The following is a 71,683-nucleotide window of genomic DNA, read 5'->3' as shown; positions in this document are numbered from 1 at the left end:
ATCATTTATATTGTTAAAGGGCTTTTTTAAAGGGTTTTCCTTTCATGCAAACTGATTACAAATGAGTCCCTATTTTTACAAAGTGATTGGGTATGCATCTTCTCCTGCAATAATAAATGGTTGAAATGCCATCAACAGCTGACACGGCTTCCAGCGTTCAAATGTTTTATTTTGTGGCACAGACATTCACTGAGAACGGAGAGGCAACTGAAATGGGTTCCACCAGGATAGATGATGTCGAAGTAAAGTAAAAAATGGAAACAGGCTGTGGAGGGATGGGTGGCTGATGAGAGACAGATGGAGGAATAGAGCGAATGAGGGACAGAAGGAGAAGTGGAGGCTGTTGAGGGATTGATGCAAAAATGATTTTTTGTTGGGGAAGAGAATGGTTGATGAAGGGATTGAAAGTTGGAGGAATGACAAAGGAGTGGAACAGAAGATTTGATAAAACAACAGATACGTGGCAAGCAATGATTAAAAGTTGAGGGGACGGTAAAATATATGATAAGGTGGGGCTTCCCTTTTATTTTATTAATCCCACTCAATATCTGGCTGCTTGACTTGTTCTAAAAAACCTGAACAAGGTGAGCAACAGCAAAAAAAGGACAGAAACATGCTGCTTCTTGTGGATTTTCAACACTTCTTGCAATTTTAGTCCCCGTTTTTCTGCATCTTAAATTTTCTTGAGAGGCAAATCGGTGCATGAGTTTTTCACATTAAGAAGGTTAGAACGAAAAGGAAACACGTGAGAGCTTGACAGCCATATTGCACTATTCTGTGACAATCTGTAACAATGCATAATTCTTGATTGAATAAGGTCAAAAAGTATTTGCAGGCACTTATGCACTCACCCAACCAAAAATAAAGAAACACACACACATGTATAGTATAAACCGAAGTTGAGCTATAGATGCCCTGGAGCAGGTCTGTGTTGTAACGAATGCGTTTCGACAGAAAACCTGATTCACAACAGCACCCGAGGGCGGTTGGCTTCAGCGTAAAGTGCATACGGCTGACTATTCCGAATGGGAGAGGGCGCCCAGGCACAGTCATCCTGCCGCTGTCAGCGTCAGACTTCTTCAAATCATCTTCGCGCTCGGGTTCACCGTCTTTAACAGGGCCAGATTGTCCCCGTGGGTTACGCTCTCAAACGTCTGGGTGCAAGAGTGCTACAATCAGATCTCATATCAGGCCAGAGGTTCTTAGATAACACCAAGCAGTCCAAGGATTAAACCAACATACGTTTCATGCTTAGGTCTGTATTCAAGCGTACTTTGCCACTGTCAGATTACATTGTTAGTTCTTATAGTGTTTTTTTGGGCCCATCCTGTAAGTGATGTATGTCCCTCACAACAGATGTAATATGATTGACCCCATAGATGTTCTCCTTGTCCCACGTCTGACCCATGGTGATGACAAACAAAACAGTGACATAGGCTATTTTTCAAGTCTTACTCACGCGGAGTGACACCGACTCACACCTTCTACACCTGCGACCTGTATTGTGACTTGTATTGCAAAAGTGTCTCTGAGCTAGTATGCTGTTGAGTTTGGCTTCAAAAAGAGGCGTAAGTCCATTTGTTTCCTGCAAGCTCAAAATGCATTGATGTTGTCACTCCTTTTTTTGAGTTTCTACTAAAACATATATTCATCAATAGTTAAATGCACTGAACAGAACCTTTAATCTCCTGTTTAGGGTAAACATAAGATCATAACTTGTGTACACCATTTTGGTTGTAAAAAAAAAACAATAAACACGGTATTTGAAAAAACAAACAAATGTTTTTCATCTGTATTGGGTGTAGGAGAATGTCATTACCTAGGGCACCTCTTCACCCAAGGCCATGTCTGTCTATTTGAACTCAATTTTAAATGACAGACGCAAAAACATTCAGGCCCTGAAAATGCTGGTCTACTATGATGCCAAGAGCCTAGAAGAGATCCGCAGGTTCGAGAGTGTTCTCCATTCGAGCCCTGTTGCTGTGGAATGCTCTGCCCTTTGAAATTCAATCTGCAACCTCAGTGGAACTGTTGAAATCCAGGCTTTAAACATACTTGGATTCCATAGCTCAATAATGACCTATATTTTGTGTTGACATTATACAGTATATGTAATGTTTGGGGCAGCACGGCGGCGCAGTGGTTAGCGCATTTGCGACACAGTTCTGAGATCATGAGATCGAACCTCCTGTGTTGATTTTGCATGTTCTCCCCATGCTTGCGTGGGTTTCCTCCGAGCACTTCTTTCCTTCCACATTCCAAAGATATGCATTTCAGGTTAATTGGCCAGTCCAAATTGTCCCTAGGTGTGAATGAGCGAGCAAATTGTCAGTCCCTGTGTGCCCTGCAACTGGCTGGCATCCAGTTCAGAGTGTGTCCCCTGCCCACTGCCCAAAGATAGCTGGGATGGGCTCCAGCACCCACCGCGACCATACTGAGGATAAGCGGTGCAGATAATGGATGGATGAATGTAATGTTTGTTAATGCAACATCGGTTGCAGCCTGGTCATCCTGGAAGGGGGATTACTTCATGCGCAGTTCCTTCTCAAGGTTTCTTCATGTTTAGGTTTTTGGTTTTTCCTTGCCCTTATGTGGGTTTTGGATCAGGGGATGGTGTAATAATAGTCTGTAGTCTGTACAGCCCTTTGAGACTCCTTGTAATTAAGGCCTATACAAATAAACATGACTTGACTTGACTTGACATTACGAGACTCTTCAACATTTTGTCAGCCACACCCTGATCCAAAACTGTCAATAAACTCAATACATTTTATATGTCAAGGGCAGTTGACCAGATTTGACTTCAAATCAGGAGGCTTTTTATTTAGAAACTAATTCATCCTAACATGTTTCCTCTCTGTAGCACAATGCTAAACCATAGCTTTAAATATTCTGATGATACACAAGCGCTTTTCTGTTTATGTACGGTTGGTACATTTTTTATATATCTTTAGAAAATATATTCCTTTATTTCAAGTATGGCTTGTGGTGCTGCTCCGTTTAAGACAGTTTGCTTTACCATGCTGTTTGAAGACTAAACACATTTTTTGAGTGGAAATTAATTAACGTAACTAAAGTTCATGTTCAGTGCACATTGCGTTTAACACTGGGAACTGTCAAACAAGTCATAAAAACGTATAAAAGTTTATCTTTCTAAAAGTTCAACCACTCAAAATTAACGCCCCAGCGCTAAAAGTCAAGTCGCTTTACAAGTAAAACACTTTCATGGATAGTCTAACTTTTAAACCATATTATTTCTTATTTTGCTAAAAATATTTATTCAAATTATTTTTATTACAAAGAGGAAACAATACAAAAATAAGCAGAAAAGTAGCTGTGCTCCCCTTTCATCAAAGTAGAAAATTAGGTTGATATTCTCAATGGCCGAGTCATATTCACTATTTACTGCTGTTACAGCAAGCATCTTTTGAATATTAGCATAGCTCGGCTATTTAGGTGAGCCCGAATGGCTACAAAAGAATGCAAAGATAGCAGGACTATTATCCTTATTTGCAAACTTAACTGTCGGAAAGATTATACATAGCTATTCTTGTGTTTTACATCTACAGTGCTGTGAAAAAGTATTTGCACCCTTCCTGATTTCTGTGGTTTTTTGCATATGTGTCACACACAAAACTTTCAGATCATCAAACCAATTTTAATATCACACAGAGGCAACCTAAGAAAATACAAAATGCAGTTTGAAATGTTGATTCCCTTTATTAAGGCATACGAAAAAATTAAAACCTATCTGGCCCTGTGTGAAAAGTTCTGAACCTAATAGTAAGTAGAGCCATGTTTGGCAGCAATTGTCAAAACCGAACATTTACGATAATTGGTAATGAGTCTTTCACAACGAATTATGGCCCACTCTTTTCCACAAAGTTGTGTAAAAAGTGCTAGACTAGAGAGTTTTCCAGCATGAATGGCCCGTTTAAGGTCCCACCCCGGCATATCAACTAGATTTAAACCAGGACTTTGACCTGGCCACTCCAGAACCTTTATTTTGAAGGTTTTTTTAGCCGGAAGTGGACCTGCTCCATGATCCATGAACGCTTGAGTTTGAGGGATCAAACTGATGGCCGCATGTTCTTTTTCAGGATCTTCAGGTAAACACCAGAATTCATTTATCCATCAACCACATAAAGTTTTCCTGTTCCTGAGGCAGCAAAGCAGACCCAGACCATCACAATGCCATCCCATGCTTTATCCATCTAACCATCCATTCATTATCTGCACCGCTTATCCTCCGTAGGGTCGCACAGGTGCTGGCAGTGGCCAGGGAACACCCTCAACTGCTTGCAAGCCAGTTGCAGGGCCACCATGCTTTACTGTTGACATTATGTTCTCATTGTCAAATGCATTTTAACACCAGATTTAACGGGTTGCACAACTTGCAAAAAGTTAATTTTTTTACTCATCAGTCTACACAATGTTTCTTTAAAAGTCTTTAGTAAAATTAGATGTTTTTTTGAAGTTATGAGGCGACTTTTTGTCCTTTTGTGAAAGCAGTCTTTTTTGTCGGAGAACCGTCCCATGGGTGCCATTTTGGCCATTGTCTTATTGCGGAGTCATGAAAACTGACCTTAACCGAGGCGAGCAAGGCCTGCAGTTACTTATATGTTTTTCTTGGTTCTTTTGTCACCACCTGCTTAAGCCGTCGTTGCACTCTGGGAGTTTTTTTTAGTTGATTGACTACTCCTGAGAGGGTTTGCCACTGTTCCCAGTTTTCTCTGTTTGTGGATAATGGCTCTGACAGTGGTTTGCTGGAGCCTTACAGCCCTGAAAATGTCTTTGTGACCTTTTCCAGACTGAGGGATTCAATCACTTGGCATGTCAGTTGTGTTCTTGAGAGTTTCTAGACTACTTCACTCGTCTAACACAAGTGTTTTTCTTCATTTAACACGTTGGTGGCAATCAATTATGGGTGTGTCTTGCGGAACTGACTCAGCTTCCCCAAAGCTGTGGTTAGTCACAGTTAGTCATGTTTTTCACATAGGGTGAGAAAGCCTATGATTTGGGTGCCTTATTAAATGGAATTAACATTTCAAAAATGGATTTCCTTGGGTTTTCTCGGTCTGATATTCAAATTAGTTGGATGATCTCAAACTTTTGTGAGTGATAAATATCTATCTATCTACCAATCTACAATGGTCGTATCCCTCAAGAACGCGTCAACAATCGCCCCAATCCTTTCACAAATAAAAATGATAAATATGCAAAAAAAAAAAAACTGAATTCAGGAAGGGGGCTAATACTTTTTTCACGGCACTGAAAAGTGACATTTAGTTTTCTCTACCAATAGCGTAACCTTTTCTTCTTTTATTGATGATTATGTGTATTGGTCTTAATTAGCATATCACAATGTTTGGGTTGGTTGGATATTAATATCCACAAAGGTGACACTGGGTGCAGAATTCCCTTCTCGTGAATTTATCTCCACAACGCACACTGCTTTAAGATGAGGGGAAAACGCATTTCACCTTGAGCTATTTCCTCCTGCATACTGTTATATAATTTGTAAAAACAATTCATGTGGGGTGGAATAAAATTAATGAGCATGCTGTTTTTAAATGTGATTTTAATGTCATCCTGACTGCTTGTGTTTCAAGCTGCATGATGTAGTAGGAAATTATTTTTGCCAACAGTCATTAAACAAAAAAATACATTTTGACGAAAAATAAAATCAAGCACATTGCTCAATTTTTATGTCGCAATAAAATATACCAAAGCGCCCACACATTTTTATTTGAATGCTGAAACGGAGTATACTTGATCCACAATATGCAAATCAAATCACAGGAACACTATTGAAATAATGCTCACAGCATGAATCGGGGTATATTTCATACCATTATCTTGCTACTTCAGCATTCCGAGTAACTGTTAGAAGTCAGCTTTAAATGTTTATTATTTGGTGCTGGGTAATCACCTTTCTTTGGTCTCATGGTGAGAACTGATAAATCTAGAAATGTGTGTGTATTTGTACATAAGAGTGTACATTAATGGGGATTTACCTCTTTGCATGTCATGATTGTTACCGTAATTTATCTGTACATGATGAAGAAAGAGATGTTTTCTGATGATATACTCAAAACACAACCTTAGGATTAGGTGCTTTGTTTGATTTGCAAAGGTAGCAGCCTGGAGAAAGTACCGTTAAACATTAATGTTCTCGATTTAAAAAAATAGCTCACAGGCAAAAAATGTTCTTCTAAACACGTTTCCCACTTTTAAATATTAATGATTAAAGCTGAGTCACATATAGTAACATATACAACCTAAAACTCAGTGGCGGGTTGTGGGTTTCAGACCTAGGCCTACAGTGATGGCCTTGAGTGATTTGCCGTTCGTGAATGAACTGGCTCTATGAGGCAGCTCTTGGAAGTGAATGACAGGCTCCTCAGCAATCAAGAGCCCATTAACTTCAAGTGCTTTTGATTGGTCTATATGCATGTTTTTTTACAGGGATACTGTTTTGTCAACTTTAAATTTGTTGAGTACATAAAAGGTTAAAAAAAATGTACATCTGAAAATGTTTTCGTTCGCATTTTGTGTGTTTTTCCAGGATAATGTTTTTTTACATAAAAAAATATAAAGCGTATCCTTGTGTTTCATATTGTATTTTATTGTTGCACTGATAAGTCAATATTTTTAATCAACATATCGTTGAGTGTTTTTTAAAGATTGTGAGTTTAATTTGCTTTTAAGTTGATTGGACTAAAAACATTTCAGTTCAAAGTCTACTGTACAGCAAAAAATAAATGCTATTATGATTTAGATGAATTGTATATTTTGGACTTTGGTGCGTTACCGCCCTCTAGCTAATGTTTCCCCACTCCTAGCAGGCTTTGGTGTCGCTAAAATCTACAATTTCATCATCACTTATGTTATGTCTCGGGGCCTGCAAATTTCCTCATGAAAGCCTCGAGTATATTTCTGACCCTGGCAACTATCCATCTACCCATCCATTATCGGCATCGCTTATCCTCAGTAGGGTCGCGGGGGTGCTGGAGCCCATCCCAGCCATCCTCGGGCAGTAGGCAGGTGACACCCTAAACAGTGAAGCAACTAGAGGCTGTTTTAACAGCACAGCAGCATCGTTTCACAAGACCCTGTAAGTCAAATGAAAATGCTACAAAGGCGAGCTACGAGGTTGGGACAAAGATTGCCTAGCACTGCAAACCTTTCACAGAGCACGAATTTATTAAAGACTGTTCAAAGAATGCCACACTGAAAATATTTTCAGCTTACTAAATCTGGTGCGCTTTCTGAAAGGTTTGGACCCCCTGGGTTCAATTATTGAATTTGAAAGCACTCTTCATGATGCAGTGTAACCAACCAACCTGAATTGCTTTCTGGTCTCCCGATGTCTAGCATCAAAAGTTTTGACAAAGACAAGAGAGTTTGACCATATTACTCCTATATTAGCTAACTTGTACTTTCTCCCATTCTGCTTAAGATGTGACTTCAAGGTTTTCTTACTAACATATAAATGTTTGCATGGACCTGCGCCCTCTTGTCCCTCTGTTTTGATTTCTCCCTATGTTCTCTGCTCGGAAAATGCCGGTCTACTTGTGACTCCAACAGCCAAGAAGTCTGCAGGCTCGAGAGCGTTCTCCATCCAGGCCCTGGTGCTGTGGAATGCTTTTCCTCCAAGGATAGGATCTGCAACCTCAATGGAAGTTTGAAAATTTAGACCCAAGACCCACTTCTATTCAATAGCTTATGATTGATGCCCACCTCATACTTTTCCTGTCTTTTTCTACTGCCTGGCTGGTGTCGATACGAGGGAGAAGGACAATTTGAGATGAGTCAGCGCACCAGCATCTGGAGCTGAAGCATGTCAACGCCTGCATTGACCAGCCAGCAGAGACGGGAAGCGTTGTTGCTGTCATTGTTCTGTTGTTCTATTGTTCTCATTTATTGATGTTCACTATGTTTGTGTACTGTTACCCAATGCTAAATCTTGTGAGTCCCCTTCTCAAGGTTTCTTATTTTCCTCGTGCTAAAGTTTTGAGTTTTTCTTTGTCTACATGTTGGTTTAAGATCAAGGGATGGTGTAATTGTAACCTCTGCAGTCCTTTGAGACATCTTCTGATGAATGCCTATACAAATAAATGTGACTTGACCTGACAAGATTGTTTGAATCAGCAATTTGATAGTTCAGACAAAATTGTCAACTGTTCAAAATAAAAAATCGATATTATTATGACCTTTAATCTATTTATGATAGTTTCCTTTCATGCAGAACGCAGGTTTTCAGTGTTAAATTCATGTTTCAAACTCTATACATTCATTCTGTTTTTAATATTTGACACAAAGAATAATGCATAGGATACCAGTTCGTCATTCTGTCTGTTGTACCTCACAGTTTTTTTTCACTATTTTGACTAGTATGCAGTGTTTGAATTAGTTATTTCCGGCCAATCATGTTGCTGTTCTTTGATACCACATCCTTTAGGGCAAATCTGCTTGTGTAACCTACAAGAATTAAACATGACTCAGGGAAAGACTTGGAAAAGGTTTGGATTTTCTTTTCTTTTACAGTCCTTCCTGTTTTCTTTACAAGTTCAGAATACATTTATGCCTTTTCACCCTATTTATAGTGTCTACTCATCTATAAACCATATGATTAAAACATATATGTAATGAAAAGTAAATTTTTTTTATTTTTTTAACTTTCAATTTAGGACTGTATCCATTGGATAGATCTGGAGTTTTGAATTCAATGTAAAATAATTTGAAAATGATCCACAAGCTAACTTTGCTAATTGCTATCTGACCTTCGGTCTGACGTTGAACAAAGTTTTTGCTTTTTTTAGCCCAAGAAAGCCAGTCTGTTAACGGTTCCAGATAATAAAACACAACAATAAAATGAAATGATCTGCATTTATATAGCGCTTTTCAAGTCAATGAAGACTTCCCAAAGCGCTTTACAATGTGCTTCACATTTACCCATACACACACACACACACCAATAGCGGGCGTGCAGCCATGCAAGGCGCCAACCTGCTCATTAGGGGTTCAGTGGCTTACCCAAGTTCGACATGTAACACGGAGGAGCCAGTATTCGAACAGCGAACTCTTGATCCCAAGACGAGTCCTCTACTTCCTGTGCTACTGCCGCCCCTCACTACGCCCTGATCTGCCTGCCTGTTACCTGTCCTTTTTTGCCCCGTTACCTGCCGGCCTCCTGCTACCGACCTCGCTTACGAACTCGACACCGCCTTTGATCTCAAGTCCCGGCAGACATGGAAGTGCCACTTCCGCACCGCTCACTCCTTTTGTCCGTCAGCCAATGGATCGCTGAGGCAAGCCTTACTCTCCCTCTTTTTCAATAAAAACTGAGAAAACGAGCACTATTGGGTCCTGTGTCCGTTTCTGGTCTGTGACAGACGTGGCTTTACTTGCTTAGCATGCATTTCCTTTGAAAAAAAAAAGAACTACATCATCATAACATTTGAGAACATCAACAAGAAATGATCAAATACATTATAAATTTAAGTAACCATTGATTTTGCTGCTCCTAAAGTATATTCCATAATGTCTACTAGAATACAACTACATTAATGGGCGGTTAAAATGTAATGTTATATAATGCCATGTTCCACGGTATATAACTTGAATGCATTATTGTATTGAAATTTTAGAAGCTTTTAAAATAATTACATTTTTTCAGTGACAACTAAGGTATTCAGACGTAAACATAAAAATAATGGCATTAACGAGATAAAACGTTAACAAAATGGGATAGCAGTGATTACAGAACAAAATACACAAGAGTGAATGTGCTTGTAAAACTTTTACTTATTATTAGTTGAATTATTTGTATTATTGTTATTATTACGAGTTGGCAATGTCAAAGGTGTTGTTGATCCGAATGAGATGTGATCATTAGGTTCCTATTATATTGGTCGAGTAACATTTGCTTCGTGAATTTGTAATCCCAGTGATGACACATACATAAATACAATAGGGAATAATTAAGGAAAAAAAGAATAATTCATGTAGGGAACATATTTAGAAAATTAATGGAACCACAGAAAATGACTCATGATGTATTCAGACAAAGATTACCATAAAGAGATGTTCTATTATTTTGCTAGGGGAAACAAGTTTTTTTCTCAAAGACATTACTATGTAGATCTTCAGTTATACATGCATGACTGCACGTGACCACATAAGTGGCTCTTCTCCTGATTGCTGAGATGCGCAGCATGTCCAAGTTATTTATTAAGACGTAGACTTTCAATATTTGATTTCTTCCACTGAGGCTTCGTGAAAAAAGTGGGGCTGCAGGGAAGTGCCTTTAATATTTGATCAAATGCAGGTAATTTATGCGGGATTAAAGAACCCGTTGCGTGATGTCCAAAGTCCAACGGCAAGTCCAAACCTGGGTCAGTTAAACCTTATTTTCGGGATGTGGTATTATGCTTCAATTTTGAAAATGAAAATAATTGAGACCAGAAAAAAATCACATTTTGCAGTGTTTCGGTAGAGCAGTAATTAGCACATTTGCCTAACATATGCAAGATCCCCAGTTCAAAACCAGGTGGAATAATTTATTGGCCTGGAGAGGGATGTGTGCCACCAGGTAAAATAGAAACATCCATCTGACTTTTGAACCATTTTGTCACGGCCTGCCGATAGAAAATGACAGTACAGAGGCTCAAAGTGCTGGGGTTGACCAATCACTGCTCATTGGTTTTCTGGATCTGTTCATGTGAGCTTTGCAATGTGAGCCTTGATTAGTTTATCAGAGCCATTAGCAACAATAATGTAATTTTTGCGCCTCTGTATCTGGCTACAAAAGAGGTCATTTTATTGCTTTACTGCATGTAACTTCAAAATGTTCTACTTGCTAAAATCAATATATCAGCTCCTTTTCAGCGTGCAAGTTCATGAAATTCTTACATGCGCTCGAACAAATTCTTTGTTTTTTATCTTTCTTGGGGTTTGGATTGTATTTGAAACACTCCATTTCTTAATTTAACCATTTTCATCCTGGAATAAGAGAAAACCACAACCACACGCGTTATATCACTGATATTGCTATTTTTTTTTTTTTTGTTAACGTAATCCTGGGGTTGATATTACATCTAAAGTTCGTTTCAAAATTGGAATTAGATTGGTTAAACTTTTGTTCCTCTTGAGAGTATAATTAAAAAATATTTAGACTAGGATAATTGTTTCACCTTCTCAGGGTCCCCTTCACCTGTGGTTGTCTCAAACAAAGGATCAGCTTGTACTTCTGCATTATTTTTCACGCACATTCGTCATTGTTTTTGCACAGCTCCTGAGGCCGAAACAAACAGGTCAGCAAAATATTTATTAGTAGCAAACAACGGAGTTACAGAGAAGCCAAGTGTCTCAACTTGACCTTTGCAAACATCACCGGGGTTCCCTCTCCAAAAAATCTGCTCAATCCCATTTGTGTGTCATAAATATCGGGCGGTTAATTCAAAACTCATTTCCATACCAAGAGATTCATTCCATTTTGTGATTTCATTGGTTTGCATATGATTATTGAATTTAGTCTATTTATGACCACCAAAATCCATTGCAAGCTAATTGTAAAGGGATAGGGATTACCATATGTTAGTAACTATAAACTATGGTTTTGTGCAGCCCTGTGAGACTCATCTGGGATTAGTGATATTCAAATACATTGACTTGAATCTACTTCTTTACTTGACTTAAACAGGGGATTTAGAAATAAAGTAATACAATGTGTAAATAAGACGAAGAGCATCAGTCCTACCTACCTGACTGTATGTTGTACTGAAACAGATTGCTTTCAACTATTTCCATTTCGAGATAAATTTACACATTTTATTTTATTTTTTTCCTGACAGCTAAACATAAAATTTATTTATTGTAATCGAAACTGGTTCCTAAGAGGTCTTTGAAGTAAAATGGCAGGCAGTTCATGCCCTCAAATCTCATCCCGATAGTTTATTCAATGCACCGTTGGGTTTTATTTCTTGCAAATGTTTCATTTCTATCGCTGGCATTTGTAAGCTGCTGCTTTATGGTATAGGGAAGATGTCAGTAATTTTCTTCTAATCTTTGGACCACAATGGAATTTATGTTGGGTCGATTGAAAAGGCTTTCCAAAGGTTATGAACCTTGCAAGGTTCCATATACTTATAGCCAGTCAACCATAACAGGGCACACTCTGAAGTCTTTTCTGCCAGCAAAATGTAAAGCCTGGCTGTATGCATTTATCAGCTGAAACAGCTTTGACAGACGGTGCACTGCAGTGTCTCTATCAGTGCCACACCACTGATTAACACTTCTTGCTCCTGATTCTTATCTGCGAAGCAAGACAAGATCTCCATCTGGCTCCCTAGTAGCTTCTGACTGAAGGTGGGTGCAAAGTCAAGTAGTCGGGGTTCATTCATGCTTCTTGAGTCACAAGCGTTTTTGTTTTTTTTAACTAAGACTCTCTGGTGGCAATTGATGTCTCAGTCTGACTCTCTTTGATTGTATAGTAAGAACCCTATCAGACAGCATATCAACTGTAATACCTCCTTGGTACAAATGTGGATTTAGTATTCTCACCTCAATTGAATTTCACTTCTGATGTTTCATTTTCATAATCACAATGCTTTTTATCCATTATATCTGTGTCACAACCTCCATTTGCAAACAAGTACAAATGGGGTTGTCGATACAGAATGTACTTAAAATAAATGCATGAAGCAAGAACGTGCTACCCTTTTATCCTTTTAGCTTCCAAGCAGTGGCAGATACGAGGCCCACAAAGACACATACATCATGATCACAATTCCACTCGTATTTTTTTTTGTTTCTTTTCCTCGTGGGGCTTTATTGTCCCCTCAGCATTTTGCCTCCTTACTTTGATGCTATCAATAAAGACTAATCAGTTGGAATAGGACAATTGTCAGCAAATGGCTCAAAGCATTTGATGAATGGAAGCATATAACGGGGTAGCAGGGGTGCATGCTCTGCCTACCCAAAGAAAAATGGAAGTACTACTGACGGCATTTTGGGCACCACATATATTGGGTCCCATTCATACAACAATGAGTATGTCAAAACACTCTCCCATGTGTGCCTGATACCCCACGGGGCAGCCCCTCCTGCCAGGGAGATGTTAGACCTCGGTGTCCAGGTTGCAAATGAATTGCGTATGTGCCAAAAGACTAACTAACCTGTGCATGTATACGTGTGTGTGTGTGTGTGTGTGTGTGTGTGTGTGTGCGTGCGTGCGTGCGTGTGTGTGTGTGTGTGTGTGTGTGTGTGTGTGTGTGTGTGTGTGTGTGTGTGTGTGTGTGTGTGTGTGTGTGTGTGTGTGTGTGTGTGTGTGTACATCTGTGCCCGCCTCACATAATGCAAGGGCACCCCTCTGTTTAGTAAAGGTAATTTCATCTCTTTTTAGAAAAGTGTCTCTTTTGATTCGGCTCAATAAAAAGAGACAGTTATTTCTGCTCCACAGATTGTTTTTGTTGCTAATTCCATTTATTACCAATTTTGATGTAACTCATTATCCATCCATTATCTGCACTGCTTATCCTCAGTAGGGTCGCGGTAGTGCTGGAGCCTATCCCCGCTATCTTTGGGTAGTGGGCAGGGGACACACTGAACTAGTTGCCAGGCAATCGCAGGGCACACAGAGAAAGACAACTCACTCGCTCATTCAAACCTAGGGACAATTTGGACCAGCCAATTGACATGACATGCATGTTTTTTTTTTATGTGGGAGGAAACCGGAGTGCCCGGAGGAGACCCACATAGGCACGGAGAAAACATGCAAACCCCAGACCGGGAGGCTGCAGTAGCTGAACTTGAACCCTGAACCGTGGGGCAGCGCGCTTACCATCCATCCGCTATACAAATAAACATGACTTGACTTCACAATTAATTTCAAAATTCGCAAAGAAGTGACCCAGCGATAATCAAGCGCGAAGTAGCGAGGAGTCTCTGTACACTAAATCCACATGGATCTGTGCCCATGCAACTAACATATAAGCTCTAACCATCAAGCGGTGCAGAGCAATTAGCACTTTTGGGGGTAATAAACTGATTTAATCACTTTGGCACACATTCTCATCAATTACATTTTGTTGTGATTGTGTCGTCTTGCATACTAACAAACAGTTGAATGATTTTTCAGTGAATTAACTGAAGATGAACATACAAGACTGAGCACATTCAAACAACATAATTGACCAAAATGTTCACTGGCTTAAAGCTCTTACACAAATAGTCATCAATACAATATGGGGGTTGAGATTTAAGGGATTTATGTCTTTAGAACATTAGTTCATTTTAGTCTTTTACGCTGACAAATCACAAGCGACCTCCCACCTGCCAAACAGTCCCAGCAGATGAGCAAAAACACAACGAGCATCGTGCTTGGAAATAAATCCTGCGCCTAATATAATGAAAACACAAGTGGACAGAGGCTGAATGCTTCCACTAGATGCCAAGTGAAGTACAAATATGAGTCGTGCGTAATCACACACCAACATTTGTATTTAGAAAGTCTTGCATGAGTGAGCAGACATATAGAGGTAGTCTGGCAAAATCATGTGAAAGCAGGTTAAAAACGAGTTACTTTTCATATTAGAGCTGAGTTAATGCATCCTTTTGAATAAGACTTGCTACATCAGGGACTCATCTTTACAAAGAAAAAGGCATCAGAGATGGTACTTTCTTTTGTAAAATGTAAAATATATGTATACTCCGTGGGATTTATTGTTCAAAGTTGATTCAAATCCAAATAGTCCAGACGACTGATGAAATACGCTATTATGTATCATTAAAATTCATTAGCATATTGGTCAAATGTAGGAAAGATAACCCTTGAAATTTGGTAGCGTGAGAAAGTGATGTAAAACAAACAATATCCTAAGATACAAACTACGTCTTTTTAACCATTTACAGTGCATCCGGAAAGTATTCACAGCGCTTCACATTTCCACATTTTGTTATGTTACAGACTCATTCCAAATTGTATTAATTTAATCTCAAAATTCTACACAAAATACTCCATTATGACAATGTGAAAAAGTTTTTTTTTTTACCTTTTTGAATTTATTAAAATTAGAAAACTAAGAAATCACATTTACATAAGTATTTACAGCCTTTGCCATGAAGCTCAAAATTGAGCTCATGTGCATCTTTTTTCCACTGATCATCCTTGAGATCTTTCTACAGCTTAATTGGAGTCCACCTGCAGTAAATTCAGTCGATTGGACATGATTTGGAAAGGCACACACCTGTCTATATAAGGTGTGCAGTTGAGTGTGCATGTCAGAGCACAAACACCAAGCATGAAGTCAAAAGAACTGTCTGTAGACCTGCGAGACAGGATTGTCTTGAGGCACAAATCTGGGGAAGGATACAGAAAAATTTCTGCTGCTTTGAAGGTCCCAATGAGCACAGTGACTTCCATTATTCGTAAATGGAAGACATTTGGAACCACCGGGACTCTTCCTAGAGCTGGCCGGCCTTCTAAACTGAGCGATCGGGGAAGAAGGGCCTTAGTCAGGGAAGTGACCAAGAACCCGATAGTCACTCTGTCAGAGCTCCAGCGTTCCTCTGTGGAGAGAGGAGAGCCTTCCAGAGGGACAACATTCTCTGCAGCAATCCACCAATCAGGCCTGTATGGTAGAGTGGCCAGACAAAAGCCACTCCTTAGTAAAAGGAACATGGAAGCCCGTCTGGAATTTGCCAAAAAGCACCTGAATGACTCTCAGACAATGAGAAACAAAATTATCTGGTCTGATGAGACAAAGATTGAACTCTTTGGTGTGAATGCCAGGCGCCATGTTTGTAGGAAACCAGGCACCGCTCATCACCAGGCCAATACCATCCCTACAGTGAAGCATGGTGGTGCCAGCATCATGCTGTGGGGATGTTTTTCAGCAGCAGGAACTGGCAGACTAGTCAGGATAGAAGGAAAAATGAATGCAGCAATATATAGAGATATCCTGGATGAAAACCTGCTCCGGAGCGCTCTTGACCTCAGGCTGGGGCGAAGGTTCATTTTTCAGCAGGACAACGACCCAAAGCACACAGCCAAGATCTCAAAAGATTGGCTTCAGAACCACTCCGTGAATGTCCTGGAGTGGCTCAGCCAGAGTCCAGACTTGAATCCGATCGAACATTTCAAAGGTGGATCAACAAAGTAATAAGCAAAGGCTGTGAATACTTATGTAAATGTAATTTCTTTGTTTTCTATTTTTAATAAATTCAAAAAAAGTAAAAAAAAAAATTCACATTGTCATAATGGAGTATTTTGTGTAGAATTTTAAGATAAGAGATTAAATTAATACAATTTGGAATGAGGCTGTAACATAACAAAATGTGGAAAAAGTGAAGCGCTGTGAATACTTTCCGGATGCACTGTACGTCAATTTTCAAAGTCTTCTTTGAGCGATGCCCTTCATCTCTACAAGAGAGGTTCGAACGAGGTGGTAGAAGGAACATCTCCTTGAAAAACCCATGATCCAACCGAGGAAACATCAATCTTAGTCTGGCCTATCTTGACTTTCCTCATGTACATGATGCAAATAGTGGAGATGGAAGTGCAGGCTTCATTTACGTCATGTTTTCTAATGAACGCTGTGTGTAATATGACAAGAGGGGATTCATGAAATAAATCGGGTCAGTGTTTATCATCCTAGCTGCTGATCATTTTTTCATCATGTTATTTTTAGGATTAATATGATTACTCCTATTGTATTACTAACATTAACAATGTTTGTGTTGTGGATTGTATTATTCTATTGCTAGTCTCCAGCTCATTTCAAATATTATGATTTTTTTCTTACATAATAACGGCAGCACAGTGGTTAGCGCGTGCGCGGCACAGTCCTGAGTTCATGTGTTCAGATCCAGCTACCAGCCTTACTGTACGGAGTTTGCATGTTCTCCCCCTTCTTGCGTAGGTTTCCTGCGGGCACTCCTGTTTCCTGCCAAATTCCCAAAACATCCATGACAGGTTAATTGGCTGGTCCACATTGTCCTTAGTTGTGAATGATCGAGTGAGTTGTCGGTCTCTGTGTGCCTGGCGACTGGCTGGCAACCAGTTCTGGGTGTCCCCTCCCCACTGCCCAAGGATAGCCTGGATGGGCTCTAGCACCCCCGCAACCCTACTGATGATAAGTGGTGATGATAATGGATAATGGAGCAAATCAAGAGCTGCTTCTGTAATAGTCTGTGGTCTGTACAGCCCATTGAGATTTCTTGTGATTCAGGGCTATACAAATAAACATGATTTGAATTGACGATCATATTTATATTATAATTAAAGGAAAACAGCTAAATTGTTTAGGAAGGTTTACACGGCAGGATAACCAGCACTATTTTGGCCCCTCAGGATAATCTCAACAGATTATTTTATCGCGTGTGCTAAAGTTGGCCGACCACAAATTAGGGGTATTCAACAAGATCGATGATCTGGGCTGGAGAGAAATGAACATGCAGGTCCCTGTACCTTTTGGTCATGCATTTTTCCTCCCTACGTAAGTAAGCTGAAAATTAAAAACAATAATTTTATTTTTTTAATGTTCTGATTAGAGTAAAAAAAGGAAAACAAGTGGTCTCCTGTTTTTTTGGGGATGATCTTTTTTGTTTGTTTAACAAATATTTGAAAATGAAAATGAAAGTCAAATCACGTTTATTTGTATAGCCCTTAATCACAAGCAGTCTAAAAGGGCTGCACAGACCACCGGCTATTGCATTCTACATATTATTATTACACCATCCCCTGATCAAAAACTTACACGAGGACAATATAAAACGGGAAAAAACTAGATATTTTTCTTGACCAATCTTGTCTTGTCAATTTCGACTCTTATCAGGATCGTCTTGGTCACTGGTAGCAGAAGACAATGTCATTGTAGATTGCTAAAATTGTTGCAGAACACTCGCAAATGTTATCTTCAATAGAGCATTTATTTGGTAAAAAAAAAATAAACTTGTTAACCCCATTAGCATATTTTTGAATTCTACATAGCTTTGTTTTGGGTTAATTTGTGCTGCGAGGTGCTACAAGGTTTATCATCGGTTAATGCGAAAAATTACTATAGTGAATGAGGGGAGCAATTGGCTGGGTATGACAGGTATGGTCGAAAATAAGCTCAGATGCTGTGGACTAACAACGTATCTGCTTGATCCAAAAATCATCTCTTCATTGTACATTTGCTCACTCTGTCTTATGCTCACGCACAGAAATGTGTATACCTAAATTATACTTGTGAATAAATTCACCCTGATTCATATGGCCCTTGAACCACTTGCTGCAACACAAGAGCACTCTCTTCCGTCTGCTCCTAAAACTGCATAGCTGGAGCTCATCGAATCCTAAGGACTGAACGCTTCTCTAGTTCACGGGAACCTTGCTCAATATAATCGATAACTGTTCTTTATCGCCATTGTGTGAAGCTAATGTGCTTTTGCTCTTTTATTTCTTCATCACTCTAACGATTAGCCCCCCCCCCACAACCCCCAACACACACACACACACCACCGCTCATAATGTTCTTCTCTTATTTTTTTCCGTTTACACTCCTTATTTCAGGATGTTTTCTTTCTATTTCCATCATCAGTGCAGCCTCTGAGCGCTTCTCTTGTTCCTCCGCTCCAGGCTCGCGCCTCTGACGTCATATGCACACCAGACTGTTTCCCCCCTCAATGACGTCATCGATTTAAAAAAAAAAAAAAAAACGAATTAGAAGAGAGGCACCTCAGCCACACGCGCAAATTGCAGGGTGCACGAAAGGGCTCTGCAAGCCGTTGGCAAGGTCGGCTTCGGGCTGCAGCCTTTTTTATTGATGTGACTCAGTGTGGCGTGGTGCGGCGAAATGAGTGTTGAAGCCAAGCGAGGAGGTTAAAATAGCCCGAGCGCCATTGTGAAAGAATAAAGAGTGGTGAGGAGGGGGCAAGCCATCTAAGATACGAACTCAACAGCTTGTACATTATTATTCATCCACTCGCTACAACAGAGGTCTCATACTCGCAGGCCGGGGTCCAATTGTGGCCCCTGGGATGAGAGTTTGAGGCCCCCTGCCATAAAATAGATATTAAAGGAACAGTGTGAATTATTTTCCCAGTAGATGTCGCTGTATTCTGACGGGTGCTAAAATCTAAGCAGAAGGAGACAAAATACGGAGACTCAATGCGACCATACTAATGTTCAAAATAAGAGAAATAGGAAAAGAATAAAGAAAAGAAAAAGGAAGGAAAAAAATGACTAACAATTAAAAAAAAGAGAAGAGAAAAATGAGGAAAAAAAAATCAAAAAGTAAATTTTGAGAAATAAAAGGAAAAGAAAAATGAAACCATAATAACATATATAGTGTTAAGGTCAGTTTCGAATTAGATATTTACTTTAAGAACAATAATAAAAATCATTTCAGCAACATAACTTAATTACCAGTGTTGGGCTTGTTTCTTTAAAAAAGTAATTAGTTTAGTTACTCACTTCTTCTTCCAAAAAGTAACTGAGTAAGTAATTAGTTACAAGGGAAATTAACTATTTCCGTTACTTTCAAAATAAGTTGTTAAATGTCAAATAATTTGTTATTTTCCGAGTCAATTAGATAGCGAAAACGTCACAAGCCAGAAACTGAGACAGAACCCAATAGCGTTTGTTTTTACTCAGTTTTATTGAGAAAGAGAGCAGTGCTTGCTTCCACGATCCGATGATCGTCAGACACGGGTAGCTAATGGCAGGAACGCAGAAGTGGCAGTTCCGTGTCGAGCTAGGAAAGTTATAGGCAGCGGGAAAACTGGTCGATAGCCGGGACGGAGGAGCAAGGGCAGTAACGAGTCCAGAAAAGAGGTCGGCAACAGGTATCAGGCAGGAAACACGGCAAAACAGGTCGATGGCTGGGACGGAGGAGCAAGGCAGAAACGGGTCCAGAAACAGGTCAGCAACAGGTATCAGGCAGTAGAAAAAAGGGCAGGAGAATGTCGGATAGTGCAGAGCTTGCCTAGCTGAAAGCGTAGGCTCGCAAACAGTCTGACAGCTTCCTCTTGGAAGACGGGGGTTTAAAAAAGGTCAGGGAGCCAATCAGCGACGAGGGCCCCCAATCAGCAATTATGACAGAAGAACAGGTAGTTGTGTTATAAATCCTTGTAACATTTATTCCCTCTTTCCAACAACAGACTTATCTTACACTTGTCAGTAATGATAACGCCGTTACATAACGTCAATGTTAATAACAACGTCAATTCCAACACTATTAAATACTAATAAAAGACGAAAAGCACAAATGTCGTTGTCAAAAACAAATAACTCACAGAATTAGAGTAAAAGTCTCTGTGCTGGAACCTGCATGCACATGAAAGTAAGTGTTGCGATTGATGTATGGCAACAAAATTGCAATTTGAGTCTTTTTTTTTTCAGAGATATTACTGAATATCGATATCTCCAATCCACGTATGACTTCAGCTTTGGCTATTGGTAGTGTTTAATTATCTTGTTTTTTTTTATGGCTGGGTCAAAACTCACTCTAAACGTACAAATATTACAATTACTATTACAACGTTAAACAGTAAAGTGATTTGTTTTGCTTGATTTTGTTAAAATTTGAGATGAAGTCAATAAACATTAATGCAATAAGCAATTTTATGTGGATTCTTGTTGGCATCTAAATTCCAAAATGGGTCGGTGGCAACCCTAAAAGAAGAGGAGGCTTTTATCCATCTATCTATCCATCTACCTTGGTCAAATCCCTAAAGAGGGGTGACCGACAGCAAGACTAACACATACGATAACAAAGAAAGTAAAAAACATTTTTGGACCGTGGCCAACCCAAATGCCCTAACACCCAAACAAGTTAGGCACTTCAGCGCCTAAGTTGGTCATGCTTTCGTCCCTTCAGATTAAATGGGAAACAAGAAGGCGGCCATGTCACTTGGGTCAGGGTGACAAAACACACTCTTCTGTTCAACAGCAGGGCCCGACAGCTTTCACTGGTTTCCCCTGCTGCATCATACAGGTACCCTACCCATCCCTTAGAACGCGTCGAAACATCCCACTATCCTTTCACAACAACTCTCCAATTATTACGATCACCAAGAGGAGGTTTAATGAGATTTTTATGCAGGATTTGTATCAACAAAATCCGCATTACCAACCGCAACAGGATTTGGCATGTTTTTTGGCAAGATAGTTGTTATTGTAATATATATTTTCTTTATGAGAGGAAAAAAACAACAGAACAAATGAAAGTAAATGTCCAACTCATCAGGCATTAAGTTGAAGTATATACGAGAGTAGGGCTACGTGCAATTTAGTTTCTATTCCATTTGAAATATTTTTTAAACGAAACGACTGGCAAGAAAAAATGTAAACAATCAATAACGGCTAAAAAATACCCATGCATTTCACGTGCGATCCTGTTGGAATAAACTACTGCACGTGTACTTTAAATAAGGAACGCAATTTATTTTAATATGTGCAAATACAGTACTGTGTGTAAAATATCAACTGCCAGCCTCGAGTGTGAACGCACTAGAGACACCTTGTGGCTCATCGTTGCGTTGTTAAATAATCTTCAGTCATCCCCAATAAAGGTTATGGTGATTTGATAGAAAAAAATACATGTTTCTCTTCTAAATGCACATACGTAACACATGTTTGATCCAGTGCATGTGCATTTCTTATTCTATCTGCCCCATGCAACATCAAATGTGCCATGCATTCCAGTGTGAAAAGTTAGAAGACTTGACATCCTGAGAAGGGGAATAAAATCAACGAGCGTTATCTTGTCTTTGGCTTTAATGCATTTGAAATAAATCCTGTTTATTTTAATTTGACTAAACGTTATGTAACTAATAAAGTTAAAACAGCTCATGTGTTTTTGCCTATTAAACTACTCCAAGGACATTTAAATGACACTTTGTTAACCCCCCACAACAGATAAATGTTGCACCCAAAAAACAGCTCTACATTCAATAATATAATACATAATTTTAATCGTGCAATTTGTGTAACATAGAAAACATTGCGGTTTGAGATACCTGGAAGTGGGCGGATTTATTTTTACATTGTTTTAAAGTCGTAATATATTAAAAAAAAAGTGTATTGATCCGTGTATGTTATAATTGTTATAATTACTTGAATGTCATAGTTTGTTTAAAGTTACTACTGAAAATTAGAACCGTTCAGCTATTAAAAAAAAGGATCGGGAGCTTTCAGTCTCTGCGTAGCCTCAAATTGTATTATTATTCTTATTCGTACATCAGAGTTTAACGCAACTATTAAATTCAAAATTATCTGCAACCTCGATTGAAAGTAAATGATAATAAAATTGGCGAATGCCAAAATTTTAATCTACCTACCTACCTACCTACCTACCTACCTACCTACCTACCTACCTACCTACCTACCTACCTACCTACCTACCTACCTACCTACCTATCTATCTATCTATCTATCTATCTATCTATCTATCTATCTATCTATCTATCTATCTATCTATCTATCTATCTATCTATCTATCTATCTATCTATCTATCTATCTATCTATCTATCTATCTATCTATCTATCTATCTATCTATCTATCTATCTATCTATCTATCTATCTATCTATCTATCTATCTATCTATCTATGTATCTATCTATCCTGGTCATAACCCTCCAGAATAAAAAAAAGGGAAAAAGTAGCAAAAAAACTTCTTTCGACAATGGCCAACCCAAATGCCCAAACTCCCAAAAAAGTTGAGCACCTCGGCACCAGTTGGTCATGCTTTTCGTCTCTCCAGATGAAACGGGACACAAGAAAGTGGCCATGTCATTCGGGTCAGGGTGACACAATACACTTCTGTTCAACAGCAGGGCCGACAGCTTTCACTGGTTTACCCCTGCCGCATCATACAGGTGCCCTGCCCATCCCTTAGAATGCGTCTAAACATCCCACTATACTTTTACAACACCACTCTGCACTCGTTCCTATCACAAACAAGAGCCCTAGCTTCTCTATATTTAGACCTCTTTCCTGCAGTGCACTTATAACACCATCCATCCAGGTCAATCGCGGTCTTCCTCTTGGTCTCCTACCATTGACTTCTGCTCTGTAGATCCTCTTCAACATTCACTCCTCGTCCATCCTCTCCATGTGTCCAAACCAACCGAATACTCTCTCATCCACACGCTTGCTCAGTTCCACTACTACTCCAGTTCTGTCCCTCACAATTTCATTTCTCAATCCATCCAATCTTGTCACTCCTAACATACCCCTCAAACACTTCATCTCAAAAACTTTTAATTTCCTTCTCAAAACTGCGTTCAGTCTCTGCACCATACACATTTTAATCCACCAAAAAATTACTTGGAAGATGGGGAACTTGGTTGCAGAGTTGTAGTTTCTCAACGGGGACACTGTATATTATTCTAGATGTTGCTGTAATTTGTAGCGAAACCTAAAAAAGTGCTGCAAAGCACAAGGGAGATTACAAACTATGGAGACTCAAAGTGACCAAACCGCACCATTTTTCTTCTAGTTTACTTCCCCAGCCTTGTGCGACTTCTCAAGCATGCAAGCATCTGGTTTTGGGATCTTTGGGTCCTAGTAGCAGCAAGATGGCGTCATGTCAACTCCTTCTAGGTGAGGCTCATGCTATGTAAAATAAATATGAATTCCTCTACCTACAAATACTTTTAAAAATGTTTATATGATATATTTATATTTCCTTATTATTCAAATCAATATTGATTTAGTTTAGTTTAGTTTTTTACCATTAAAAGGCACTAAATCAGGGGTCAGCAACTTTTTTGGTGAGGAGTGCCGCTTTCAAATTTCCTTGTAAATCAGTGTGCCACGGCAAGATCAATGACTCGCACAACATTTTTTTAATATCCAACAGAGCTGCCATTATACACCAGTCCAAATATACAACATGGATATACATTTTAATCGTATAACTCAGTATTTTTCAACCCGTTTTGAACCGAGGTACACTTTTATCTATTAAAAAGTTCCGAGGCACACCGACCGTCGAAAATGTTTGAAAATTAAGTTATGTCAAATATTTCACTGTACTACCTCATAAGCAGATAATTAGTATATAAAAAGAAGAAAATAATACTTAAAATTAAAAAAAGTGCTTTACTTATGTTTTTATTTTTTACAGAGCAATCTTAAACTGCTTTGTTAAACAAATTAAGTTATTAAATGTACTGTGCTACCTCAAGAGCAGATAATTAGTACATAAAAAGTATGTAAAAATCTACTGCCACCTACTGATATGGATGGCTATTACAGTTCTTCGTCCGAAGATTGCAAAAAACTGAATATTGGCCTGATTTTTTGGAAAGATAAAATTGGGAAAATTCCAGCGGCACACTAGGCAAGGTCTCACGGCACGCTAGTGTGCCCCTGAACACTGGTTGAAAAACACTGGTATAACTGACCAATTTATCTTCCACTATTCTTGTTCATCAGTCAACTAAAAAATGAATGTGAATAACAAGTGGAAAGGCCTGTAGCCATCCATGACTTCAACTTTTTGCCACAAGAATCAACCATTCTTCATTCAAAATGAACTACAATCAAAAAAAACAAGTGCTATGGACAGCTGCCACACCATTCATCAATGATATCTTGTTGCAGAAAATATCAAAACTTGTAATAACAGCAGCAAAGCAGAAGGCACGTGCACGCGCACACACGCGCGCACACACGCGCGCACACACGCATACACGCACACACATGCTTCTTAAAAATATTCGCCATCAGTAAATGGTTTTCTGTGATGGTGTTGGTGTTTTTAGCGGTTACAAAGGTTTTCAGGGTCTGTTTTTGTTTGCCGTATCTGGACACAGCACGTTTTAATGTCCCCGCCATGTCAGACTCATCCTTGAATTCATGTTCATGTTTCGTCTCGTAACGACGAAGTACAACACTCTCGAGGCATAATGCACAAAACAGCATGGTCCTTTTTTGCACAAAGCCTCATTCGCCTGTCCACACTTGCTGGAAATAACGAGATGTTTTCGCTAGAGGAGCCGTCATAATTCGTTCATTTATCGCGCGCATGTGTTTCGTTGGCTGCGTTAAAACACGGAGCTCTCCTCTGTGAGGCGAGGCCCGGCGCAGACAAGCACTCTCACACCCAACAGAAAAGGAGGGGCACTCCCGTAAACACGCCGCGCAACTGAAAATGTTTAAATTTCAGGTAAAAATGCGCTTTGAAAAAACCATTATTATTTGTATTATTTTTCAGTGCGCTCGCGTGCCACTGGTTAACCCCTCGCGTGCCACTGCTGGCACGCGTGTCATAGGTTGCCGACCCCTGCACTAAATAATACACAGTGTCTCTTATAGTCAGGGGTGTCAAACTTAATTTTGCACTTCCTTAATTTATGCTCATCACTAAATGAGTCAACCTCAAAATTTCATTTTACCATAGTTTTCAGTACTATGCTTTATCACTCAGCCTACTTTAGTAGCCTACCCTACCTATTGTCATCATGGATGTCAAGGGATCTTTTCGATGCATAACACATTTATTCACAAACAATGGTAAAACAATGATCTTTAAGTTTGGCATTGAATGTGTTTATTTGTTTATTTTCCCAGTTTTACACCTGAACCAACTCAAAATGCAATACAAACTCAAGTAGGAGCTATGAAGATAATTATGTTTCCCTTAATTCAGAATTCAGAAAAAAAAAAATTATTGTCAAAGAACAACAAAACTTCGTTTGGAGCATGCATTCATCCATTCACAGTTCAAAGAAAATGCAAATACCCATAAATAATCAGAAGAAATATAGATAAAAACCCAATATCTATAGACAACCGGTCTGAGCTCAATACCCTTATAGCAGGGGTGTCAAACTCATTTTAACTCAGGGGCCACACGATAGAACAAACATTCTGTCTGGGGCCGGACTAGTAGATTAAGGATAAAGAAAAAGAGAGATAAAGAAATAAGAGAAAGAGGAAGGGAAAAGAAGAGAGAGGGCAGGACAGAGAAAGAGAGAGAGGGAGAGAGCGTGAGAAACAAAATAGATAAAAAGAGAAGTCGTGAGAGAGGGGGAAAAAAAGGGAGAAGAAGAAAGAAATCCAAAGAGAAATAGAAAGACAGAAGGGGAGAAAAGAGAAAATAAGGCGTGATGAGAGAAAGTTTAAAGAGAGAAAAGGAAAAAATGAAGTTAGAGCAAAAAGAGTTCAAAAGACACAGAGAGTGAAAGAAACAAAGACAGAGAGTGGGAGAAAAGGTGTGGACGAGCAAGAGAGAGAGAGAGAGAGAGAGAGAGAGAGTCAAGTCAAGTCAAGTCATTTTTATTTGTATAGCCCTAAATCACGAAGAGTCTCAAAGGGCTTCACAGATCCTAATCTGTCGTTTCAGTTACACGTGAAAAATATTACTAGAATAGCTTTCTACCACCTCCGTAATATTGCGAAGATTCGTTCGATGCTGTCCCAATCAGATGCAGAGATTTTAATTCATGCGTTTATTACTTCTCGGCTTGATTACTGTAATGTATTGCTTTCTGGTCTCCCGATGTCTGGCATTAAAAGTTTGCAGCTGGTTCAGAATGCGGCAGCTAGACTTTTGACTAAGACCAAAAAGTTTGAGCATATTACTCCTGTATTGGCCAACTTGCACTGGCTCCCAGTCCACTTAAGATGTGACTTTAAGGTTCTCTTATTAACATATAAATGTTTGCATGGGCTTGCACCCTCTTATCTCTCCGATTTGATTTCCCCCTATGTTCCTGCACGGAGTCTGCGCTCGGAAAATGCCGGTCTACTTGTGACTCCGAGAGCCAAGAAGTCTGTGGGCTCGAGAGCGTTCTCCATCCGGGCCCCGGTGTTATGGAACGCCCTGCCTCTGGAGATAAGATCTGCAACCTCAATGGAAGTTTTTAAATCGAGGCTTAAGACACACTTCTATTCCAAAGCATATGATTGATGCCCACCTCATATTCTGTTTTGTCCTGTCTTTTTCCGACGCCTGCCTGGCTGATACGAAGGAGAAGGATGATTTGGGATGGGTCAGCGGACCGGCGTCTGACCTGCAGCATGTCAACCCCTGCATTTACCAGCTGGCGGAGACGGGAGGCAGCGTCGTGGCCGTCTTAGACTTTCTGGACTGGTTTGCAGGCTGGGGGCGTCGATGATGTCATGCACTTTCCGGACATTTTCAACATCTTACCTTATGTTTACTATTATGTGTACAGTAATGCTAAGTGTAATTCACCCTGGTCAATCCTGGAAGGGGGATTACCACATGTGAGGTCCTTTCTCAAGGTTTCTCTTTTCTCCTCACACTGAGGTTTTTGAGTTTTCCTTGCCCGCATGCTGGTTTAAGATCAGGTAATTGTGTAATTTTGTAACTGTAATCCTGTGCAGTCCTTTGAGACATTTTTGTGATTAAGGGCTATATAAATAAATTTGACTTGACTTGACTTGACAGATTATTACACTATATTACACAGACTATTTTTCAGCCGACGAGAAGAGTAGGTTATTCATATGCTATGGAGTAGAAGTGAGTTTTAAGTTTAGATGTAAACATTTCCACTGAGGTTGCAGATCGGATCTCAGGGGGAAGAGCATTCCACAGCACCGGTGCCCGGATGGAGAACGCTCTCGATCCAGCAGAACACTTCTTTGCTCTTGGGATCACCAAAAAAACGGCACTCTCAGATCGTAGGCTTCGGACCGGGACATAGGGGCAAATCAGATCTGAAAGATAAGAGGGAGCAAGTCCATGTATGATTTTGTATAATACTAAGAGAACCTTGAAATCACATCTAAGGCTAACTGGGAGCCAATGCAGGTTAGCCAAAATCGGTGGTATGTGATCTTACTTTTTTGTCCTAGTTAAAAGCCTCGCTGCGGCATTTTGTACCAGCTGAAGAGACTTGATTCTAGACTTCGGGAGACCAGAGAGTAGTGCATTACAGTAATCGAGACGGGAGGTAACAAATGCATGAATTATAATTTCCGCATCCGACTGAGACGGTATTGAACGGATTTTAGCAAAGTTACGAAGATGGAAGAAAGCGGTTCTAGTAATTTTCTTTACATGCATTTCAAAGGATAGATCAGGGTCAACAATGACACCTAAATTTTTAACTGAGTCACTCTGTGTGATGTGACATTTGTCAATGTTCACAGCAGTTTTTGAGAATACGTAAGTCACGGCATTTAGATGGACCAATGACTAACATTTCGGTCTTTTCAGAGTTAAGACACAAGAAATTGAGTGACATCCACTCTTTTATCTCAATGAGGCAGGCCTCCAAATTTCCACAGTTTAGTGTGGGAGATTCCTCCAACGGAAGATATAGTTGAGTGTCGTCCGCGTAGCATTGGAAGCTGATATTGTACTTGCGAATAATATCACCTAATGGAAGAATGTAAATGCTGAAAAGAAGGGGGCCAAGCACTGAACCCTGCGGAACACCACAGGTAACATTAATGGGCTCAGATGTCATTTCGCCATATTTAACACAGTGCGTCCTATCTGAGAGGTAGGATCTGAACCACGAGAGGACGGTTCCTGAGAGGCCAATCCATTTTTCCAACCGTTCTAGTAGGAAATTGTTAGGGTTAATATTTTCGTAATAGGTTAAACTGGAGTGATCAGTAAGAGAGGCAAATGTAGTTTTAGAATTTATTCACTGCAGTGGGCAGACGGATTCAAAAAGTCTCACCGTCTCACAAGTTTCCCGCGTTGCAACCGGGTTTTGTTCAAAAACGTGCGCATGCGCAGAAAGTATCAATGACGTCACACATACGTCTACAGTTCAAAGTTCGCACATGCGTAGTAATAACAAGCGACGTCATATATATCTTTCGGTTCAAAAATAGTACAAAACAGCAGAAAACGAGTTGTAATAATAAGTCAAGCACATCAGGATTATTTGTAACATAGAAGACAGAGAAATACACAATTAACTAAATATGATTAGCTTTGACATTTCCCCCCTGTTGTGGATTTCGAAGGATATCAGTGATAATACCAGAGATTTTCAAGTTAACACATCATTAAGAAATACAACAGGATAGTAGTTTCGTGGAGGGGCGAAAAACCTTCGTAAAGGAAAAAATTCCCCTCCTCCCACCTCATTTCCATGAGGTCGAGAGTGTTTCTTATGCTAGAAAACGTAGTAGTAGTAATGAGCGATGGTTAAAAACACAAAACAAAGAACCCTGCCTGTGCGTTGGTCTCCACAGGGCCTGAATGACTTGGTGAGCGGGACTCGATTAGCTTACCCGCTCAGATCTTCGCGTGTGCAATAGGGAGGTTTCCCTTTATTGGTAGGGATGAGTCCTTTTAGACAATGCTGTCTAAGTCCATTTAGATTTGGTGTATGGGAATTGATACCAATGTAACAAAGCAGTCCGCAAAGTCCAAAATTTTCAACATTACGATAGAAGAAATTGAACCTAATCTCGTTTCTTCCCTCAGTTGTTAGGATTCTCATTTTGGTACTTTTACGACCATTTCTCTAGATATCATTGTAGAATCTAATGCCTATTCTTTCGGAAGAATAGATTAGGGCACTATTGGCAGCTTTGATGCAGTTTTTCATGAGCATGGGCATCGTAAGGATCCCCACACCTCCTGGCGTGTTGATGATGTGTTACTTGTAAATGAGATGACACCATACAGTTGTCCACATTGGATTGCTCCTCTTTTCGGATCTGGCAAGTTAGCTTCTTCCCTGAGATTACAACAGCCTCCTGCGTCGAGGCGGACGTGTGTAGGAGACGCAGTTGATGGCGCGAGTGCTAGCACACTCCCCAGAGTCGTGACCGCTGTCCTTGGAAAGAAGTTAGGTTTGACGCTTCCCTGTGGGCTGACAGAACTCCATCATCTGATCAGCAGGGGTCACCTTCTGTATGGATGAGAAGCATAAATCAATACCATAGAACTGAATATTCAGGGAAAGCTATAGATGGGGAAAAAAGGATAGTCAGGACTTAATTTTATTTTTTTTTATTAATAGATTGTGCTATGCATATTTTTTCCTCCCTCTTGAGACTTCATGGCTCAAAACAAATTAAAAAAAAAAATCATTTATAGATTTGTATATTTTCTCAAGTTGTCTTTATATTATTATAAGTGAAAATCAAAATCCCCACTATAAGATGCCCTATCCATTTTGAGCATTTTATCCCAAAATTCTAACTCGAAGATAAACAATTTATTTTTTAAATTGTCAGTTCTAAATTTCAAATTTTGCTTTTCACTAAATCCAGTCACTGAATCAGCTTAACCATTATCCTTGTCAGTATCATTTACCCTGATTTGAGTGTTTTCTCTTTTGAGATTGATCACATTCGAGAAAAAAAATTGTATGCACTTTTTATTTGCATTTTCTTTTGATTTTCAATGTGTTGTCTTGCTGTTGGCCATTCCCCTCGAGGCAGATGACCAGGATAGATTGTTAAATTGTCAATTCAACCCAAAAAAAGACGTTTTTATTGTTATGATTCACCCTTTGTAAAAATCATAACCTATATAATATCTTTTCAGTAAGTAAATTTCAGATAAAATAACAGTATTTTGCAAAGAAAGCAGGTAATTCACGCTCAAAGTGAATGATTTTGCCAAAAATGAAAAATACCATCCCAAAATGTTCTCAATGTGGGCGATTTTCTAATGGTGAATGGTTATTTTCATTGATTTTTGTTAATCAATTTGATAAACATTGTAAATTTGTTATATTACAACATTTCTTCTGTGTAAAATTTTTCTATCCGTCCAAATTTCGTAATTTGAATCTCAAAAAACAGTTATATGGAGAGCTTATTCAGAAGACAATTTTTCATCAATTTCGGAAAAAACTAGGTTTTAACTTATTTTTACGGAATGTCTCAACTTCCCCCCTGAGTTAAAACCTAAGTTCACAATCTATGAATAGGAGTGAAATCAGAAACATTTATAAATTTGCAAGATGAATTTATCAATCTTCCTCAAATACATTTACACTTTGTATTAACAAGACTCTATATAACTTCAAGCAGACGCATTCTTGAATGTTGTTGTCTTTCAGTCTTTTGATTTGCTTATTCCACATCACATTCACCATTTGAATGTTGCTTTTGGCCCATCAAAAATAGTTTTTCAAAAATGTGTCCATGTCAAACACAAAATGACTTTATTGACTTTTTTGTCAATTTCACTGGTAACGACTGCTGTCTGAAAAGCAGTTGGGATGTGCCCCATCACTCCCTTGATGTCGTTGTTGATGAGCGTAGCTGGGATGTGCTCCATCTCACTCCCTTGGCCTCGCTGTTGATAAGCGGCGCAGATAATGGATGACTGATGTCTTTGGCACTTTCAGCAAATGATTTTTGTCCATGATTTCTTTTTGACAGGGTGGTATGTCCTTTGAAGAGTTAACGGACTTTCAAAAAGAAAGAGTCTTTTTGTGGAATTCACTGGCATTTAAGAGTCTCGCTAATTCCATTGTGCTTACGTACTGGGATTTTTTTAGTAAATTGGCCAGATTATTCAATGTCTTAAATTTTTCTCTAAATTTAAGTACTAGTAGACATTATCTTAGTTTAATCAATTTCTATTCATTTATTTCCCATGCAATTATTCTTAAATTAGCCCGATATGTCTCAAAATCAACTAATCCGTTATTTCCTATGGCCCTCTTCAAGATTGATCAGTTTCTCATTGTCTTCTAAAAATGCTCTTCCATAGAAACCGTTTCCTTTTAACTTAACCAAACCATAAGTCAGTATTTGTTACACATTTGTTTATCATTTGTCAATCGTAACACCCATTCTAAAAAAATTCAGTGTGTAATCAATTGTCCTCCCAATTTCCTTTGGGCTAAATTTGTCAAAATTCCAAATTCTCACACTAAACATCAGAAATCTCAAAAGATCAACAAAAAATTCTCAAAAAATGCCAAATCAAACTTAATGTCATAACTTTAAAATTGTATTTTGTTCTCTCTGTAATCATAATCAATATTTTGTTATTGATTCAATATAGAATACATACTTGTCACTTATGAATTATCTTGTTGAGTGTATCTATTTTGTTTATTCATTATCTTTTATTTTGCGTAACAATCTTTGTTTCTACGCACTAGTCTTCGTTCTAAGCATCCTTTCGAGATCCCTTGTGATTAAAGCTAAACAAATTAACAATCTGGTCCGACTTAATACTTGTTTCTTTTTTTTTCCTGTTTAAAAGAAAAAAATAGATTCAGTGACTGAAATAGCTTCAGCTACGTTATGATTTCTAGTCTCCAATTCTTTTTTGTGTTAATTTGTCGTCATTTTCAAACTTCTTTCAAAATTTTGATTATTTGAAATGGTTCAAATGACCTATTGAGAGTAATCTATTATTGAATACGAGAACAACTAAGGAAATAACCTTTACATATTACGCCTCTTTTGAATTTGTCCATTTACGAACGAGAAGATGAACACTAAAATTATGGACGTTTTTCCAGTCATCTTCATTGCTTTTTCCGTCCCTGCTTTATCAGGAGCAAAACTACATGTCTTAAAGTTATTACCCTTTTGCTATTCGCATATTCAACAAGAAATGATTAGTTCGGTTTCCCTTTAAGTTGTCATTATCATTTAGTTACTCTTTAACAAAGATTTAACGCAACACAAGCCTTATTATTATTTTGGTTTTGCTGTATGAGTTTTATTTTCCTGCACGCCGATCTTAGCTAACGAGATCTCGTCGCTTCGAGATTACGTCATTGTTGTTGGTAATTCTTGTCGATTGAAGGTCAGTCTTTTTATTAGACAAATGGCTTTTTTCCTTGTTCAATTCATCAAAGAGAGCTTGCTTTTACGGCTCATTTGCTTTGATGATTGACATCACGAATTATGTTGTACTAAGACGTTAAAGAAGGAAGTACAGAAAGTAGAAAAATGGAAAAAAGACAAGCCTGTTATTCGCAATTACCATCAACAAATGCAGAAAATAAATTAATAATTCGATGATCAAAACTGAATGAATACGCAGATATCTACTATATTTGTCACCGATTCATAACTTTGTATCACTAAATTTCAGGGGTTCTTAGATCTCTGCCAAGATCTAGAAATCTTTTAGCAAGCTAGTACAGGGAATTCAAAATCCCTATCATATTATCATTATTGATAGTTCAGTTTTAAAATTGTTTCATATGTATATATATATATATATATATATATATATATATATATATATATATATATATATATATATATATATATATATTATACATGTAAAAATATTATCTATGTGTGTACAGCACGGTGGTGCAGTGGCCAGCACGTGTACTGCATTACTAAGGACCTGGGAACAGGTGTGTGTGTTCCAAGCCAGCCACTGGGCTCCTGTGCGGAGCTTGCATGCTCATTGTTTCCGTTAGTTTCCTCCGGCTATCCGGATCACTTACCTCTTTCAAAAACATGCATTTCAGGTGGACTGGCTGGTCCAAATTGTCCCTACGTGTGAATGAGCTAGTGAATTGTGTATCTTTGTGTGCCCTGCAATTGGCTTGCAACCAGTTCAGGGTGTCCTCCAATCGCTGCTCGATGGTCGCTGTGATGGACTCCAACAAGATGAGATCTACTTGTCATAGTTATGGTTCATACCGGCCGAATATGAACACAAAACTTTTCTGGTTCTCACCTGTAACACCTTTATTGATGACATATTCCTTTAATATCATAAAAATTGGTTTTTCACTTACCATTGTTCATCACATGTAATATCTTCATCATGTTATTTGTGCTACCTTTCGCTGATCCCATTTTCTCCTCAGCGGGTTGTTGAGTCCAAATGAGACAAGAACCAAAATTCTAGAACTCAAAACATTGTTAGTGCAACACTTTTGCTGTAAAATCAAACTTTACCTTAGGTCCTTTGTAGTGTTTTCATGATGGTTCCAACTATTTTTCTATAGTCTATAATATTTTCCATTATGGCAACGAAATAGTTTAGTGTTCGATAGTATATCTATGTTCATTTGCCTTCAATTAGATTTTCATCCTTTAAATAATTTTTGTTAATTTACACAAACCTCAATTGTATGTAACATCTTACATGCAATTATTTTTGTGTAAATATTGTATCAATTATAACTATAACCTTACTTCTCTGTTCCTTTACCTTACTCTGAAGATGGATTGTTATGCCAAATTTCATTGTCAGTCACAATATGTTAACCCATTTTGTAACTATGTCGGTAAAGGTATATTCTTATCTATTATAAATGGTTTACATTTATAGTGTTTTTCAAGACCATGAGGAACTCCAAAAACACTAATGTGATGTTTCATACTTTTGTCTCAAGTTTTTCATATCCAATTTTCAGCGAATTATTTTTTTCTTTAAATAACTTTTCCCTTTTACATTCCTTCTTTCTCTTACTTGTATTCCACTTGCTCTTTTCCTTAACGATTCACTTTCTTTTCCCTTTTTTACTTCCTTCTACCAACTCTTATTTACTTGCAATATCCTTTCTTCTTTTTTCGCTCTGATCAGTCCACATCTTGTGTCTCTTCCTTTCCTCATCTTTTCTTTCCTTTCGTGAACTAATTCAGCCTTCAATCTGATCTTCGTGCCTACTTCCTTTAAAACCTTTCTTCAAAAACTTCGAACTTTCACTGTCCATCTAACAACTTCCTTACATGCTTTGCCAACAATCCATTCCCTACATAACACTTTTTCCTTCTGCACCTTCTAACACCCCTTTTAGCTTACCAGCCTAAATGTAAAAATGACGTGTATTGATCTACGAGTCATTTTATCATTTTTATTCCCCTCAATGAATTTTCCCTCCATATTCATTGAAAATAATTATTCGCTCTATTTTGATAATTTTTTACAAAACACCTTTTATCTCTATTCCATTCCAATTGGCTCAATTTGATTTTTCCCCCGTCTTTACAGTCCTTAATTTTCTAATTTAGAACTGAAAACCGGAATATTCTATCTTTATTTTTGTTATTGTATCTTTAGTAAGTGTTATTCTGGCATTAACTCATTTAATGCATCTAAAATAACTCAAACATAAGTTTTCCAAACTTAGCACACCTAAATTTATCGTTTTCCAATTGAAAAAACAAAAAAAATTTGGACCGAAAAAAAAAATATTTTTTGGAACCCCTTAGGCCCGCAGGCGTTATGTTGTACACCGTTAGCGTCAAACGCCGATTTCCCAAAAAACGAACGTTTTCGATTCCTAACGCGATGTGCTCTCGGTTCCACCCAAAAACAACATTTTTTAAACGGTCTTACTCTTAAAAAAAAACGTTTCTCTCGTTGCAATGTGCACTTCGCTTCTTCCTTTTTTTCCTTTTAAAAATGCGCGCGCTTTCTCATTTGCGGCAATTTTCTTCGTATTTTTCTATTTTTTTTTTCAGTTACGTGGGCCGCCTAAAAGCTAGCTCAAACAAACATATAAGACAAGAAGAATAAGAATATAGGAAAGAATACAAACATTTATACATTGAACAAACATAAAACATTTGACAAGACAGAGTGGGCCCACAAAAAAATAGTTTAATTTTAGACCGTGTACACTTTTTTATGAAGCCATGCAGTTTACTTAAACCTTATTTTATTTTATATAACCACAGAGGGATCCGTCCTTTTTTTGAAAAAGGACAATGGGAAAAGTGGGGGGTCGTCTCAGTACCCCTCCCCCTTACTTTTCTTTCCCATTCTACCGACCCCACGCTGGGGTTAGTGTCGACATTTTTCCGTCCCGAGGCAATCAATCCATTCCGTCTCAAACAAAAAGTTTGAGTATTTAAAATACTTCGTATTTTATTCTGATTCCTTTTGGGTATTTACTTAGCTAAGGTTTTGTAATGGCTTCTCAAGCCCACATATGGCGCCCGTCCAACACTATGATCTCTCTCTGTGGCCAATTCAACTTTATCTTTTTATAAAAATGGCTTCGTTCTTAGAATTATTCCAAATTTTTATATTACAAATGCATCTCTTACCGATCACTTCCTCCTGGTTCGTTGACGGTGACGCGGACTTTGAAGGGTTTCCTTTGTTCTAGACCACGCGGTAGAATTGATTGTTTTTTTTTTTTTCGTTTTCAACTTCAAAATACTACGTACCGTCCCGGTTTCGACATCAAAAATGTTAGGGTTAATATTTTCGTAATAGGTTAAACTGGAGTGATCAGTAAGAGAGGCAAATGTAGTTTTAGAATTTATTCACTGCAGTGGGCAGACGGATTCAAAAAGTCTCACCGTCTCACAAGTTTCCCGCGTTGCAACCGGGTTTTGTTCAAAAACGTGCGCATGCGCAGAAAGTATCAATGACGTCACACATACGTCTACAGTTCAAAGTTCGCACATGCGTAGTAATAACAAGCGACGTCATATATATCTTTCGGTTCAAAAATAGTACAAAACAGCAGAAAACGAGTTGTAATAATAAGTCAAGCACATCAGGATTATTTGTAACATAGAAGACAGAGAAATACACAATTAACTAAATATGATTAGCTTTGACATTTGAAATTGTGGTGCACTGTGTCAAAAGCAGCACTAAGATCCAGCAGCAGCAAAAGTGATGAAGCGCCAGAATCCGTTGCTAGTAGGAGATCATTTGTTACCTTGATCAGAGCTGTCTCAGTAGAGTGGTTAGCCCTGAATCCTGATTGCATGGATTCAAAAAAGTTATTCTCGGATATGAAATCATTCAGCTGCTGTGCCACTACTTTTTCAAATACTTTAGAAAGGAAAGGTAGGTTTGACAAAGGTCTATAATTACTTAAGATTTCTGGATCAAGGTTGGGTCGTTTCAGTGTGGGTTTAATAACGCCGGACTTAAAAGCTGCTGGAACTACACCTGAGGAGAGTTATATGTTTATAATATTTAGAACTGAAGGTCCAAGGACGCCAAAAAGACTTTTAATAAGTTAACCTGGGAGCGGGTCGAACTGGCAAGTTGTCGGTTTGGCCGCATTCACCACCTGTTTGAGATCATCAAGTGACAGTTCACTAAAACCGGACAATTTCCCTGGACAGCCACCCTGTCGTGCCTCTGTAGATTTCAGCCCTTTAATATGTGTGGTATTAATAATATCTTTAGCAATTTCTTCCTGTATGCATTGAATCTTCTTAGTAAAGAAGACCATTAAGTCATGAGCAGAGTGCGTCGAACTATCTGAGATAGTCTGTTGCCTTGTAAGCGATGCTACAGTGTCAAAAAGGACTTTGGGATTGTTCTTTTGAGACGCAATCACCTTCGAAAGGTAGGCCGATTTTGCAGAGGCAAGGGCCACTTTATATTTTAACAAGCTGACACACCAGGTTTGATGGAAAACCTCAAGCTTGGTAGTGCGCCATTTTCTTTCCAATTTCCTGCATTCTTGTTTAAGGGTTCTAGTTTCATCAGTAAACCAAGGCGTGCGTCTTTTAAGACGTGATTTTAGCTTTATGGGCGCTATTGAATCTAGGACACTAGTCAGGATAGTATTGAACTCATTCATGAGTGAGTCAATCAAGCCATTGTATGAAGGAAAGGACGCAACTGCTCCAGGAAGGAGTTCAAAGAGCTCAGAAACTGTGCCAGTGCTTATATTGCGTCCGCTAAATCCTTCAGCTTTTTTTAACACTACATTTAGCTAGCACCTCAAATGTAACTAAATAATGATTCGAGATAACGGTAGTACACGGTAACACCATAATGTTTGAGGTTAAAACTCCTTGAGTCAGAACCAAGTCTACTGTAGCGTGTTTCCATCTTTATGGGTTGGCAAATCAACCAGTTGATTAAAACATCAATTAGAGACCTAAACGCAATAGTAAGTGAACTGAGTAGGGAGTTCATATGAATGTTAAAGTCCCCCATAATTATAATTTTGTCTGCATAGGTTACTAGTTCAGACAAAAGTTCAGCAAATTCGTCCAAGAAAGTTGTGTATGGCCCAGGTGCGCGATAGATAGTTATTACATAAATTGACAATAGAGAGGACCGCATCACAGAGCCTCAAACGCCTTGTAATTATTAGAGGTACGAGGATTAAATTTAAGCGATTTTTCAGAAATGAGCGCGACACCGCCACCCTTTTTCAATGTGCGTGCTATATGGCTACTCTCGTAATCTGGGGGAGAAGCATAATTTAGCGCTAAATACTCATCCAGGCGTAACCAAGTTTCACAAAGACCCATACAGTTAAGTTTATAATCACGAATAATGTTATCAACAAGTAAAACTTTAGGAGCAAGCGATCTAATATTTAAAAGACCAAATTTTAGCTTTGCTGAATCATTTGACTTAGCTGAAGTCTTTGTAGTCTTTGTAGAGATCGTCAAAAGATGTCGCCTTTGGGGCGGTTCGTGAGCGTTGAGTATAAAGTGTCGGTTGTCCGGCGAGGAATGAATGGTGGAATTAGTCACATCCTCGCGTCCTTTTTGCTTCTTTGACTTCACACGATTCACACATCTGCCCGCACGGCAACCACGCTTCTGTTTTCTGTCTTTACGGCGCAGTTGTCGTCGTTTATTAGGAGGGATAGCTGGATCTCTTTGAAGTTCGCCCGGTATATCATAGGCGGTGTAAAAGTGCCCGAAGAGTAGAAATTTAGACGCCTACCCAACCAAATAAGTTCGGCCCTACTGTAAGTATTTTTGCCCACGCATGTGTCCAAAAAAGAAAGCAAAAAAGAGCAGAGAACGGCAGTAAATAGAAGATTAGCTGGAGAGCAACTAGCTGCAGCAGCATCCATGCGCGCCGCCATGTTGCAATGAGAGAGAAATAAATACAAGTACAGTGTCTTTGTGAGAGGCACCTGGATTTGGCAACATCAAGTTGAAATATTTCAACATGCAGCTTGTTTTTCTCTTGCGCTTCTCTGAGTGTTGTCTCGCGGGCCGGATTCAATCCTTTAGCGGGCCTGATCTGGCCCACGGGCCGCCTGTTTGACCCCTGTGCCTTATAGCCTGGGAATATAGACTGTTGGCTAGTCTAAGGCCCAATCCCATTTCTCTCACTCGGCCCTGAGGACCCTCCAGTGAGGTCCCTCGAAGAGGAGTGCCCTCCGCGAGTGAAGTGCAAAGCGGAGATGGTTTGGACAAGACTTGCAAGGTTCCACCCCTGTCCAGGAGATGGCGGTAATATTAATTGGCTGTAGACCTCAGTGACGTATTGGTCTACGTCACATGTAAACAACTCGAGTCTCAACCTGTAGTGTGTCAGTTGGAGAGTTCGTGCAACGTTAAAAATGCCCGCTACTGCTGTGTTATTACCGATTGCCTGAAAGCTAATCATCTTTTCCGTGTCTCCAATCAACGGAGGAGAAATTTGCTATACTGAAGACAGCTTCGGCGCTATGTAGTGCTGATTCATCTTTACAAGGTACGTACACTCATTAAAAAAAAATGACCCGTTCGGTCAAATACAGTAAGAGTTAACATACAATGCACGTTCACATAATACCCTATGTTTGTGTAGACATAAATGGCAATCTACTTATTAGTATCTTAATGCCATTTTATGACATATAGTAGGGGTCTTGAATCTGTGACATGACGAAACGTAAACAAACACAAGAACAGTCCACCTGACCCTTTAGCTGACATAATATCGTCACCAAACTTCCCTGTACGACCCAAAAACCTTAGTTCATAAGGAATTTAATTCAAAAGAGTTGTCATTGGATATAAAAAAGGTGCTTGATTGCTGTTGTTTGGTCATGATTGTTTTCTGTTGTTGGTGTCAAGGGATTTGTTCAGACCAAAAAAGACAATCGACTTTGGCTTGGACAGATCTATTGACACTAACAAAGATATCATATAATGAAATTGTGAATATGCTTGATTGCAAATAGGATTTTCGAGAAGGGTTGTTCAAACCCTCACATTGTGTTTGCTGTTAATAACATCATATTGGAATATAATATTGTGAATGTGCTTGATTGCTGTTGTGATTGTCATGATTGTTTTTTTTGTTATTAGTGTCAATAAATTTGTTCAAACCAAAAAAATTTCAACATTTTTTCATGATGCTTACATCACAGTTAAAGCGGTCTTTTTCTTTTCTATGCCCACATTTATGTCTAAAATGTTTGTTTTCTATTGTGTTCCAGAGTGGCTGTCCCATAAGCATGGACAGGTTGGACAGGAATGTTCCCATCCTGTGCTTATGGTTGGATGTGGAGTCAGAACTCATTCAGGACTTAAGGTTGAGCAAGAAGGTTATGTGGGCCCTGCAGGAGCTGCTAAAGAGGGAACAGGGCCATGGCTGGAGGTCCTGATCTACGTGTACTGGCTGGCCCACGCTCTGTCCTACCGTGTGGTGTCACGGGTCTTCAGGGTTCCCAGGTCCACCGTACAAAGAATTGTCCACAGTTAATATGGAATAAATTGCCCAAAAGCCATATTTTAGGCTCTTTAAGTCAGACCCACATTTGCATTATGTGCTTTTCTGCATTACTATTCAATAAACATCTTCATTTTGAGTAACACCTTGGTGGTTTATTTCATAATGATGTGAGATACTGCGTGTGAACTATGTGACTGTTGGACAGAAAACAACTACAAATCACTCCAGCTTAAATACTTTACTTTCAGAAAAACAAACTCACATTGGGCCAAAATACATAATAGTAAATAAATAATGTGTCACAAATTTTAACAAAAATATACCAATACTTCCATGAAGCTGGAAAACACAAACTGGAACTTCATTGAGTTCTTAATAAAAAAAAATATTTTCCTTTTATAAAACAAAGGGAAACATTGCAGAGATGTCACTGTTCTGGAAATTTGTCCACGAGCTTCCCAAAAAGGACGGGAACCGCTCAGTTTTGGCCACAGTTTCTTCGAGACTTTTCCTCACTCCGGCAGACTCCACTTTCAAAAAGTCAAGGAGTGTATCGTGCTTCCTTTTTTTTTCTGGGTGATTTGGGGTTTGGCGCCGGATTAGAAGGTGCCAACGACGTGCCCGGTGGTGTGGATGGCGTGGTAGCTGTGATGGTGACCAGCTCTTCCACGGGACGTTCTACAATGGCCTTTAGGTTGGGTGGAAAAAACAAGAATTACTTAATGCTGATGTATTGTACAAAAACAACTGTGTATACGATGCTCAACTAGTTGATGTGAGACATGAAATTGACATGTTATTCTTATGGCTGTATGAGCCTTCTATTGGCCAGCATCACATATGCTTTAGAATTGTCTCCACATTTGGACAACATTTTGAGAAGGTAATTCGTTCACTTAATATGTGTTTACAGAGAAGACAGTGAACTATGTGATAGTAGTTTGTTTCAACTGTATTTCCACGTGAAATTCGGAGACATTACTCGTAATGCATGATGAAAACTAATGCATTCTGATCTCACATGAAAGAATCATATTGTAAATAAAACACGACACCCGAAATTGTGTGCAGTAAACAAGCGCTTATGTCCAGAACGGTATTCTGACTATGCTCCTTTAGCGACTGGCCATGTACATGAAAAGCACGACTCGTTTAAGATAAAAACAGGGATGGGCTGAACCGTGATTTTCTGCACAGTTATCCTACTTTACAGTTTGTAGCGTGAAGGTTTTTTTTTTGCCAGCTCCCTTGGTAGATTAGTGCACTTCGTAAAGTAGCGATTTTGCAATGTTCGTGTTTTAACGCGAAAATACGATTTTCTATTGCATTTACGTCTAACTAAGATATCTCAATACATTTTATTGCAAATACATGCGTGGTTGTGGAAAACTACTTACATTTGTGTGGTTCCTTTTCGGGCATGTTTGTTGATATTGAGAATTCGCAAAGCCTTCTGGGTAGTCACTTCGCTGCCAAGTGAGGTCGAGAGCCCCCTCGGTCTTGAAGTGGTTACGACTTGGTTTGAGGGCACTTCTGCCTCGGTCTTGAGAGTATCGGGACACACCCCATTTTCACGTGAACGCGCAAACCGAGTGACTAGGGCACATAGCGAGTGAAAGTGCGAAGAATGGGACTCAGCCTAAATGTTCTGGCTGGTATTAACTGGTATCCCTTCCTTGAGGGCGGCGGGTGGAAAAGGTAGTGAGCAGGATGGTGCTGGTTCCGCAGAATGTTGTGTTCTCAGACAGCAAGTGGTGTAGGTGGTGCTGATCTCGGGGAGAGATGTTACCATAACTTTCCCGGGTGCTTTCACCACACAATGGAGCGCCTGCTGGTCAGCCTTAGTGCAGGTGGAGAACCACACTAAGTTGTAATGGTTTAAAACAGCAACAAAAAGTTTTAGCATTGCTTTGGCAATAAGATTAGATTACATCAGATCTAACTACTTGGCTGGGCCTACTAAATCTTAGAGTATATCATTAACTGTCCTGTAGATTTAGGAGGGAGCATTTGGTTTGCATTCATTGATACAAATCATAACATTTGATTGAAATTATCCTCTTTGTTTTACATACGCAAGAATGTATGGCGGGCTGGATTAAATCATCAAAAGAGCCTGCTTTGTCTCATTTACTGTTTTTAGGTCTTATTTTGATTTAAATAATATAAATATTAGACATCACAACAGTGGAATACTTTCTCAAAGTTTATGGTCCAAACTTACTATTACCAAGACTTCGGCGGTCCCCAGTCATTTGGGTTTGAGACTCCTAGTGTAAAATGAATGAACGACTCGATGTGCTACGTCATCTTTTCCTGCGCGGAAGGATACTAGGAAGATAACGTCACAGGAGTGTAGTTCCGGGATGTGGGACTATTTGTCCCGAAAGGCTTAGGAAGAAGGCTTTTGACAAGTGCAGGGATACAGGCAAGCTACACGTCGTTAGCAGGTGCATATTCAACCATTGAGAGACACGTCATGGCGCAGCATTTAGCGATTTGATCTTTTCGCCATTGTTTGCAAGGCATCTGGCGCTCACAACAAGCTTGATGAATGCCACAGTAAGTTTGGCTAGTTTGTTGGTTTGCTTAGCTCTCAGATAGGTTTTAGCCATATGCTAAAAGTAGCTGACAGCTGTAAGAACACATTGCAATGTTACAAACTGCTTATGTTTTCTAGCACCCGTATGCTTATTATCCAAGTGGAAACAACGGCAACAACTATGTGTTTTTATAGGGTCATAAAGATCATATTGGCCTTAAAAGTAATACATTTAGCAGGAGCTAGACTGATTTGACGTCATGCAGAGTCAATATACGTCATCTGAAGATGCGTGGGGTCGTTGCTCCCACGACCAATTTTCTGTGCATATTCTTAAACAAAAGTGACACGATGCAAGTGCATATGCGGAGCTTTTCGCAACATTACAAAATTGTTGACGTATATAGAACAGTTTCGAATCGGAGGAAATCTTTCCCCTGTTGCACGGCGAATGGGGAATGCATTACGTCTTTCCTTTAAGTGGATTAAAAATAAAGTGGCTCATCTATCTCTAAGCGTCGTATTATTCCTATTTTTGTGGATGGAGTTTATTCACTCGTGCATATTAAAGCATGAGTCACAGTGTTGCGCTCTTATGTCCGTACTCCAATGCGGTGACAAAATTAAATCCACAATTTTGATCACTGTTTATCCATGGTAAATAAAGGCAAGTATAGTTAAAACTGTCGTTTTTCCATTTGAGAGGACATTTCAAGTAGAGAAAAATACATTTGCTCAGATCCACTTTGTGTGATCTGGTGAAATAAAGAATTGAGTTCTTGTAGCACTTGGATATTTAAAACATAAGAATAATGTATGGATTTGAAATCAACCGCTTGACTGATAGAAATATTAAAAATCATATATCTATATTTATTTTTTTCACAAATGGTAGATTTTCAGTTTGGTTCACGGCTTCCTTAACCTTGTCCGGCATCTCTAAGGATGCAACTCTGGACAGCTCTATCCACTGCTGACAGTTTCTGGCCTGCATTGGATTTGTGGCAGAGTTGGCACTTGCCCATTAGTCAAGTCATGTTTATTTGTATTGCCCTTAATCACAAAGTGTCTCAAAGGGCTGCACAGACCACAGATTGCTGCAAACTACAGACCATTACATGATGTTGTCGATCCACTCGTTTTTCTTGTTTTCTCTCCTTCTGCCAACTTGTTTTTTTGTGCTGGAATATGAGCTTGGCTAGTACTGATAATATTATGACGTGACCATACCACTGCAGTTTTCCACGAACAGTTTACAATAGTTTTACATTGGGTACAATGTGCCCTCTGATGATGTTAGGCACTTTCAATTGTCCCGTGGGTTTTGTAGCATCGCAACACCATGGTTTGGATTTTCCTTTCCAACTTAACTGTGAGAGTCTATGACACACAAGTGTAGAAGTGGAAAGTAAACAGCACTTGCATGAGTCTGCTTTATTATTTTTTTAAATTTTACTTCGATGTTGTTGTCTCTCTAGATGAGTTTAAGTCTTGCAAGTGTAGTTTTGGTTTGAGCTACGCTGGCCATGATTTCTGGTCCTGACCTCTCTTCTGATATAATGAAATGAAGTATCTGCTGTAAAATGTAAAAACGGCCAATCACTGTAGAAACAGCCCAATCACTCAAGCTGCTCTTACACTGATTGCACTATAGTACACTATTCTGATGTGTCACGTTATTATCTGAGGCAAAAACAATTATTAGCAATGATTGCTCACTTCAAGAGTCGAGCTTTACATGCACTTTGAATTTTTTATTTTATTGCATTTTTAATTCATATCTATGTTCATTGCTATTAGCAAATGTAATTATATATAATATGTATATATAATCTGACCTAACAGTGGATTCAACCTGTTGACTGCAAGTAGTCGGTGTTGTCTTTTGCGGATGAATACATTGGAAACTTTTCTGTTACATATTCAACTTGTCAGAAAGTTTGTCACAATTCTTGGCAGGTGATTAAAGTGGAGCTATTGGCAAGACTCTCAAATCCCAAAACTCCTCTGAGTTAAAACCCCAACCACCCCACTGCCCAAAGCTGCTTGGCCATTCCGCCATTCTCAAATTGATTTCTCAGCTTTCTTAAATCCCAAATCCTCCTTTGGATTCTGTGGAATGAAAGAATTCTGCTGCTGTGCTGGTTTTGTCTGGTTACACATGGAACAATGAGGCAATATCTTCCAGTACTTACCAAGTTTGTTGTGAATGAATAAACCAGTTGTGATGCCAAGTTTTTACTAGTTTTCTATGAAGTATTCAGGTGTAATATTGTATTGCATGTTCTTTGAAAATCCCATTTCTTTTGGCTTTCCCTTAACCACTTGGGTCGTGGTAGCAACATTTCCTGTGGTGTGTCTTGGGCATATACAGACATCCCTCTCTTTAATTGTAGTTTGTCACATTTATTGAGTAGGGTCAGTAAAGAGGTAAAATTATAAAGTTATATTAATGTGTCAAAATGGACTCTTAAAAATTAGAATGGATGGTGAATGAAATGAATGCAAGTTTTATTTTATATTTTTTGCTTAAAATGAGCAATTCAAATCTGTTCGCCAGAGGAAAAAGTAATGTGGAAGTTGATCTTAAATCCTATCTGAGGCCCCTTGAGAGATCATAAGACGATCTTTATGATTTGTTGGTCAGAGTAGTTAACTGGGAATGCAAAAGAACGGAATGTGAAGAAAATAAATTAGCCTGTTTGTGGAAAAAAAAAGCCATCATGTGGTCATAATAGGGTATGTCGTTGTTTTGCTCCTTCCTATTTTTTTTCCCCATTCTTGCCACAAATCGTCTCTTTCATTATGCAAAAGTAGCTTCCGGTTCAGCTGAGCAGCAAATTGAATCACTTTGCGCTGTTATGTGATTGCAGATCCTGGAGCTACGACAGTACCCGACTTCAGAGTGACAGCGGTCTTTGGATAGAAAAGGCATCACTCTAGAGTCCAGTATCATGTCAGGTATAGTTAATTCCCACCCATTTTGAATGTGTCTGTTTTCTTCCGCCCTGCTTGTTTTTGTAATTTATTTGGTTGTCTCTATTTTAGGTACATACACTCCAGCCCCGGGTGGGCCTTTCTCAGCCCTCACTCCAAGCATGTGGCCCCAGGAAATCTTGGCAAAGTATCATCAAGTAAGAACATGACTTCCTGTCTTGTTTTTTATGCCCAGATTAATGATTGCTAAACATATGGTATATATTGTGAGGAAATGCCATGAGTCATGCTGGCCATTACAGTAATTGTTTGTATATTGGCGATTTATTAGAGAAAAAATACCCGATTTTCACAACTATGAGCCACACATGCAAGTATTTGATTTTCTTCAAAATGTGTGGTACGCCCTATAGTGCAGTGGTCGGTCCGTGTTGTGGACGTAGTAGGGGAGACTATTAAAGGGGGAAGTTTGGGTATTCATTGTGTATGACATTTATATGTGTTATCCACAATGTTGTGATTGATTCAATGCATCAAAATCAAACTGTGCCTCAATGCCAAAGTGTGCCATCTCAAGCCCCGTGTGCACCTGACCCTTTTTGTGCATTGTTGGTGAGGAACAGGATTCTGCTTTTGGAGGCTGGTTTCTTATTCTTAGCACCATTGTTGCAATAGCAGCAGTACTTTGCCATGGTATATTTTACATCTACACGCAGTCTTCTTCTAGTGTATAACTTCTCATGTACATATCTGCAGAAAATGTATAATGAAGCCGTGAGATCGTAAAAATTACATAAAGCCGGCATCATTTCTCGAGGAGCCGCAAGACACGGAACATGCCCGCAGCGAAGAAAGTAAACTTGGCACTTTCACTGCCCGCTTAACACAGCAGTTCAATTAAGAAACAGAGGGTGAAGTCTTTGTTTGATTCGATGCTGAAAAAAAACAGTTAAAATAATTTATTTCTTTTCTTTTTTTTTTAGTTATTGTTTTGTCAGTGTTATGACCCATACCTAATTTTAATTGACAGAATATGGGATTGATTTATATTCATTGTACTGGCCCATGCCTATTGATGATAAATATGTATTAGTACTTTGACAATAATATTAAATTAAGCCCAACAAAACTGAGTTTTAACACTGCTCTATTTTTATATACACCGGTATGTGTTGCTCCTTCTCTATTTTGACATATGCACCCGTGTGTTCTTGTTGGTTTAGTAGAGGACACCATGTTAACTGTAGGGGGAAGGGGGAAATGTTGGTGTCCTTATTGAATAGAAAACCCACACTCTATCATCAGGTGCACCTTGTGTGTGCTTGTGTCTTTTGAATACAGCTATGGGGTAACTAATACTGCGCCCTAAATTATGATGCACCTTATGGTGATGAAAATACGATACACATTGCGATAAGCAAAACAAGTGCTTCTTAAAAAGATGACAAACAAATATGATAAACGTCTGCAGAGGTTTATTTTTGTGGAAGTTGTTGGTGGTGTAGAATATTACAAGCGCTGTTTTTTCTATAATGTCAATATCTCATTTTTCTTCAAATAGAATTATAATATTGATTTGCCTTATACAGAGAGAGAACTTGGAACAGAATGGACTCAAGTATGATGAATTTGGCTTCAGAGTGGACACTGAAGGTAATGTTTAACTCAGGGGGACACCACCAATTCTTTGTGAGTAATATCCCTTGTCTTTTTCAGTGGAAATATTTACAAAATATTCAAATGATGTGTTTGAATTTGCTCCACTTGAACAGTCCATACATGTGATCTTGTTTTGATCTTAACTCATCAATAGGTCTTTGTCCTCTCCATCTGTGAAATAATCATTATTTAAATCAGTGTTTCTTTTCCTCGATTGTTCCGTCTTTGAGTTTGTCAGTTTTATAAAGAAAATCGGATAAGGCCACTGCCTGTTTGTAGCTCAGGATTTTGTTGCACTTTGAATTACTTGATTTCAGTTCAAGTACATTGGAAAAGCAAAATTACTAACATTCAAAATAAACTTAAAAAGTTTTTTTAAAAAAATCATTTGAGTTGCCAACCATTGTTGACTACTACACGCTGATTTTTTTTTTGGGGTGAACCATTTCTGAACATGCCATTTTCCTCTCTTAACCTGCAGAGACTAATGATCCTAACCCTTGGATGGGCACTGAAGGCTCTCCACAACGTGAAAATCCTCAACGGAGATTGCGCTGGCAAGCCCATTTAGAATTTACACATAATCACACAGTGGGTGACCTTACTTGGGATCTCATTGCCCCCGTCCTCCCACGCTCAGAGCGCCTGCGTGCGCTTGTACTGGGGGGCATTCCACATAGCATGAGGCCACAGGTAATGCACATGTGCTGTTTTTTCAACATATTTCACAAAATTGGGCGTGATCATTTGTCAGGAAGTTATATAAACCACGTATTTTCTCTTTGCCAGTTATGGATGCGCCTGTCTGGAGCGCTGCAAAAGAAGAGGACCTCGGAAATCTCCTATAAAGAAATCATCAAGAACAGCTCCAATGATGATGCGCCCACAGCCAAACAGGTGAAAACCTGGGATGTTTCATGTCATTGTTTTTTCAAGGATACTCCCTTTGACATGCAACATCTCATTTTTGTGTGTACTTGCTGACTCTTATTGAATTTGCAAATGAGAGCCTTTCTAGAGTGCCCGCAACACTTATACAGACGAAGGCAAACGTAGTGTTTTGAATTATCGTATTTCCCTGATTCTTCCCTTAGATAGAAAAGGATTTGTTGCGGACGATGCCCACCAACGTGTGCTTTAGTAGCCTAACAAGTGTCGGCGTCCCTAGACTGCGGCGTGTACTTCGAGGCTTGGCCTGGCTTTACCCTGACATTGGGTACTGCCAGGGAACAGGGATGGTAAATGTTTATCTTTCAAAATATACTCTTCTCCTCTAGTGTTGCTGGTTGTGTCATCATTTCTCCATCTTGAATGCCTCAATATCCGTTTTTAGGTGGTTTCTTGTCTGTTGCTCTTCATGGAGGAAGAGGATGTGTTATGGATGATGTGTGCCCTGATTGAAGATCTCCTTCCTCCTTCCTACTTCTCTTCCACCCTGCTTGGTGTCCAAACAGACCAGAGGGTTCTCCGTCAGCTCATAGTTCAGTACCTGCCGGCCCTTGACCGACTTTTACAAGAGCATGACATTGGTAAGGTTTGTTGACGTCAAAATTTAGGATTTTAGACCTGAGTATTTCTGATGACAGATTCATGAGTGTTGAATAAGTACTAAATGAAACAATCTCTCCCTAACATTTAGAGCTGTCTCTGATTACTTTGCACTGGTTCCTGACATCATTTGCCAGTGTTGTGGACATCCGTTTGCTCCTCAGGATCTGGGACCTCCTTTTCTATCAGGGCTCCATGGTGCTATTTCAAATCACACTGGGAATGCTTAAGATCAAGGTTTGGACGGAGTGTACATATCCTCAGAAATGTTTTTTTTAAATTTTACATTGCAACATTTCATATGTTAAATAATTTACTGTTGCTGATATGAATATCAATTAAATTGTCTCTGCTACCTCAGGAGGAGGAGCTCATATCGTCAGAGAACTCAGCCTCCATTTTTAATACACTGTCTGACTTGCCAAGCCAGTTAAGAGATGGTCCTGCAGTTCTTGGGGAAGCGTTACGGTTGGCAGGGAATCTGTCACAGGATACACTGGATGCCCACCGGCACAAGCACCTCGCCTACATCTTAAACGAGCAGAATCAGCTCGAGAATGGCACCCTGTCACTCACTTCCAATATCAACAAGGTCAGATCTTAAAAGGAACTGTTGTATATTCACTTATGAGAGTTAACCGAACAGATACGGTCAGTTTTGTTTTTGCATTGTTGTGTTCTGTTGACATTTAAATAATCAACATAAAAATCAAGTAAAAACAAACCAAAACTTATTTTGCCTCTCGTCACCAACCAAAATAGTTGTTCAGATGGAGTCATCAAACATAAGGTTAAATCTCTGTGCAGGTGGTGAGAAGGCAGTCCCTGCGTCGAAAGTCCACTCTAAGCTCTCTGCTGTTCGGAGAGGACGAGGCCGAAGCTCTCAAGTCTAAGAACATCAAGCAAACTGAGCTGGTAGCAGCACTTCGAGAGGCTATAACTCGCACCTCCGAGCATTTCCACTGTCTTGACCCACGACACTCCACAACTGTAAGTTCACAACAATATTCTTGTGGGTCGCATTGCATGAAACCACAATAATGGATCAAGCCAGGATATTGTTATTATTTTGGGAGAAGTTAGCCTGAAGTTGGTAGCATGAAAGCAAAATAAATTTAGCTCAGGCTCAGTTACTATAGTGATTTTTTTTTCCCTGCAGCTAGCCCATATTCATAGATATTCTATAAGTAGCTGTTGGTCTTTGGCCTTAAAAGACGATGAGTGGCACTTTTCTATTTTCCTTTCTGGGATTCTGGATCTGGCTGTCAACGCGCATTTATCCCACATATCTTGAGCCGGCTTGACATAGCCGGACTTTATCACCCTGGATCGGCAAAAGTGCAACCCTCTTAAAGATTACCAGCCAGACTAGTTGAGGCTGCTATTATTCATTTAGTCTGGATTTCTTTCACGTATTTAACTTTTGTAACATTCCGTCACCTCCCTGGAATACCTATGATGACTAAACAACAAAATGTGGTCGGGTTGAAAATTATAAGTGTATTTCATATTTTCTGCAATTGTTCTTCCACTGCAGGAACTAACTCCCGACTATTCAATGGAGAGCCACCAGAGAGACCACGAAAACTTCCTGGTGGTGTCACGAAACAGACGGAGGCGAGCAAAGGCCTTGTTGGATTTTGAGCGGCATGATGATGATGAGTTGGGCTTCAGAAAGAACGATATCATCACTGTGAGATTTGACGTCATATTCCCGTCACAAATTGTGCTAACCATGAGACAAATAAAAAGCTGTTATTTTCCTGGCAGATTGTCTCACAAAAAGATGAACATTGTTGGGTTGGAGAGCTCAATGGCCTTCGAGGTGTGTGTATGCAGTTGTTTCCTATATTTTTTGTTGTGATTTTTCTAATATGATGTTTTATCTCAACAGGCTGGTTCCCTGCAAAGTTTGTGGAGATTCTTGATGAAAGAAGTAAAGAGGCAAATATTACATTTCTTAGATTTTATTTCTATTGCTAGTTACTTTGGACTACAATTGTCACTCTCACCTTCTGAATGTAGTACTCTTTAGCGGGAGATGACTCCGTAACAGAAGCTGTGACAGATCTAGCCAGAGGGACTCTTTGTCCGGCCTTGAAAGCAATCTTTATGCACGGCCTTAAGAAACCCTCCATTTTGGGCGGCCCCTGTCATCCGTGGTTATTTATAGAAGAGGTACAGTAACTTTTATCCCACAGAATTGAATTTCCTGTTCACAACCCCACAATGACACCCCCCTCTCTCTCTCTCAGGCAGCCAGCAGGGAAGTGGAGAGGGACTTTAACTCTGTCTACTCTCGACTAGTGTTATGTAAAACATACAGGTAAAATCATGCGCATTTTCCTTCGAATGTCCTCACACAATTGCACACACACGAACAAGGATTTAGCTTGAAATTACATAATTGAAGTTTAGTCAGCTTGTATATCGGTGTATAAGTTTATTGCAGTGACATTTTTTTAATCCAGGTTGGATGAAGATGGGAAAGTGTTGACACCAGAGGAGCTCCTATATCGGGTGAGTAGTTGTTTGCTAACCAGGGATGTATTTTCCTAGTCTGAATCCCATCTGTCTGCTCTCTTTAGGCAGTGCAGTCAGTCAACTTGAGCCATGATGCAGCTCATGTTCAAATGGATGTCAAGTTCAGGTCTCTAGTTTGTGTCGGCCTCAAGTGAGTTGACGCACAGACTGTTCGTTTTTTTGGTTTCTCCCCACCAAAAGGGCGCATAGGAAGCAAAGTGTTCCAGCTCTTACTGTATGTTTAATTTCCTTTATTGGATCAATCAACAGCATTCAGTCAGTCAGACAGTCATGTTATAAACCTAAAATACAATCGACAGTTTTCTTTCATTTTTAAATAAACAAAGCAATTAACTGATATTTTACGAGCGACATGACTCCCCACAAATGTTCCAACAGAAAACTACAATACCCAAAATCCAACGCACCGCAGAAGTGCAGTCATGTGACTGTGCCCAGTCTAATGCTGCGTTCCAGAAAAGTGGGAAGTGGGATTTATCGAATGGCACCAGTTCCGACCTCAAAGTGGGAGGTTTAAGTTTTAAGACCTTTGACCAGGAAAAAATAATTGGAATGACACCTGAGGTGGAAGATTCTAGTTATGAAGTCAGAGAATAATTATGTACCCTGACTTCAAAACTGGGACTTCCCACTTTTCTGGAAAGCAGCAATAATGCGTGTATGCTGCTTTCCAAAAAAATGTTCTCCAAACTCAGACTAGTAAAATATCACTAAAATGACAATCGAGGTTGGAGGTCCTAGTCTCAAAGCCGGTAAAAAGAAATATGTACCCCAACTTTGATTGCTTCTATCTGACGTTGACAAATTGGCAATGCCCATGGACTAGAAGTAAGATCTTTGTCGATCCTTAAATTGGGCCGGACTTCTCTCCCGCAGCTTTTTTTATTTTATTTTTTTCTTCCCTTGTGGAAGATCTGCAAAGAATTCACTTACTTTTACTCCAGTAATTATTTAGATAAACTGATAGTTTTGGTAAGCATGTTCTTTAACTCCAAAACACTAACTCCAAAGAAATGTTCATCCTCTGTGTCACTGTAGATGCGCCTGTTACCTCTTTCCGCACCTACGGTCCTTACGTCAGACATCATTTCTGCTTCTCGCCAATGGCTTACAAGATTTACGAGCTTTTTTTTTTTTTTTTTTTTTGCTTTTTGGCCAAATATTTCACTAATTGCAGCTGGTAATCTGATTTTCTTTTCAGGTGCCGTCTGATCAATTTTAGTTTCACTTTCGTTTGCTTCGCCGAAATGCGCACTTCGGTGCAAAACGGTCGATTTTAGCGCTGGACTTCGAAGTGCACACTTGATCCGAGGCGCTCGGCCCCAGCTAAACTAAAGCTGCGTATTCCAGCCGAATCTCACACACTTCGATGCTGCCGACCCGGCCGAAATGAAGCATCTCGTTCACTTTGGCGGCAAAATAAAACTGGGTTTTCTTCGGGCTCTGTTTATCAAATCGAATTAATCCGTCAGGTTTGGTATGGGCGGGTTCTGGTTTATATACCCGGACTGGATTTGTTTTCCAGGCCTGCTCTTACCCCCTCTACCATTGACTAACATGGTGAATGGTAGAACAGAATTTACATGACTAACGTGTGCTCTTTTGACCTCAGCTGCTGTTTTCCTCCACAATTTGAGCACTTAAGAGAAGGCAGGTTTGCTCAAGGTTTCAAATGTATTTTAATAAAGTGAACAAAGAAGGACGTTTCGCGATGAGCCATCTTTACTGTTTACATTCACTTGGAATGCTTTGTGGTCGGATCTAGTACCATCCAGGTGGGATGAATCTGACTTCCCTCATTTCAGGAATGCAGCAATACACCCCACCTCAAAACTCAACTGAAACAATGATCGCTAAGACAGCGACGCCAAACGACGCAAAGTAACAAAACAATGCGTGCTCTCAGAAACAAAAAACAGTTAAATCGGATCAAAAAGGACTTACCGGTGAGGTTTCTAATGCATGCTAACGTTTTAAATTTTGGCTTCTCTCAACTTGATCTTCAATGCACGTCAACGTGCGCGCTCCCGCTCTAAACTTTGGGAGTGTGCTTAAATTGGATCAAGCGCTCCTGATTTGGATGAACTGAAACCACACACCCACAAACCAAGCAGGATTTTTACTACTTCTTAATTTGCTTTGTTTTTTTTGTTTTAACAAACACAGAAACACCTTTAGGACCCCAGTAAACAAAACACAGACTGATAAAGATAATAAACATATTGAGATTTGTTTCAAAATATGCTAAATCCTACTATGCACATTACAGTGAACAGGTGTTGCACCTATGGCTGGAAGTGCTGTGTTCCAGCATGGCGGCTGTAGAGAAATGGTATCATCCATGGTCATTTCTTCGCAGTCCAGGATGGGTTCAGATCAAATGTGAGCTCAGGTAAGAATATAAAAACAATATTGCTAGCAGTAATTTTGTTTATTGGTACTTGTGGTTGAGAAAGCTATCAGTAACTTTTCTTTTCCAGGGTCCTTTCCAAGTTTGCCTTCAGTCTCTCTCAAGATTGTGAATTACCAGAGCAGAAAGAAGTAAGTTTGATGAATGTGGAAGATTTGAGAAGCTGATCAGTGGGAAAATGTATCAAAAGCTTGATGCTTACTGCTTTTGGAATTTTGATAATTTCATATAAAGTACCGTATTTTCCACACTATAGGGCGCACCGGGTTATAGGGCGCACCCCCAAAAAATAGTTTTTGGTCCTATATCTTCCATAGATAAAGCGCACCGGATTATAAGGCGCTACAATGGGAACGTCGACAAAACAGTCAGATGATTCAGTCAAACTGATTACCCCCTTAACATTCCCAAAGCTTGCAAAGAAGCAAATACGTGTCGTAGACACGTGCGGATGCGGTGTCCGTACGATGTCACTCAAATGCATCGTTTCAAATATCATTTGTAAGGTTAAAGTCTTGGGATTCAAGAAATGCCAACCATTCCTTAGTTTCTATTTTCTTTTTTGCTCGCAACTTTACTGTGCATATGACAATAAACACTTGGAATTGAGTTTAATTCATTCAACTCATCACAGCAACATCAAGATCGTTCTAAAACGAGATACTGGGAAAATATAAAGCCGCATAGCTCACCTAAGTTCTCCTGTTCAATAATGATACGCAATCATGGTCTTCTTACAACCGTGAATGTAGTAAATCCAGGAGAGTAAAATGTTTACAAATACAGAATAATGAAACATGTTTCTTTATGGTGTAGTTTAGCAACCTTGATATTCAGTCATCTTTTTCGGCCAATTGCAGGGTTTGTTTTGGCCCTCTAGCCAATCCGAGGCTCCGAATAACTTCAGCCAATAGCGATCGATTTAACGGATGATTGACACATCTTTTTCGGCCAATTGCAGGGTTTGTTTCGGCCCTCTAGCCAATCCTAGGCTCCAAATAACTTTAGCCAATAGCGATCGATTTGACTGATGATTGACACATTGGTTAGCCAATGAAACGCCGGTATATAAATCCCAGCATATACCACGGACTACTCCACGTTCGGGGGAAAATCGAGTCGGCGGCTGTTGCGTAAGTTGCGAGACCTTGCGATTTAATATTGAGCCATATATAAGGCGCACTATTACAAGGCGCATGGTCAGCTTTTGAAAAAAATTAAAACTTTTAGGTGCGCCTTATAGTGCGGGAAATACGGTACCTTTTTTATTTCTGTGATTAACTTATATCTGTGTCAGCCACTGGGATCAAACATTTCTTGGATTCACCGTAAAGTGTTCCAGTGTACCGTCTGATGAGACAAATTTGTGCACCATGTCATAGGAGAAGGAGCAGAGGCCGTTGAAAGAGGGTGTCCAGGACATGCTGGTAAAGCATCATCTCTTCAGCTGGGACATCGACGGCTAGACAAAAATAAGCCAAAAGCATATCCAAAATGGAGTGTTGTTTTTCTATGATCTTTGAACATAGTATAAACATACACGTTTGACAACACTAAGGCATTTCAATGACTCTGTAACCCCCGGTTACCATTTACTGTCACTGGGTTAAATGAAAACTGTGCATCAAAATGCAATTGTTCAGTGAGGTTTTGGAAGATGATTTGAAAATGTTTTATTGTTAAAAGTAAAAATGGAGTACAGAATCCTCTGTAACGACAGGACTGCCGCACTTTATTTAAGCTAGGTATTTTGTCCCCCATCCCACCCACAACCAATCTTTTGCTTATGCTTGAGGGTGTCTTAATAGACATTTCATGCAGTGCAGCTATTTTCCCTGTTTCTTTAATTTATGAAATTATTGTAAGACAAACGCATATTTGAATATTGTTTTCCTCGCACATTAAAATGTGTATGTGCAAAGGTTGCACATGCCGGGTATAGCCTTTAAAATCTTTGAGATTTTGTCTAATGCGTGTGAATGTGCCCTACCTAAACAGTGATTGTCAACACTGTTCATTAAACAGTTTTGCCACCCACATGTAACCTATGTTCATTTTGGATTCAAATTGGTTGTCGTTATAGAGGTTTAATGAGGTTAGAAACAAGTAAAGTGCATTACACATTTACAGTATTCCTTATTTTAAATCTATTCTCTATATACAAAGACAAACTAGTGGGTCAAAAAACAACAATGGGGCCCTGCAGCTCAATACCACTTTATTGGGTTTTGAGTGGAATAGATGTCATGTAACCAGTAACAAGTTGTAACACAAATAAGTACTAGAGCTTACAATTACCTCTGCAAGCACAGCATGTCTATCATGAGTTTCTTTCTTTGTTGCTTAATTGACAAGAATGAACTATGTGTTATCTGCGGAGGGGGTACTTTTGGGTAAGAAAGGAGTTATACAATATTCAACACTAAGAACATTTTGCACACGGGCCAAATCATTAGTAATTGCAAATTTAACAGATTGAATAATTTGAGTAGAATTGATGGTATATGTACTCTGCTCGACATTCAATGTTAGATTTTTTATAGTAGTATCGGAAACAACTCATTTACATATCGAATATAAATACTTCATAAAATGTTTTTTATTTGAAAATTCACAGGGAATGCACGGGCAAATGTCACGTGTAGCTGCTCATTTATTGGACCCTTCTCTCTGCTTTTATGAAGCTATTTTAAAAGGTTAAAAATGATTGTGACAAGCTACGTTCATATATAAACCATTCTCAGTGATGGCAGAATTCAAGTCACACACTTTCTGCTATAGCTCTTCACATTCCCTTTAGGGTAAAATCCTGGTATAAAAGGCAATAAATGAGGCATAAGACTGGAGTGTTTTACACTTAAACAGATGAAATAGTTATGAGGGAAGTTAATTGAGATGGGGTAATCTTCATCCTGTTCCTGACGTAGGGGCTGCTGCTGCAGAAACGTTCTGGCCTTTCCCCTTGTGTCGCTGACCACCTCTTCTTCTTCCACCTCCCCCAGTCTTTGGCTATACCGAGGAGATATAACGATGAATAAAAATGGGGTTAAAAAATACGTTAAACAAAAAAAATACATGAGCCATAAGTGGATAAAAATGCATTTAAAACTCTTGTTTCGATCACCTCTTGGTGACCCACTGTACCTTGTTATCTTTGCTGCCCTCCTTTAACTGAGGGTCTTCCTCCCCCTCTCCCTTCAGGGAGCCAGTCACACAAGCAAAGGAGAGGGGAGGATGACAGGTATGACACATAATGAATGATAACAGTTTGAAAGGATGAAGGAAAAGATCCAAGGATAGAATAAGGACAAACAAGAGTCTCAGGTTAGAGGAACAGTTGGCAGTGCACATTCAATATGCTGTAAATAGACAGTAGAACCTCCACCATTATTTGGATGTTAACCTGGCATCTCACCTGGTATGTCGTGCTTGGGCCTGCAGACTGTGATATCGTCAAGCCATCATCCAATGTGGTGCTATCCTCTTTCCGGGTCGGTGCCTTTTTTGTGGATTGCATTTTTATCTGTGGAGGTTTGGAGTTTGACGGCAAATTATTGGTAGACTGCAGAAGCTGGAAAGAATGCAAAACGAACTTGTGTTTATGCAAACTGGGCCTATTTTTCTTTTAAAATACGGTAAGATTTATTTTCTAAAAATACTTGTGAATATGTCCTTTATCTTACTTTTGTGATGGTCCCTACGGCCTTGGTGCGTCCCTCCCTGAACACCAGCCTCTGGTCACAGTGAAGATACTCAGGAGTCTTGATGAAGCGAAAGTGGACCGTGGCCTTGTCCCCTGTCCGTAAGCAGTCTCTGTTCATGGACAGGATGGTGGCTGTCTGCCTTATGCTGCCGCAGTGGACTAAACAGATAGCATAACGGGTGTTTATAGAGGAGGTAGCCAACCAGTTCAAAAAAGCTGCATGTCTCAACATAAAATCAGGCCTAACTGCAAAATACACACCCATCGCTTGGTATCTGGGTGATATCGTAGTAGGGTGGTGTAGAACTAGAATTTCTGCCTCAAACTCCCAAGTTGCCTGGGGGTTTAACCTCGGAGACACCATGACCATGCCTTTCCTTATTGTTGAACGCTTGATCTGAAGCCAACAAATCAGGAGAAAAATGTCAAATGTGTCTCACTTCAGCCAAGTAATCACAAGGGAAGACAACATCCAATTGATAAAGAATAATTACAGTACTACAGAGCTTTTTGATTCCTATCTAGAGTCTACAAATGTGCAGCCAATTTCTAAGACCTTTGCTAACTTATAAACTGTGCCACGATGGAGCAGTTTCCACTTACCTTCTTGAGTGCAAAGGAAGCAGTCTGACCCCCTCGGACTTCCTTTACTGGCATTCTCTTGCGGTGGATTGATTTAACAGCGATGGGGATGAAGCTGCCCAAAGGATCCGGCCCCAGAAGCATGGTGTCATTCAGACGGATCAGTCCACGTAAGGTAGTTCCTGACACAACAGTGCCAACACCCTACAGCAGCCAATAGGAGTGATGGGTGTTTTTTTATTTTTTGCACAGAACCATATTCACTAAGTTTATCAGCCAGGTTTGGAAAATATCCCCAGGTTCGCTTTACTAGTTTAGGAAGAATAATCTGATTTCATCAAATCAGTTGATTTGCTCCGAATACCTTTTTTAATGTTTGACACGTTTCTTAAAAAGTTCATTCATGATGAACTTAAAGATGTGAAAAGATACAAATGTGGTCAGATAACACATTTGATGATAGGACCACATCTCAGTCAAACCTAAGTTCTTAGTAATTGTTTGTAAACAATGTGTGAATTTATACCACGTTGATACTGTATTAAGCAGACAAAGCGGGAGAACACTTACAGGTACAGAGTAGGTGTCATCTATCTGAAACTCGGCTGGCTGGTCGTCTCTATAGCACGTCCGAGATGAAAGCAGGTTGAGGAACATTTTGAGCAGGTCCATGTTCTCTCCAGTCACATTTGAGATTTGAAAAATGGGACACATTCTTCAGGAAAACATAAAAAGAAACATCACTTACAATTCAGCTCACTTAGAAATTGCCTTGGACAGACTTGGTACCTCTCAGAACTGAAGTTTGACGCTGTAACTATGACATCATCCTTGTTCTGCACCAAAACAGGGATTTTCCTGCAGCCAGGGGACTTCAGTAATCTCTGAAGCAGCTTTAATGTCTCTATTGGGATTAGATGACATGAGAATGAATGCTTCTCTTCAAGACTATCATGTCTATGCTTCACCTAAAGGCAAAGTGGCCAGATTATTAGGCCAAATGAGCATTTAAATGACTAGTCGTTGCTAAAATAAAATAAATTCCCCTGTACCAATTTCTTAGGTGGGACATCTCTGATTTGTTTACTCCCATACCACCAGAGAACGCCCACATTCGAGAAGTTAAACCTGGTCGGGCCTGGTTAGTACTGGGATGGGAGACCGCCTGGGAATACCAGGTGCTGTAAATCGGTCTTTTTGGCGCAGACACTGCTGCGAAAATATTGACTGTACCCCTGGGTACCAAATAAATTGAAAATATACAAACATTCAACTAGGCGAACCAGTTCAGGGTGTCCCCTGACCACTCCCGGAATATAGCTGGGATGGGCTGTAGCCCCCCGTGACGTGCAGATAAGCGTTGCAGAAGGTTGATGGAAGGATGGCTTTAACCTGTGTGTGTCGATTTGGTTTAAATTTTCATTTACACAAATCTACTTTTTTACCTGATAATTAATCCTACAGATTATATCACGGCCTCTTATAAACAGATGGAGTCTAATGTCAATAACTTTGTGCAAGGAAAGTGCAAAAACTAACAGCAAAAGCTGAAACCCCAGATGGCAGACCTTGAAGGATGTTGGCAGGACACATGTCGATTTTTGTCACCACTACAAAAACAGGGACGTTGAGGGCTAAGGCCAGGCCCAAATGCTCTTTGGTCATGCCAACAATCCCTGCGTTACTGCCAACCTAGAGAAGGATAGTGAGAATATGTTTCAGTGAGATGGTATGTGTACGCTTGCAGGCCACTTCTCACCATGAGCATGCAAAAGTCTGGTAAGTGTCCCGTCATTCCAAAAACAGTGGTTTTGAGATATTTCTCGTGGCCAGCCAAATCGATGAAAGTGATCACTTTGGAGGACTTCTCACAAATCTTTGTCCAATCCAAGCTTCCTCCATGGTTGTCGGGTTTGTTAACCACCTAAAACAAAATGCACAACTTTACTCTAAAGGCAGCTATTTTTTAATCATTTTAAATGTGAATGTATTGTCTCACCTGCCCCTCTTGATCAAACCCAAGGATGTCATTGCCCACACTGCTGGTCCTTCCGCTTTCCATCTCGTGCTTGTGTCTGAAGAGCTTCTGGCGAGCAAAGCCTCTGCCATTATCTAGCTCTCCATGTGTTAACACCCCTAGAAGAGTACTTTTACCAGCATCCACATTTCCTACCACTGCCACTCTGAAGACAGCAGAGGGAAAAACATTGAAAGACTAAAAAAAGGCCTTTTGATTATATAAAGTTATTTGACCACTCACCTGACCTCCAGAAAGTCTAGTTCCCCCACACACCGGCGTATCAAATAGTCCCGTACCAAACCCTCCGCCTCAGTGCGTTCCCTGAGCGGAATCAGATCAGAGTCCAGTTGGGCACACATGGACCGCACCGTCGCCTCAGAGGCTTCCATATCCTTTTCGCTGAGACCCCAATCACCGCCATCTTAAAGCAAGAGTAAAAAGGAAACAATTCACTAACAGTCGATATTTGAGACTAATCATCTGGATTGTGTTATTATGTTAGGTTTATTAGTGGTGGTCCCTCACCTGAACCCATTCCAATCACATAGATGGTTTCTCCAGACCCCTCTTCCATCCTGTCCTTTAGTTGGCTAAGTAGGGAGTCATATTGCTCTCCATTTGGACTGACGAGGGCCATCTTTTTACAAGTGGTTAAAAAAAGGCAAGTTGTTATGTTTCAGCAGTGTTTGGGGAATGCAACACATTTACATTGTTTTAATTTTGATAAGTTCTTATTGTTAGGAGTATCTAAGAGAAAGAACATGCACATATCCATGTCATATCCAATGTCTTTACATTGTCATATTTTAATTAATTAAAAAACTTAATTACATAAAAACAACTCATAATAAAAAAGTTAAACTACATTGTATCACAGGTGCTGACCGATTATTTTTTGGGTCATGTCCAAGAAAGTGATGCAATTATGTGCAAGGTAGTTTTTCCATTCGTCTTTTGTGATGTGTAATTGGACCTTTGCAACCAAGTGAATATTACAGCCACGCTTTTCAGTTTACATCATCCAATACACTGAACTTGTTTGACCAGAAGAAATACTTTGACAGAAGCAGACATGTTATGTAGTAATAACACTCCAGACAAAAAAAAAAACAAGTAGACATTCTTCATTTTTATCAACGTGATAATTTGTAAGTTGCAAGAAAACCCGCCAATGAGTATTTTGTTATCACTGGGTAATTCCATGTGTTATTTTCATGAACGAACGTTAACATAGTCACGTGTTATTTATTATTACCACTGCCTGCCATTCCACTTGTGTGCAAGCGTATAATCATATACATCTTAAACCATATCAACGTGACGAGTTCAATTCCCAAACTTTACGTTTATTTACACGTGGCATACGTTTCATTGTCACGACTATCCGTAAAGCACCAGTTGAAGCAAGCTTCACAATCAATTCTGTATTACAGCTAGCTAATGCTACACCAAAAATGGAAAATAAATTGTGCTGTGCCGTCTTTTGTAGTGTTCGTACCAGGACCTATTCGGAACCCCATGTTTGTTAAAACGTTGTCAAAACCTGCGTTCAAACGCAATACGCTACTAAAATCTCATTCATTCTTGTTCTCGTTTAGTTCGCTAGCATTAGTCGAGCGCTAGCTATGGCCTAGCTTCACCTTGCTAGTAAAGTCAATCCTCGGGTCCTCGGGCTCGCCGTTGACCACTTCCCCGTCCTCGTAGAATTCATCCCCGGGATCTTCCACGCATCCCCCCCGGTCTGGTGCGAATATACTCGCCGGGAGTAAAGCGTCGGCAAGCGCCGCGCTCGACTCGTGAGCTGCGGCGGTTAGCGATGCCATTTCGGTATGCGACAAGTGTCCCGTAGAATCGCTTCAGACTGTCGGGATGTGCAATGGTTGGGTAGCCACAAACTACGCAAGAGATACTTTCGATTTGGTCAACATTGGAGAAGGAGGCAACGGGCTATTTGTAAGTGTCAGTTTGCTTATCAAAACAGAACGTCTCCGCCCTGTTGAAAATAATGAGGTAGGTGTGGGTGCATTTGTGACATGCTCGCCAATCGCCTCTTGAATATGCGGGCGTAGAGAACCAATAACATGCAGTGGGAGCCCAGTATGTCTCCGCGGCCGCCCCTACCCATGCTGTTCAATGTTTGTGTGTGCAAACTACGCGTCATACGTGGACGAGCCTGCCAGTCAAAGTCGACTAGAGTATGATAAACAAGAGGGCAAGCCGGCAAATTGTCGTCACTGTCGTCACTCACTCTATGAATATATGACGTTTTGTTGCGTCAGCCAACTGTCACTTTGCTATCTATATTATATATCTTATCTATCTTATCAAACTTAGATTATCCGTCTATCTGTCTATCTATCTGAATATGTTTAGTTGCTGTTAAAAGTGTCGATAAAAAATGTTCTATCTATCTATCTATCTATCTATCTATCTATCTATCTATCTATCTATCTATCTATCTATCTATCTATCTATCTATCTATCTATCTATCTATCTATCTATCTATCTATCTCTGCATCCACCTTTTTCTTAAGGTATTGTATGAGCACAATAATCACAATAATCATAAAACTGTTATCTTCCTTTAAAGGGACAGTGTGGTTCTCAAATAGTAGAGGGCAGTGGCACTCTCATTACCAAAGTGCGCTTGCAGCTTTGTTTTTCGCTTTTAAGATTTCTTATCTTCCAAACATTTGTGAAAAAAAAGAAAGAAAGCAATTACTTCGTATGTTTCCAATTTAGAGAAGTAAATCTGTAATTGCTGCAGACAACCGGCTCTGACGTAAAGTGTAACTGATTTTTGGGTGATACCATGGAAAAATAACTGAGAGGGATTCAAAGAGTGGCTGAGGGAAAAGAAGATAAAACAAAAGAGAAAAAGAAAAATATCTCCCTCCATTTCGACTCTAATACAGATCATCTCAGTCACTGGTAGCTGAAGTCATCGAAGATTTCTAATATTGTTGCGGTAAACTAGCAAATCTTATCCTTGATCAAGTCAAGTCATGTCATGTTTATTTGTCTAGCCCTTAATTACAAGGAGTCTAGAAGGTTTGCACAGAACACAAATTATTGCAAACTACAGGCTATTATGACACCATCCTCTGATCTAAACCCTCTTATCTTTCAGATCTGATCTGCCACTATGTCCCGGTCCGAAGCCTACGATCTGAGAGTGCTGGTCTTCTGATGATCCCGAGAGCAAAAAAGTCTTCTGCTGGTTCGAGAGCGTTCTCCATCCGGGCACCGGTGCTGTGGAATGCTCTTCCCCCTGAGATTCGATCTGCAACCTCAGTGGAAATGTTTAAATCTAAACTTAAAACTCACTTCTACTCCATTGCATATGAATAACCTACTCCTCTTGTCGGTTGAAAATAGTTTGTGTAATATAGTGTAACAATCTGTGAAGCCCTTTGAGACTCTTCGTGATTTAGGGCTATACAAATAAAAATGACTTGACTTGACTTGACATAAGATTTTTTTTTTGTATTGTGGCACTGCTAAGTACAATACACTACACTAAATTTACTGCAAGTGGAGAGAGAACTAAGAAAGCTGCTGAAAGAATAGTTTGTGTCGTTTATTTGGTAAACAAAATAAACTTGCTTACACATATCTTTGTTTTTACTCTACAACTCTGTCTTGCTGTGAGTAAATGGGGACAACAATGTGTTTGTAAGGTTTTATTATCGCTTAATAAGGGGAAGAATTGGCTGTGGTTAACAGGGACGTCAGTGCAAAAAAAAAAAAAAAAAAACACACCATTGGAGAGCAGTTTTTGGGCGCGTTACTTTAAAAAAGTAATGTTATAGTTAGACACTACTTCCTCCAAAAAGTAACTGAGTTAGTAACTGAAATACTCAGCAGTAAAAGTAACTAATTACCAGAAAATAATTAAGAAGTACTGCTGTAGGGTGTAGTGCAGGTATGTCCAACTTAGTTTAGATCTGGTAACATACTTTCTGTTCTGAGGCGGGCGGATCAGAAAAAGGATGTCAACTCCAAATGTGTAGCTTTGTTTTTAAGCATTTAATTTGTATTGCCCCTTTGCACACACATGACTTAATCACGTGATGACACCATGACGGACGGTAGTAAACTGTAGTAAACAGTGGACAAGGCCACTAAACTGTTGACAACTACAACAAAAACAGCAATACTATTCAACTCCATTGGCAATGACTAGTCAAACGAATATTGTGCAGCTGTTGGATGAGATGGTTCACCTGGTCAGTAATCACAAAAGCGCAATCTAGATAAACTGATAATAACATTAGCAATGCGAGCTGATCCTCCTGGCATATTCACAGATCCCACCAAATTGTCTAGTCTGCCTGACTTGAGAGATCCCACCAAATTGTCTAGTCTGCCTGACTTGAGTCCACACCATCCGTCCACTATAATGTAAATGAAGTATTCCCAAACACAGATGCTGATCATAAAGCTTATAAAGGTTTGGATGCTTACCAGTTCTTCCTAGCTGGTTTGTGTTACTGTGCTTTGTTTTGCCGACAAATTTGCGGCGTGAAATGTACGGGGGATTTGCATTTTGCTCCTTGTATAGAAATCACTTTTGAGTATGTTGAACATCTTTATTTTGGCAAAATTATGTTTTCTTTTTTAAACATTTGTCCCTCATTTTATCTGTTGGTACTTTGGAAGTTCATTTCGGCATAATAAGCTTTATAGTAGAGCACATAACAGTTTTGGAAGATTACCCAAGTGGTGAATGCTCTTTGTTTTTACTCAACTGCTTATTCAACTGACGTGTGCTCAAGTGCCTCTTGCCATCCATCATGGCTCTCATTTTACCAGGGAAGGCAATGTGAAGTCACATGCAAAGGTTTAATAAAAGAACCGCTCTGCCCTGTAGTTGATCAGATCATCAGCCCAGACAAATGGTACTATGTAAAGAATACCATTACATAAATGACTAGCACTTATCTGCAGAGAAATATAAAGTCTTTAATATCCTTAACTGAACTGCATTTAATAAAAACAAATACATCTAAAATACAATGACAATGTTCATATAAAAACTAAAGAACCAACAATCTAGCTCGCTTAACGGGTCACCCTATGTATTGTGTTTCGGGAATATGTATTAGGCAATACAATTTGCATTTTGTTTCTATTTCACAGCTTGGCAATTTTTGATCTTACTGGCATGTTAAAATGATGTTGCTAAAGTGACTAAAGGTTAGTTTCCCCTTAACTGTGTTTATTTTGCCTTCTACAGCACATAAAATACAACATTTTGCTGTTAGACATTGGTTGACTATGCTTTTAAGATTCCTTTTTTTCCAAACAATTGTGAAAAAAAGAGAGAAAGCAATTACTTCTTATGTCTTTATTTTAGAGAAGTGAATCTGCAATTGCTTCGTTCCTGCTTCCAACAATGTCAAGCTGCTCTTCTCATCATGGAAGATAACTTTAAATAACAGTTTCTCGGCTTTGATTCTATCACTCGCCAGTCAGCGGAAGATCGTGATTGTAAGGTAAATTATAGTTTGATCATAGTTTAAATGGGCCTTTTGATGATGTTATCCTCAAAAGTGACTTAACAAATCCAAATATAATTTCCAGGTGCTGTTTGTATTCTTGCAACAATTGTATCCTCTTGGTGCCTGCTAACTATTAATCAAGATGGCCTTTGTTTTTAGTGCCGGGAAGCCCGCTCGAGAGCTTGCCTCCCCACATTAATAGTCTGATTAAGAGCTTTCCTCCCTACATTTACAGAGACGCATTGTGTTACAAAATTTCACTATCCTTTTTGGCCATTTATTACACTCGCACGCCATCTAGCGACCAACATTATACAGTGCATTTCAACATGTGATTCCTGTCTAAACCAATCAGATTTGTCTCCTGTGTTCATATAATCTCATTTAAACCAATCAGATGTGTTGTTTTATTCTTGTGTTTTCCAATAAATGAGCCTCTAGCTATTGGCGGAGTGTGATTCCTTCCTGATCCGATCCTGGAAGCACGCGCATACAATGGAAGGGCAACAAAAATCTAAATCTCCGACTCAGAGTGTGTTCTTTTCTTTATTCTAATACAATCTCAAGTTTTAACCTTGATAGTTATGTTGTTTTCCCTGTCATGCTGCTGCAATAGATAAACAATGGCTTTATTTTTAAATAATTGATTAAGACAATGTTAACATGTAATTAAATGTGTATTGGTGATTTTTGAGTTGTTCTCTTCTCCATCGAACCATGAAAACACATGACCAAAATTAAGAAAGAAGCCTTAAGATGTTTTCAACAGGACTCCACTGGGCAGCATACATCTCTAACTCATGTTCTGTCAGCATTTGTGTTACAAAGGTCCCTTTGTCATTAAACCGTGTTGCACTTCCAGGGGGTGAGTTATTTCTGCAGAATTTGCACATGTTCCCCTTATATAAAGGAAATTATTATTAAATTATAAAAGGTCAACATTGTATGTTTTGAAGTAGAAATATTTGGCTGGATCAATTTTTGTTTAGCTTTTAGCCAGTTTAAATTGCCGATTCCTCAATAGAAAATGTCGATATGGTGTTATGCTCAAATCAACGTTCTCTAATAATTCTGAGACAATCTTGTCCCCAATTTACGTTCCATCCCATCTCATGAAAACGGCACGGTTTGTAAAGTTGTAGAGACCCTTCATTGTAAATTTTGTTTTTTCAGCTTTCATGTAGTATAGAAACACAATGAACATTTATCAAAGAAAGCGCATTTGCAAATTTTAATTGTAAAGAAGTGGTCAAACATGTGGAAAATAACTAAAAAGAACCCGGCTGGTTCCTCTGCCTGGGAGAGGTGTGTATTTTGCTTCTTGCTACGTGAAAATCATCTACAGTACACTTGATTAACATTTTAAAAGCGAAGGCGTTTGTTACGATTGCCCATTGCAATCGACTGGGCCTGCTCATTTAGCGCCAGCTGTGGCTCGTTGCCTGGTTGGCTCCAGTCCGATTTAAACTCAGTGCTCTCATTCACTCCTTGTCAGTCCGTCAACGAACCTCTGCACTTGCAAGACATGCATTTTGACTCTGTCCGGTATCGATCCAGTCTGTCCTGTCCTGTCCGGTATCTTGCTCGTGTATCGAGTATCCGGTATAGATTCCTTCTTTCCTGTCTTGTCCTGTCCGGTATCCAGCATCCGGTATCGATCCCCTCTGTCCCGTCCTGTCCGGTATCCTGCTGTTGTATCCAGTATCTGGTATCGATCCCGTCTGTCCAGTCCTGTCCAGTATCTGCTCGTTTATCCTATATATGTCCTGTTCGGTTTCAATCTCGTCTGCCCCTGGCTTCCTATTTTGCCGCGCCTGACTTCTCTGTCTGACTTCTTCTGCCCAGCGATTGCCCAATTGGTTTTGTTTGTGTTCCCGCGCATGACTGCCCCGTTTCCGTAAACTAAAGCTTGTGTGAAAACATGCGTCTGGGTTTACCATTTGTTCAGGTTCTGACAGCGTTACCATTGGTTAAACGTAAAATGTAACTATTTAATCTCTATAGTTTATTGTGGAATGGCTTAAAATCAGCATTTTTCACCTTTAAGTTTTCTAGATCCCGTCAAACTCATCCAGTTATCACAATTGACGGCTGTTATTTGATGTGTTCTCTTCATAAGCACATGCTGTCCGCGTATTTCCAAATTTAACCTATGCAAAGCCAAAGCGATACCAGATAGGAAGTGGTTGGGTCTAAAATATATACAGTACAGTCTCAACTACAGATAGCGGTCGCTGTGTCACACCAACAGATCCCGTTTTGGCTCTGTCTCTCCGTGGGATCCTGTATATGGAAGCTCATTAAACAATGTATGTTCACTGTTGGGACACATTATGATGAAAACCCCTAGAACTAATTGTAAACACCAAAAAAACGCCAGCCAAGCACCCATAGCCTTTTGATTGGGTGAGTGATAGGGGTGGGCGGATCTCTGCACACACAGTGTGCTCACCTCTCTCAACCAGCGTACTTTGCGTGAAAGGTAAATACTTCCGTATACTTCTTGTTTGCAGTATTTTATGACACTTATAAAAGACCTCTGCTTGCAACCTGCTTGCACCGATCTTAAGTAACTGCAGGAGGGTGAAAAATGTAAGTGGTATGTTTGTTGTTATGGAACACAGACTCTGTCATTATTATTTCATAAATTCTATCAAATCATCAACAGTGAAATTAAATGAGCTCAAAAATTAGCTTTTGTGGAGCAGGTTTGGCAGTTTTGTTTTGTTGAATTATGTATAAAATATTTTGCTTTGATGGCTCTTTGTGTCAAAATGTTTCCGACCCCTGTTTTATACCATTGTGGCATAGCCAGTCACAGTACATATTCCAGTGCCATAATACCCGTAATATTTCATTTTTAACAATGGAATTAATACCATATGCAGGCGACATTTGTTTTAAATGTTTGTATTTTTTGTCCACAGATATAACAAAAAAACAATGGAACTCATTGTGTTTAAGCATTTATCTCACTTGGCAGTCAGTGGGTTCAGAGAGGAGTCACCCCTCCCACTCCAAGCTGGGCTGACTGTCATCTGATTCTGTTTAAGGCTATATGCAGTAGTTGCGCTTTGCCACATTCAGCTGGCCTCAATATTTAGTTGTCTCCTTGGTGACACACTCATTTCAGTCCTGACCCTCTCAGCCTGGAGACCTAATAGAACTACAATGTGACAGTTTCATGCAATGTGGCGACATAATTAGTCTCACTTCCCTTCTGTCCACAGTAAGATGTTAAAACAGTTATTCGTCGTTTCGAGCCCTGCTGACATTTCATTGGTCAAAGTCATTCAGAAGTTGAAGAGCTGTGGCTCCCTGGACCGTCAGTAAAATGGAGCCACCTCCCACCCTGGATAAAACCTCTGAAGGTCTGTGAGGCAAGGCCCTACACTCTATTTCTGTACAGCTGCGTGTCACTTTCGACCTCATTGGAAATCACAATGGCCGTAAGTAAAATATATGTACATATATTTTATGAACTCATAGTTTTACTTTCTGTCTGCTTGGACTTAACATTTAAGGTTTTATTTTGATAAGAGGGTGAAAATGATTTACAAATGCAGGGCAAGATGTCATCATGCACTGAACATTTTGGTCTGGTTATCGGTAGCATTTTTTTGCTCTTTAGAGATCTGAATGTTTTGTGTGACCTTTTATGGTTGAAGTATTCACTGCAGCTCTCCGAAGAACATTCGCCAACGAATGTGTGGATTCTCAGCTGCTTCTCAGTCAGAACCTCAATCTTCAGCATTGTTTCACTGATAATTTGATTTGCTCCTCAGTGAGTGTTGGTTTCACTGCTTTAAACCTTTTTATTGAAAATATAAAGAAGTACCAGCTAAAATTAGGTTGTTTTTTAAAGTCTTTGTGGACTCATAAATTAACATCATGCTATAGTCATCTGCCTTTAATGGCTACTGGAACAACAATCCTGCAGATTGGTAAATTAAGAATGGAAATCAGATTTTCCTAACATTATGCAATGGCAAAAAGTGTTTATTTGGCAATTTATTGACAAGACCAGGCATATAAGACACAATTATCCTGACAAGTCATTCCAGGGATAGTGTATGAGCTTTCCATTCTTTCTAAAAGAAAGGTTTGCGATAGGTTTCATATATCACTTTTCCCAACCAGTCTAGCAGCTGCACTCTTATATGGAAAGAATGTTGCAGCCATACTTTTCCTTCAAACCCGTTTCTCCTATCATGGCTTTGCTTTTTTAAACATAGTTTTTTTTTTTTTTTTTAACTTTTTTTCTCATCTATGGGAGGATTTAGGTTAATCCTTGTTCAGCATTGATGTGTATCAGTCTTGCAAGAGATCATTGGTTAGTAATTGTTATCGCAAAATATGTTTCAGAGAAGCAAATCTCCCAAAGGCTGCGTTGGATATACATTATGCATTCATAACTGTTCCCCTAAAAGATTTATTTTTCTTAAATACTGACTAAAAATCATACTGTAATGTAACATTGCAGCTAGACGATGTCTTCTTAAGACAGCTGCTTTATTTTACGGTTATTCCTATGTGCACGGAAGAGTTTTTGGCAACCTCAGCCTTTTTTCCACCCTCGAAGCGTTTGGGAGGAAATGGTTACGGCATATCATAATTAGTTCCTCTATGTTTGTAACATCAGTGGAGAGGGATATGATCGTGGGGCAGCTGTAAATCACCAAGAAGTTGAATCTTAAAGCGTTTATTGAACAGTAATTTAGTGTCAAATTCCTTTTCAAACAAAATCTCATGCACTGTATGTTTCTCTACACAGGGGATGGCGATAAAGAATATGTCTTTCAAAGTAGGGCAGACATTAACTATTGTGGGAAAGGCTCAGCCCAATGCTACTAAGTAAGTACCGAGTCAATTGAATAGTATCGTATTTGCAATTAAATACAAGCAATAGCTTTGATTTCTCTGTTACATTATCCTTTAGCTCACATTAAGCAGTTTCAGTTTGTCCAATATTTTGCAACGAATTTTTCGATGCTCCTTGTATCACAGTTTTGCGCTCAACATCGGCCCAAATGAGAAGGACATCACCATGCATATCAACCCACGCTTCAATGCTCATGGAGACGAGAACGCGGTGGTTTGCAACTCTTACCAGGAAGGCAAGTGGTGTGAGGAGCACCGCGAGGGAGGTTTCCCATTCCACCAAGGGGAAGAATTCAAAGTAAGACCATCATTTTTGACTTCCAACTGATATCCAATATTTACATCATCATTCTCTCCTTTCTTTGTAGATCATCATTGTGTTCACTCCTACGGAATTCCAAGTAACTCTCTCAGACGGCTCTCAAATTCATTTTCCAAACCGCATGGGAGCGGAGAAGTACTCTTTCATCAGTTTCAGTGGAGAGGCTCGTGTTACCAGTATCGAGATTAAATAGACTACCCTGACCATTAGAATATTTTTTCAATAGTTGGTGTTTGCAGCAGAGCAAATTTTTGCCTTGTATTACTAGGTTATAACATACATTTACAGTTAGCAAGACAATGTAGTCCCTAGTTATTTTAACACTACTGCAATAGAGATGAGCAAGTGACGTAAGCCTTAGGAATATACATTGAATTCTATAAAGTACGGTAAAGTAACCCGAGTAAAATAATGGGTTTTTATAAACATACTGAAATTACCAAAGTTTACCCCCAAGACATTCCAAACTTGTACCTATGCTTGCATTAAAAATTAAAAGCAGGATTTACACGGACCTATGTGAGTGTTGTCATTGACTAATTTAGCCACTAGATGGGGCAATCATAACATGAATGTGTTGTACAGTGCGGCACTTGGTTTGGTGGAGGTGGAAATAATTTACTTAGAACATATTTGGTACTATCAAATCTTAATTGGATGCTGATGATTTCTTTCCCAAATACCTCAAATATCCCCATATTTGTTTTAATGTATACATTTGCTGTCATGGGTTTTCAAGACTTGGGTGTTT

General features: G+C 39.4%; 3 protein-coding genes and 1 long non-coding RNA gene across 7 annotated transcripts; 2 read left to right on the top strand and 2 right to left on the bottom strand.

Annotated features, from left to right (window-relative positions):
• Window positions 1-39,344: 39,344 nt before the first annotated feature.
• LOC148374131 (uncharacterized) lies at window positions 39,345-42,545 on the bottom strand. Its single transcript, XR_015850128.1, has 3 exons — window positions 42,504-42,545; window positions 41,677-42,142; window positions 39,345-40,967 (listed from the first exon to the last, which is right to left on the bottom strand). It is a non-coding gene; the product is annotated as an uncharacterized LOC148374131 (long non-coding RNA).
• A 124-nt stretch (window positions 42,546-42,669) lies between these two features.
• sgsm3 (small G protein signaling modulator 3) lies at window positions 42,670-55,958 on the top strand. The gene is made up of 21 exons (XM_088332878.1): window positions 42,670-42,841; window positions 45,695-45,782; window positions 45,870-45,955; window positions 47,348-47,411; window positions 47,899-48,110; window positions 48,207-48,314; window positions 48,512-48,655; window positions 48,751-48,946; window positions 49,057-49,202; window positions 49,327-49,557; window positions 49,773-49,955; window positions 50,503-50,658; window positions 50,736-50,790; window positions 50,860-50,909; window positions 50,991-51,143; window positions 51,221-51,291; window positions 51,437-51,485; window positions 51,554-51,639; window positions 53,779-53,901; window positions 53,990-54,050; window positions 55,302-55,958. The coding sequence occupies exons 2-21, from the start codon at window positions 45,776-45,778 to the stop codon at window positions 55,383-55,385; spliced, it is 2,265 nt and encodes a 754-aa protein (XP_088189004.1). The 5' UTR covers window positions 42,670-42,841; window positions 45,695-45,775; the 3' UTR covers window positions 55,386-55,958.
• A 162-nt stretch (window positions 55,959-56,120) lies between these two features.
• Window positions 56,121-62,380, bottom strand: gtpbp1 (GTP binding protein 1). Of its 4 annotated transcripts, none has more exons than XM_088332897.1 (14): window positions 61,865-62,380; window positions 60,750-60,861; window positions 60,465-60,645; window positions 60,204-60,387; window positions 59,964-60,128; window positions 59,773-59,896; window positions 58,994-59,108; window positions 58,775-58,919; window positions 58,226-58,408; window positions 57,884-58,019; window positions 57,603-57,781; window positions 57,335-57,442; window positions 57,064-57,114; window positions 56,121-56,928 (listed from the first exon to the last, which is right to left on the bottom strand). In XM_088332897.1, the coding sequence occupies exons 1-14, from the start codon at window positions 62,045-62,047 to the stop codon at window positions 56,827-56,829; spliced, it is 1,968 nt and encodes a 655-aa protein (XP_088189023.1). In that variant the 5' UTR covers window positions 62,048-62,380; the 3' UTR covers window positions 56,121-56,826. The 4 variants fall into 4 exon arrangements, with proteins under 4 accessions (XP_088189023.1, XP_088189016.1, XP_088189039.1 ...); XM_088332890.1 differs by having other exon boundaries at window positions 57,335-57,490; window positions 61,865-62,379; XM_088332913.1 differs by lacking the exon at window positions 57,064-57,114 and having other exon boundaries at window positions 61,865-62,378.
• Window positions 62,163-71,446, top strand: lgals2a (lectin, galactoside-binding, soluble, 2a). Its single transcript, XM_088332922.1, has 6 exons — window positions 62,163-62,177; window positions 65,585-65,723; window positions 68,960-69,178; window positions 70,504-70,583; window positions 70,737-70,908; window positions 70,979-71,446. The coding sequence occupies exons 3-6, from the start codon at window positions 69,173-69,175 to the stop codon at window positions 71,123-71,125; spliced, it is 405 nt and encodes a 134-aa protein (XP_088189048.1). The 5' UTR covers window positions 62,163-62,177; window positions 65,585-65,723; window positions 68,960-69,172; the 3' UTR covers window positions 71,126-71,446.
• Window positions 71,447-71,683: the final 237 nt, after the last annotated feature.

This window comes from Urocampus carinirostris, chromosome 1 (genome assembly GCF_059441175.1).
Source record: "Urocampus carinirostris isolate Australia breed hairy pipefish chromosome 1, RoL_Ucar_1.0, whole genome shotgun sequence".
In the NCBI taxonomy this organism is placed as follows: domain Eukaryota; kingdom Metazoa; phylum Chordata; class Actinopteri; order Syngnathiformes; family Syngnathidae; genus Urocampus; species Urocampus carinirostris.
Note: the sequence above shows the minus strand (reverse complement) of the source record. Positions and strands in the feature narration are given on the sequence as shown.

Excerpts from the sequence above, each read along its gene's own strand:
- sgsm3 (XM_088332878.1), top strand. Across the intron at positions 51,486-51,553 it reads CAGAGGAGCTCCTATATCGG|GCAGTGCAGTCAGTCAACTT; the intron begins GTGAGTAGTTGT and ends TGCTCTCTTTAG. Across the intron at positions 53,902-53,989 it reads CAGATCAAATGTGAGCTCAG|GGTCCTTTCCAAGTTTGCCT; the intron begins GTAAGAATATAA and ends TTTCTTTTCCAG.
- gtpbp1 (XM_088332890.1), bottom strand. The coding sequence starts at position 62,047 with ATGGCATCGCTAACCGCCGCAGCTCACGAGTCGAGCGCGGCGCTTGCC. Across the intron at positions 60,388-60,464 it reads CTAGACTTTCTGGAGGTCAG|AGTGGCAGTGGTAGGAAATG; the intron begins GTGAGTGGTCAA and ends TGCTGTCTTCAG. Across the intron at positions 58,409-58,774 it reads ATGACACCTACTCTGTACCT|GGTGTTGGCACTGTTGTGTC; the intron begins GTAAGTGTTCTC and ends TGGCTGCTGTAG.
- lgals2a (XM_088332922.1), top strand. Across the intron at positions 70,584-70,736 it reads GCTCAGCCCAATGCTACTAA|TTTTGCGCTCAACATCGGCC; the intron begins GTAAGTACCGAG and ends CTTGTATCACAG. Across the intron at positions 70,909-70,978 it reads ACCAAGGGGAAGAATTCAAA|ATCATCATTGTGTTCACTCC; the intron begins GTAAGACCATCA and ends CTTTCTTTGTAG.